We start from the raw sequence: 52,286 nt of genomic DNA, 5'->3' as shown, positions 1-52,286 counted from the left end.
TCCCCATCAACCGTATATAAGGGTTCCAGTTTCTCCACGTCCCTACCAACACTCGCTATCATTTGTCTTTTTAATTATAGCCTCCCTACTGGGTGTAAAGTGACATTTCATTATGGTTTTGGTTTGCATAAGGCACGTATTTTTGTTTGCTTGCTTGCTTTTCCTTTTTGAAGTTACTTTTAGAAATACTAAGGAGCTCGGGAACAAAGGAATTGATCTGAGTTTTCCTTCTTTCTTACCTTATCGCCCAGAATTAGCCAGATTGCAAGATTTGAGGGCACAGTCCCCACGACTTCTGACATCAATTGCCAGTTTGGAGGAGGGGCTCCAAAGCCACCCTCAGGTTTGATAATTTGCAAGAAGGACTCAGAGCTCCCTGAGAGCTGTTTTACTCATGGTTATGGTTTACGCGTGTCAGCCAAGGGACGAAGTGCACAGGGCAAAGTCTGGAGAACTCCAGATGTGACCCTCCTAGCACTGGGGTGTGGCAGTATCCATGGAGTGTTGCCAACCAGGGCAGCTCAGCAGGGCAGCTCCTCTGGCATTCAGAGTTTATACTGGGGCTTCATTATTAGGCATGATTGATTGATTGCCCATGTGGCTAAAGGCAGAGTCCAGGTCAGCTGATAATGCATGACAGGAGACTTCCCCCTAAATCACATGACTGGTCTTTCTGGCATGACCACCCTAAAATCCAGTTTGGCCATCCCTCACCTAAACAAGGACACTTCTATCAGGTCTGAGTTAGAATACCTCCAAGAAGCCAACGGCAAAGGCCAGGCCTTCTCCTGGGGGCAAGGCCATCCACCCAAAGCTCTTCTACAACAAAACAAATACATGCCTAACATTTGAAGGAGGCAGTGTGGAGTAGGAGGTTCTTAATTCAATTTCCCAACAGATTTGATCGTCAGTATCAGTATTGCAATCTTGCTGCTAAGACGATGCCAGTGTTCCATCATATCGAGGTGAGAGTAGTAGACAGAACCTGAAAAATAAGAGTCAAAAGGTAGCACATTTGCTAGAGTTTCACTCATTCATCAACAACTGGTCAAGCTTAGCATATCATTCAACCCAAATGTCTCCCAAAGCAATGCCACTCAGGGTTTGCAGGTTTCCATTCGACTCTATGCGTTTCCCAAAACAGGAGCGATCTTCACCCATCCAGACGTCTTCTAATTGAGCTCTCTTGGGAGACTATATCATCTCTTGCTCTGAGCCTCCTTCAAGGCATTTATGTAGCGTTGGATTTTCCTTGTCACATAATCTGTTTATTCATCCCTTTCCCCTTGGCTACCATTTCTCCTTCTATTTGTGATTTACTTTTTTTTTTTTTTTTTTTTTTTTTTTGTGGTATGCGGGCCTCTCACTGTTGTGGCCTCTCCCGTTGCGGAGCACAGGCTCCGGACGCGCAGGCCCAGCGGCCATGGCTCACGGGCCAAGCCGCTCCGCGGCATGTGGGATCCTCCCGGACCGGGGCACGAACCCGCATCCCCTGCATCGGCAGGCGGATTCTCAACCACTGCGCCACCAGGGAAGCCCTGTGATTTACTTTTACTCAAACTTTTCCCCATTGGAAAGGATATTATGTTCAGCCTAGCACTCTGCTGTTCCGGATTGCTGGCACGAATACTAGTCTAGCAAAATCCTCCTCTCAGTCCGTCCACTCCTACTCGTCATATAGGGCAGGGTGACACAGACACACAGCTAGTGGGCTTTGCCAACCACCAGGCAATGCAACTGCATTCATGATCGAGCCCAGCTGTGTCAGGTAGGGTGAAGGCATAATTCACTCATCAGCCTCTTAGGGATTCTGCTGTAAAGGTTTAAAAGTATAGTTACAATTTCTTGCTTGGGGACCATCCCTGATTCCAGCATCCACAGTTGGAGCCCTGGTCCTTGGGACCACTGCATCAGGCACAAAAATAAGAAAGTTGAGGCAATGTGGAGAAAAAAGAGCAAAGTGTAGTCAAACCACCATCTTGTTTCCATGGAAAGAACTGCAGAGGCATAGCAGCATTCTCCCCCACCCCTTCCCCTCTGGAACCCCCAGAAAAGTGGAGAAATCTACCTACTGGAGACCCTTTCTTGGTTTTCCTCATGGTAAGTGTCAGCACACACTCATGAAGGCATGTAAATCTGCCCCTCCGCCCCCATTGGAGACTACAAACGTTTCAACTGCCTGTTCCAATTCTCTATTAGACCTTTACTCTGAGGATGGTACACAGCATGGGACATCCATCTGACGTGATAGCTCCTTGTCCATCGTTGGACATTATAGGCTTATTTTTACTTTTTTTTTTTTTTTTCCATTTAAAAATGTTTAAAATTTATTTTATTTTATTGGACACTATGGGTTTAGTACAAAGTGTGTTCTTTGATCTGAAGAAATGTAACTTGGAAGTCCAAGTTCATGCAATATCTTCTGGTCCAGTCCTTTTATAGTATTTTGAGCATTTGAGTCTACCCTCTGGGCATGCAAAGCCCAGTCCAGAGTATGTCTATCCCTGTCAAGACCCATTTGTCGCCTTCCAGGGCTACCAGCATCAGTCCAAGCACCAGCTCTGTGTTGAGCCTTCCCCCCTGGGGAATCTGTCCCTTAGCCACCTGCAGCCCCTGCCATTCTTGTTGGCAGATTAAAAAAAAAAAAGTACTTCTTGGCATTTTGTGCCCCAGAGGGTACACGAGGACAATGGCTGCAGCACCCCATACCCACTCATTTCAGGTACTCACCTCAAGTGGGCACACCAGGATATCCACTTGCTGGTTCCAATCACCTTTTTTTTTTTTTTTTTTTTTTTGCGGCACGTGGTCCTCTCACTGTTGTGGCCTCTCGCGTTGCGGAGCACAGGCTCCGTAGTTGTGGCTCACGGGCCCAGCCGCTCCACGCACGTGGAATCTTCCCAGACCGGGGCACGAACCCGTGTCCCCTGCATCTGCAGGCGGACTCTCAACCACTGCGCCACCAGGGAAGCCCCCGCTCACCTTCTAAACCTAGAAGGAGGTTCTTCTAATGAACAGTGACGTGCTCTACTTTAATGTACCCCTTAAACTCCCACAGTGATTTCCCCAGGGCCGTGCCCCTTCCAGGCATCTCTTTAATGGGCCAGTTTTCTGGTGCCCTTCTACCCAGCCACAGAGACAGGACGTTAGCCGCTGCCTATGAGTTGGTTTCAAGACCCCAATCTAGGGACTCACAGCAGGTAACTCAGCCCACCGAGCTGATGTTTTCATCTTTTCCAATCAGAGTTGTAGCCTTTCCAACGCAATGCTGTCTACTCACCTCGAAACTGCCATCCATAAACCAAACAGCTCCTTTCTGGTCAATAGAGAGCTACTCAGACGGCATTGCCCAGGTAACTACAGGTTCAGCAGTTCCTCAAGTGGTTCCAAAGTCGGTCCTTGGGCAAAAGAGTCTACCTGCTTGTGAACACGTGCGCACCTCTTTGCATTCCCCTGGTCCACGTGCCTGCAAAACCGGTTCCATTTTCTAATGGGACACTCCTGGGCGCTGCCTTCTCCATTAGAGTGCTTCTTTAACACCACCCAAGACAACATGTGTATTTCAGGTTTCAAGATTACTTTAGGTACTTCAGTCATTGGGGCAGTTTCCGTTAATGTCTGATAGCAAGCTAGTAATCGCCCCTTAAATGGCAATTCTCTGGTCTAAAATCTCAGCAGCCATTGACAGGTCGTGCTCACAGCCTTTTGCCATAAGCCCCAGTCTGAGGAAAGATTCCAGGATTTCTTTCAAATGATTTTATGGATAAGATCTAGCAATATTTCCAGATGAGGAATATATGCACCTCCAAAATTCAAATAAACCAATTAGACTCCGGTCTTATAACATGTTTTGTCAACCAGGTATCCCATACCGTTGTTTTTTTTTTTTTTTTTTGAGGGGGTTGCCCCACGCAGCTTGTAGAATCTTAGTTCCCAGACCAGGGATCGAACCTGGGCCACCGGCAGTAGAAGCACGGAGTCCTAAGCACTGGACCGCCAGGGAATTCCTTCCCATACTGTTTACAATGAACAGCCTGTGTGGGCTCAGGCAATGTTATTGGTTCCCATTTAGCCTGGTCAATCAATATTGAAGGGCAGATTTACCTGCCTTCTGATTTACAGTACGAGGTAGGGGAAGCTTTCCCCAATCAGACACAAAATCCATCCCCGTAGTACATTCACGTAAAGGAGACACAACCACTTTACATAGAGTCTGCCCCAACATTCCAATTTTCATCCAACCTTTCACCTTAATTCTGTCAACCTCTGCAGCCCCACCACCTCTCACCCGGACTGTAGAACTGTAGTCCGTGTTGGGACTTCACCAACAGGTTTTCGAACCACCTAAATGTCCATCAGTGAATGAATGGATAAAGAAAACGTGGTAAATGTATAAAATGGAATATTAGTCGGTCTTAAAAAATAAGGACATCCTGTCAGTTGTGATCACATGAATGAACCTGGAGGACATTACACTAAGTGATATATGAAAAGATTTCACAGAAACTTTGCGACACAGAAAGACAAATATTACATGGTCTCACGTATACATGGAATCTATAAAAAAAAAAATCCAAACTCAAAGTAACAGAGAGCAAAATGGTGGTTACCAGAGTCTGGATGTGGGGGAAAGGGGAGATTAAAAATTTTTTTTAAAGAAAAAGAAAAGAGAGACAGTAGAATGGTGGTTTCCAGGGGCTGGGGCAGGAGGTCATGGAGAGTCACGGTTTTATGGGTACAGAATTTCAGTTGTGCAAGGTTAAAAGAGTTCTGGAAATGAAGATGGTGATGGTTGCACAACAATATGAATATACTTCATACCACCAAACTGTTCACTTAAAAATGATTGGTAGTAAATTTCGTGTTATGTGTATTTTATCGCCATAAAAAAATTTGGAAAAAGTCAGTTCTCCCCAAGCTGACATACTGTCTCAATGTACTTGCTATCAAAATCCCAGCAAGACCTTTTTTTTGTAGCTATAGACAAGATTATTCTAAAATTTATATAAAAAGGCAAAGAAACTAGAATAGCTAAAGCATAAAAAAAAAAAAGTGGGAAGAATCAGTCTACCTGATTTCAAGACTTATTATTTAGCTACAGTAATAAAGACAGTGTGGTATTGGCAGACAAAGGTGCAAAAGCAGTTTGATGTAGGAAAGGTAGCCTTGTCAAGAAATAGTGCTGGCAGGGAGATCAGCTTGGTGCTTTGTGACCACCTAGAGAGGTGGGATAGGGAAGGTGGGAGGGAGACGCAAGAGGGAGGGGACATGGGGATTTGTGTATATGTATAACTGATTCACGTTGTTATACAGCAGAAACTAACACACCATTGTAAAGCAGTTATACTCCAATAAAGATGTTAAAGAAAAAAAAAAAGGAATGGTGCTGGGAAAATTGGACATCCATCGACAAAGAAAGGAAACTCGACCTCAACTTTACACCTTCTGCAAAAATTAACTCAGGTGGTGTGATGGTTAATTTTATGTGTTGGCTTGATTGGACCACCAGGTGCCCAGATATTCGGTCAAAAGTTATTCTGGGAACTTCTGGGAGAGTGTATTTAATGAGACAAACATTTAAATCAGTAAACTGAGTAAAGCAGATGGCCCTCCCCAGTGGGGGTGGGTCTCATCCAATCCGTTGAAGGACTAGATAGAAAAAAAAGGCTGACCCTCCCCCAAGGAAGAGATCATCTTGCCCCAAGGAAGATGACCTTTGAACTGGAACATTGCCTATTTTTCTTGCCTTTGGACTTGAGTTGAAACACTGGCTCTTCTTAGGTCTCCAGCTTGCCAACTCACCCTGCAGATCTTGGGATTTGCCAGCCTCCATAATCACGGGAGCCAACTTCTTATATTTTATATACATGTACATGTATATACATATCTTCTATCTGTTCTGTTTCTCTGGAGAGCCCTAATACAGAAGGGATCATGAACTTAATCGTAGAACTATAGAAAAAAAAACATTGGATTTAAAAGAATGAAGACTTTGGTCAAAAATCAGGTCATTTAAGAAGGAAATCAGGCTCGTTTCAGATTTCTCCACAGTGACACTGAACATGAGAGAACAATGACACATCTATAAGATCCTCAAGGAAGGAATGTTGAGCCAACGGGTTCTCTCCAGCTAATCTGTATTTCACCCATGGAACATGTAATAATTAAGGAAATATTTTTCCCATGAGTGCTTCTTGAGAAAGGTATTAAGGCTATTATCTTAGTCTGTTTGGGCAGCTATAACAGAATATCATAGACTGGGTGGCTTATAAACAACAGAAATCTTATTTCTCACATTTCTAGAGGCTGGCAAGTCCAAGATCAAGGCACTGGCAGATTGAGTGTTTGATAAGAGCTCACTTCCTGGTTCACAGATGTGTCTTTTCACGGTGTCCTCACCTGGAGGAAGGGGGAAGGGAGCTCTCTAGGGTGTCTTCAGTGAGGGCCCTTATCCCGTTCATGAGGCCAAAATCACCTTTCAAAGACCCCACCTTCAAATACCATCATGTTGGGCCTTAGGATTTAACACATGAGTTTGGGAGACACAAACATTCAGCTTATAGCAGGAACTTCAACTGGTCAAAAGATGACTGAGAAAAGTATAGTAAAAGAACTGTCTTTGGAGAATTTGACAAATGAATATGTTTAACTGTAGAACAAAGACTAAAACAAATGTAGGGTCTAGGGTAAAGATGGTATATAAATGTTATACCCTTAACAACGTAGAAATAATAAAAGAAACATGTTTTGGGAGGGGAAGGAAGAAACATGTGGAAGGTAGGGTGACTTTACTAATTGCCTCATTTATACCTGACGTCCAAATATACTGGTTAAAATTGACAAATCAAGTAATAGAAGTATGAATATTTACCACTATAAAGGTAAACATTAAGAAATATATTATGGACTCAAATCAGGTGAGTTGGGAAGGAAGAAGTATATAAATTTTATCATTGCTTATGGTGAAGGATTAACAGATCCTATCAAAGGAAGCAGATATGGGGCTAAATAAGGTCTAATTATAGAGGCAAACAACTATACTACAAACTACCCTAATGAGAGGATATTTAAAAAGGCAGAGGGAAAAGAACACTACCACTCTTTGCAGATGATGATTACGTTCTCTGCTGCCTTCCACAGCAAGTGCTGTTTTTGAGTCTTGAGAATTCCCCACATTATGCAGGACTGGTTGGCAACCATCAGGCAGTACTGCCCTTTTCACTCTTAGTTGAGACCAGTGCTTCTCAAATTGTGTTGAATGTCCAGGCTCCTTTCTGTTGCAAACCAGTTAGAAAAATGAAATGAAAACAAACCAAAACAAAGACATGCAAAATATAACCTTTAACAATTTACTATTAAAGTCAACAGACTTTAAAATACATTAAATAAATATTATCTGAACAAACATAGAGAAAAAGAATGACACGACTGTATAGGCTGTTCATAGAAAGTATGCATAGGGACTTCTCTGGGCTGAGAATCTGCCTGCCAATGCAGAGGACACAGGTTAGGGCCCTGGTCAAGGAAGAGGCCACATGCCGTGGATCAACAAAGCCTGTGAGCCACAACTACTGAGCCTGGGCTCTAGAGCCCGTGAGCCACAACTACCAAAGCCCGTGTGCCTAGAGTCCATGCTCCACAACAATGAGAAGCACGCGCACCGCAATGAAGAGTAGCCCCCACTCGCCACAACTAGAGAAAGCCTGTGAGCAGCAACGAAGACCCAATGCAGCCAAAAATAAATAAATAAATAAAAATAAATCTATAAAAATTATTTTAAAAAAGAAGGTATGCATAAAAGTGGCTAATATAGAAAATTATTTTTGCAACAAACTATATTTTCCAAAGATGGCTGCCGTGATATCTCCAATCCGTATGTTCTTTTATAATGTGACCTTGATGCTCATTCCACTGAGTGGTGGGGTCTATGTCCCCTTCCCTTGAACCTGAGTGGACCTTTGCGCCTGCCTTGACCAATGGACTGTGGCAGAGGTGACACTGCGGGCCTTATAATTATAGCTTTGAAAAGGCCATGTATCTTCTCCTTGGTTAAAATTGACAAATCAAGTAATAGAAGTATGAATATTTACCACTATAAAGGTGGTAAACAAAGGACAGTAGCCCTTGCATTTGATCCATTGTCCTTGAGTAAGCTCAAGCAGTCTGTGGATAGGTCCAGTTAACAAGAACTGAGGCCTCCAGCCCACAGTCCAGTTGACTCCCAGCCAGTAGCTGACGCCAACTTGACAGCCATGTGAATAAGCCATTTTCAAAGTGCATCCTCCGTCCCCCTGTGACAATGCATGGAGCCCTATCCATATGGCAGATTCATGAGCAAAATAAATGGTTGCCAGTTGTTTTGAACCACTGAGTTGTGGAGTTATAACTGGTAACAGAAGTAACAGATAACTGAAACACTGTTACACTGGCAGCTTTCTATTATTTTGCTTTCATAACAAAATTGAGTGAAATAGCAGTGACTCATATTACATGTCTATAATCACACTATGTAGCATTTTTATCGTGAGAAATGAGCTTCCTTCTTTCTTGTTAACTTATCTAATGTATTATAGGTTGAGTTACCAACAATGCAACTCATAAGGGATAATGTTTACCAAAGCTATTTGAAGGTTTTGTTTTAATACAAGCTGCATTAATAAGCTAGATACCAAAGGGAAAATGTTGTAGATCCATTTATATGAGCTACTTAGAATAGGCAAATTCACAGAGAAAGAAAATAGAATAGTGGTAATTAGGGGCTGAAGGGAGGAGAGAGTGGGGAGTTATTATTTAATGGGCAGAAAGTCTGGGTGGAAAGTTCTGGAAATAGTGTTGATGGTTCTGCAACATTGTGAATGTACTTAATGCCACTGAACTGTACACCTAAAAATACTAAAAAATGGTAAATTTTATGTTATGTATATTTTACCACAATAAAAAAATGCTCACTTCATAAAACTTAGAAAATAAGAAAATAAAGAAAAAATGTTTCATTAGTAATTCTACAACTCAGAGAGAGTTGTTCTTAGCTCTAGACTTTCCTTCCTCAAGACGCCTTCTTGGGATAACCTCACAATACGTGGCAGGGTTATTAAGATAATTTCTATTTTCTCTTCCCTTGTTGTTCGACGATAGCGGGCTTTCTTTGTATTTTGTAAACAGGCAAAAACATAATGTCCTGTACAATATTTTCCGTTCTTCTGGCTCCCCCTACCAATAAATCCTAATCTCTCATGTCACTAAGGAGATTAAGCTAAATACCTTTGAGAGCAGCGGGAGAAAAAGGAGATTTTGCAGGTTACCCGCAGAACAGGGACAGATTTTTCACCTCACGTCTGAGGGCTGGAGTGAAAGGCTCCCCCCAGTGGCCAAACTTCAAACAGGGTGTGGCCCTAAGATTTTCAGCTTCAGCGAAGATTCTCTCCTGCGTCACTGGTGCGGAAGGAGATAGCAAAGGGACGTCTATGGACTTGAAGAATAAAAATGTCAGCAACGCTGTTGGACTGGAGATTTATCTCCTGTTCTGAGCACTGTGTAAGCCTTTTGGACTTTAGTACAAGCCTTGGAGGAAGAGGTCTAATAAAGACTAACAGGGATTTTCCTGACAGCACAGCAGATTTAGGTTTGATTTAATGATAATGTAGAAATAGGACATTTTAGTCTACTGGAGTTTGTGAACGGAAATTTAGACTCGCCATTAGCGAGTTCCCATAATTTCAACATCCTCTAAAGTAACAGGAAAATTTGTCAACGTGTTTTCTCTACTTTGTAGCCAAACCTATAGCATAAGGAATCTGTGAGAACTAATGTTCTGCCTCTTAGAGGAAAGGGGTGTGTGTGTGTGTGTGTGTGTGTGTGTGTGTGTGTGTGTGTGTGTGTGTGTGTGTGTGTGTGTGTGTGTGTGTGTGTGTGTGTACTTTTATTTAGATTCTAGACATATCGCCTTGGAGATGAACGGTTGTTGAGAGCAGACAGCCATACTGATTGGCCAGGGCTGTGCCCACAGTATACCCGTTGTTAACCATTTTTATCATCGTCCTTCCCACTTTCATGTGGCTGCTACCAATTTCTTCCATTTTCAGTTTTAAAGTTTTTATTTCATAACCTAGAGTTCCTTTGATACTTTGTAATCACTTTTTAATATGGAATGTTTAAAGGCTTCTATAAAATTGTCAGTGGATTCTTAAAGGAATTATTTATGGCCTAAGACATCATACGTTGCAATTAAGTACATGAAAGCCTTTTAATGTTGCAACGTATGATGTCTTAGGCCATAAATAATTCCTTTAAGAATCCACTGACAATTTTATAGAAGTCTTTGGGAAAATAGGATATAAGTCTTAAGAGTTTTGGCAACTTTCCAAGATACAACTATTCCCATATCAAGAATAGCTACATTCAAATGCTTTGTCATTTCAGCCAGAATGGTGATCACTTGTATACAATAAGCACGGTTCCATGACCTTGTTCGTAGATAATTCATGGGTCTGTGTTAAGTGCTTGGGAAATATCAAGATCAGTCAGTGATGGATTCTACCACTACATGTTTTTAAAGTTGGCTCTTAAATTTCATCTCCTCCAGAAATGATCTTTAATCCTTCAGTGCTAGTTATTTACTTAGTCACATTTGCTTTTTGTAGGGCTGTGAACGTGTGTATGTGCAATTTCAAAGTAAGTTGCAGACATCATGGGCCTCTTGTCTCTCATCCCTGTATGTCCATAATTCAGGACATACCACTTGAAAATAAGGGCCCCAGAAACACCCACAATAACCACAATACCATTATCACACCCAAGACAATAGCAATTCCGTATTATATGACATCTAGTTTGTATTCATATTTCTTCAATTATATCCAAATTGTTTTTTTACAGCTGTTTTTTCCTCACATCAGGATCCAAATCAAGGTTCTCATATTGCATTAAGTTATTGGGTTATGTGTCTTCAGTTTCTCTTAATCCAGCAAAGTCCTTCAACCTTTTAATTTTATTTATTTTTTGTTTAGTGACATTGACTTTTTGGAGAGACCAGGCCAGTTGTCTAGCAGATGTTCCACATTCTCTTTGGACTGACTGGTTCCTCATGATGTTATTTATTTCCCTCTCCCCTGAATTTTCTGTAACCAGCAGTTAGGTCTATGGTTTGACTGGATTCAGATTACATGTTTTTGGTAGGAACACTTCCTAAGTGTATTGGGTATTGCATCCCACCAGGCAGTGCAGTCAGGTTGCCCACGTTCGATTTGATTTCTTGGGTAAGGTGGTGACAGCCATATACCTCCTGGCAAAGATCATGTTCCCCTCTGCAATGAGCACGTACTCTGGGAGGGACACTGGGAAATGTTGGTAGATTGCCACCACCAACTCCTCCCATTCCTATTTGCAATTCCTCTACCCGCGACAAGAGGTAGAATCTAGTTCTCATCCCTTGAAGCTGGATTGGCCTTGTAACTTGGTTTGACCAATATAATGGGATAGAAGAGGTATTTCTTTACTTCTCGTCCTAGGCTTGAAGAGGCCTTGACGCTTCTTTCTGCCCTCTCGGGATTAGGCCACCAAGTAGAGGAACTCGGGGTGGACTCTGAATGATGAGGGACCACGTGAAGGGGGGAGGCCCAGCCAGCCCAGCTGGAGGCACCAGACGTGCGCGGAGCCGTCTGGATTCCTCCGCCCGGGTCGAGCCGCCCCTGCCAAACGCCACGTGCGGCACAGGCAAGCCCTGTCCAGGGAGCTCTGCTAAACTGCAGTCATGAGAAATAACAGACGGTGTTTTAAGGCACTGTGATTTTGAATGATTTGTCTTACGGGAAACAGATCTCATGTCAATGTTCTTTCATTCAATAGTTTTAGCATCATCGATGATCCTTGCCTGGATCAGCTATGTCACTGGGCTTGCCAGAGGATAGTGTAAGATCTGTTATTCTCTCTACGTTCATTAGCTGGCTTGTTTTACTGAGAGAAAGAGAGTGAGTGAGCAGGAGAGGGGAGAATGCCAGCTTTCCCTCATTGACTAGGTATAAACTAACTGTACTGTGCCTTCTAAAAATGAGGGTAAATGCTTACTCTTTCCCATTAGTTATTAGTTCCAGAATAAAAAGTTGATGGAATATCTACCTCCAAGTATGATAAATCAGGTTCTCTCCAATTCTTTTCCTCTGGTCTTCTTTAGATGTCTCTCCTCCATAGTCACATGGCACCCTATGTATAGCTCTGTCACTGAACTCCAAGTGTTCCACTGTATTCATCTGTCTATCCTGTTAACTGGACTGTAAGTTTCATTTTTTTTTTCTTTTCTGGCTGTGCCATGTGGCATGTGGGATCTTACTTCCCTGTCCGGGGATCGAACCCAGGCCCCCTGAAGTGGAAGTGGGGAGTCCTAACCACTGGACTGCCAGGGAATTCCCTGGACTGTAAGTTTCTTGAGGGCGGGAGTATTGGAGGCTCAGACTCAAATACAAAGTTCTCAGTGAAACTAGATTTCTGCTGTACTTCTACTTTCAGTTTTTTCTTCATGCATATATCTTGCATAGTTTAGACAATAATTTATAATTTTTTTATCCTGCAACTGTTTTTGTCTTGGTTATCTTGATTTATTGACCTTAGACATGATTCTGTTTCCTATTTGATAGATGAGCCCTTAGCTCACTTACATTAACCCTTCTCTTCTCCCTCCCAATTTTGGATAGTAAATATCACCATTCAGAATTCTTTTATTGGTTACATTTGAAACTTTTAATATTTTAAAACCACTATTTCTTCATCAATTTTTCAAACCTTGTATTACTACCCATTTTTTAAGATTAAGCTTATATAATGTCTGCATCCTTTTTTTAAAAAGGATTTAAGATATGGGGATATATGTATATGTATAGCTGATTCACTTTGTTATAAGGCAGAAAGTAATACACCATTGTAAAGCAATTATACTCCAATAAAGACGTGAAAAAAAGGATTTAACTTTTATTTTTAAAAAATATTTTATTTTACTGTTATATTTTTGGCCATCCCGTGCAGCTTGCGGGATCTTAGCTCCCCACCACGGATTGAACCCGGGCCCTCAGCAGTGAAAGTGCGGACTGCTAACCAGTGGATCACCAGGGAATTCCTGTCTATATCCTTTTTAACACACCTCTCTCAACACTCAAGATCTCAGATGTATCTTAATGAAACATGAGGCAAACAGAAGAACATATAAATATGTAGGCCCTGATACTCTCTAAAACTCACTTTTCTGCACTGTCCATCCTGAGGAGTTAAATGGGTCCCTGGTAGATAACACCACACAGCATCTTCCATGTTCTGAATAGTGGCACGAATTGCTGTGATTTCTCCTAGGTTTGTAAATACTGCTTTACTGTTTTTTCAGGAGCGGGGAGTTCCAGGGGCCCCACTTATCACTTGCCTCCCATAAATGCTCTCTTGAATAGTGGACCACAATGACTTTCTGATTCTCTGGTAAAGAATATTAGCTCAGGGACTTCCCTGGCGGTCCAGTGGTTAAGACTCCGTGCTTACAATGCAGGGGGCGTGGGTTCGATCCCTGGTCGGGGAACTAAGATCCCACACGCCACATGGCACATCCAAAAAAAAAAAAAAAAAAAAACCCACGAAAAACAAAGAATATTAGTTCAGAGCCAGTGTCCAATAATCCTGTGAGTATTCCCTTTCTTTATTTCATGGTAGCCTTGAGCAGCGTCAGACCCTTTGGGGAAAGCTGAAGGGAAGCTCCCAGTGCACCTGAGATGCTCCTGTAGGACCCCCCCTCAACAGTACAGAGTCTCCACTTCTGTCAAGTGGTGTGGAGTCTATGACCAGATTGTGGTCTGGAAATTGAGTGCGGTGCTCCATCATGATGGGCAGACCTCTGCTTACCAGCTTTTTGGTTATACCAACACAGCAGCCCTTACTCATGATCCTAAGGACCCTGCCACCCTTGAATCACTGGTCAAGATCTCTGCAGAAAAGACCACCCTGATTATCACGCCAGCCCTGCAGCCTAATGTGGTGACCAAGTCCACCTGGCTTGTGCGGGCTAATTGCCACTAGTTGGCTTCTGCAACCAAAAGATCGTTTCCAGCTCCAATGAAATCAAGGACCCGAAAAACACTCTGGAAATGCCTTCCTTTCATCTATCAGTGCCTTGGTTAAGGGGCTGGGTTCTGGGTCTTGTCCAGGAACTTGTGGCTTTGTGAGTGATTCTCATGTGATAAATCCACTCAAGCATTTCTCCTCCTAGATATTGGGTTCTTTCTTTCACGTCACCTTAACTGGAGTTCAGAGTGGTCAACTGTCAAGTTCAGTTTCTTCCAACCAGTAAAGCAAACAATTAAAATCACTCTTGGCTGCTCAAACCAAAATTCTAAATTCAGAATCTGTGGTGACTGAACCCATACCGATAGACTCAATCATATCTGAAATCAGTCTCTTTTCTAGGCTGATCACCGACATAATCCATTCCCACATAGTTCTCGAGATACTGCCTGATACTCAGAATCCTCCAAGCTCTCACAAACATGCGTATTTCGATAGTATGGGTCCTACTCTACTAAATTTCCTTACCTTCACATAAAAAAAGCTTGGTGAATCTGTGAATTCCACGGATACAATTTGGCAACCTGCAGGATCAAATGCTGAGCTTTGCTTTTGATTACTTTAGTACTGTGACTACAACAAATGTTTCTTTTAGCACAGTCATGGAGGACCCCTGGGTCTCCAATTAGCAGTCCTTGACGTCCTCACGCCTTCACTTTGTTGCACAGCAGCTGCAAAGTAGTTCCCCAGCGTCCTGTCCTCGCTGGACACGTCATTCCATGAGACCATAGACAACAATGTAATTAGCCGTTTCACCATCCAGTTAGATGCTATTGATGCTGCTGCGATCCTGTTTTTAATGTCCTGCCATCTTTGTGGTGCTCAAGATTGAAGGACCTGGGTGGCAGCACCTGATAAACCAAGGCTAGTCAAGGGCCCACGTGACATCTGCCACCTAATGAAGAAAAGTAGGATCTCCCCACTTTGGTTCCTATAGCAGGAAGCCAGGGCCAGTCCCAAAACCAGGTAGGCGATTTAGGTGAACATTCCTCCAAAGAACATTTGTTTGATGAGTATCTTTTCTGTTCTTCTTTTCGACAGGGAGATAGGATTTACCGGCGGGCAGGAGTAAGGAGGGGACGCCGCCACGGCACTCAGGAGCGCAGGGCCCGCCACGTGTCCAGGGCCACGACTAGGGCTGTGTTCGACCCCACAGTCTTCCGGGGTCATGAGCTGCTTTTCGGCCACCATGTTTTCAAATTCATCCGCATTAAACTTAGTATATCCCCGCTTCTTGGAGATGTGGATCTTCTGGCGGCCAGGGAACTTGAACTTGGCCCTGCGGAGGGCCTCCATCACATGCTCCTTGTTCTGCAGCTCGGTGCAGATTCACATTATGACTTGGCCAATGTGGCCCCTGGCCCCTGTGGCCTGGGGCTTCCCAAAGGCCCCGTGCATACCTGTCTGGAGCCTAGAGTGGGGACAGCACGCCAATCGTGAACGTCCACTGGAAAGGGCTGTCTTAGGGTAACCTGTACAGGCAACAGGCTGCACACACTACCGAGGAGGCTGCTGTTTGCAGCTTACCGCACACCGGGCCGCCACGGGGAAAAGAACAGAGTCGGCTGAATTGGCTGCAAATGCTGTCCTTTTTTCTTCTCTCTTTCTCTTCTTAAAGCCTTTTCTGTTATTTCATAGAGTTCCAGAGGAGACAAATTCCTGCGATCAGCTGTCAAGTTGACTGCAATTCTTACTTTAAAACGTTTACTTTAATTTTTGGAAATTAAAGTATTTAAAGATAAAGACAAAGAAAACACTAAGTATCCATATTTCCATCACACAGATTTAGCCACTGTTAATTTCTTGATATATTTGTCTTCATTCCTAATTTTCTTCTCTTTTAAAAGAAATTAAAATTGCAGGGTAGGGCTTCCCTGGTGGCGCAGTGGTTGAGAATCCGCCTGCCGATGCAGGAGACACGGGTTCGTGCCCCGGTCCGGGAGGATCCCACATGCCGCTGAGCGGCTGGGCCCGTGAGCCATGGCCGCTGAGCCTGCGCGTCCGGAGCCTGTGCTCCGCAACGGGAGAGGCCACAACAGTGAGAGGCCCGCGTACCGCAAAAAAAAAAAAAAAAAAAAAAAAAAAATTGCAGGGTAACAGGGAGAGACGCAAAAACTATACATGCTCATTCTAAAGTATTCAGACTTAGAAAAACTACAAAGACTCATTCATTCAATAAATATTTATTGAGCACCCATCAGGCACCAATACTGTTCCAGACAGTGAAGGTACAGGAGACAATAAAACAGACAAGAAAATCCCAGCTTTCATGAAATATACATGTTAGGAGGAAAAATTACAAATAAGAAAAGTAGTAAATGATATAGTATGTTGGATGATGATAAGTGCTACAGAGAAAAATAAAGCAGGGGTTGGGGTATAAGGAGAGTCAGGACGAATTGCCATTTTAAATAAGATGACCAGGGAAGGTCTCAGTGTAATCTGAAAATAAACTTAAAGGACCTGAAAGAGGTGAAGAGAGGAAAAAAAATCAAGCCAAATCTCACTACCCATAAATAACATAATGAACGTTAAGGTGAAAGTAATTGCAGATGTTTTTCTATGTATATATACAGATATCTGGATGAATGGTTATGATGAATGTACAGAAAGATACAGCTGGGAGAAATATACTGTTATAAAAAAGGAATTCACACTATAAAAGATTTCTTTTCAGGGCTTCCCTGGTGGCGCAGTGGTTGAGAATCCGCCTGCCGATGCAGGGAACACGGGTTCGAGCCCAGGTCCGGGAAGATCCCACATGCTGCAGAGCGGGTGGGCCCGTGAGCCATGGCTGCTCGCTGAGCCTGCGCGTGCGGAGCCTGTGCTTCGCAACGGGAGAGGCCACAACAGTGAGAGGCCCGCATATCACAAAAAAAAAAAAAAAAAAAAAAAAAAAGATTTCTTTTCAGTCATCAATAATCTGTTTATTAAGCACTTATTTTTGTTTCTGGAGACATACATATATACATACATTTATCTGTATCACCCAGATGTGGGTTTGGGATTGCATTAAATCTAGAATCAATTTGGTTAGAAATTATATATATATTTTAAAAATTATTTATTTATTTATGGCCTGCGGGACCTTAGTTCCTCAACTAGGGACTGAACCCAGGCCCCTGGCAGTGGAAACACGGAGTCTTATCCACTGGACCACCAGGGAAGTCCCAGAAATGATATTTTTCATAAGAGTCTTCCAACTCATGAATGGGTGGGTCCCACCACTCCATTTATTCAGGTCTTCTTTAGTTTACTGTGGTAATGTTTCATAATTTTCTATGCTGAGGTCTTATACATCTTTCAGATTTATTTGAAGGTATTTGATGCTTTCTGATGTTACTGCAATCAGTACTGTTTTTAATTTCAATTTCTAATTGTTGCTAGAATATAGAAATACAATTATTTTTATTTATTAGCCTGTATCCTGTAATCTTCTTAAATTCAGATTCTAAGTTTATTAATTTGGATTTTCTACATACACAGTCATGTCACCTGAGAATACAATTTTGTTTCTTCCTTTTTAACACTGGCTAGAATCTCCTGCACAAAACCGAAAAGGAGTGGTGACAGCAGGCACCTTGTCTTCTTCCTGATCTCTGGGGAGTTAAAGTTTTCAATAATTCACAATTAAGTATGATGTTTGTTAGAATATTTTTGTTTCTTTAGTGGATGCTCTTTATTAAATTCAGAAGCTCTCTTCAATTCCTAGTTTGAGTTAAAAAAAAATCACAAACGGGTGCTGGATTTTATTAAATGCTTTTTATGACTCTATGAAGATAACTTTTCCCCTTTATTCCTGTAAATGTGGTAAATATTAATTTTTCAATGCTCAGCTACAGTCCTTGCTTTGTGTTGCAGCATGTAGACGGAAACTTGCTGGTTTCTGTGGCGTAAATCACTTCCACCACGGCAGGTTTCAAGCTACCAATGAGGTGACTGAACAGGTGGGCAGCAGTGTGTAAAAATGGTTCTTGTGAGCCAGTATCGGCCAGCTCTGGCACACCTCTGATTTCAGTTCCCAGGGACGAAAGTGTACCACAACTTCACTAGACCAGCAGGGACAATGCGACTTCAAATTACCTATGTTATTAAGTCTCACAGACAATCTAGGAAGTAGATAAAATATGGATATAACTCCCTTAATTTTTTTCAAGCCTTTATTAAGTACCTAATAAACAGTGTCCAGCACTGTGCTAATGCAAAGGCAAACGTAACTGTTTGAAGAGCTTACAGTCTAAACAAAATTAACAGAGTGTGCTTGACACTTGGAGAAAAACCTTAAGATAGTCACAACAGCCGGGTGCTGAAGAAATCCAAAGGTTGGGTGTGGCGCAGTTTAGGAATTCTCCCCGGACGAGGTTATATGGGTCATGAGCTCGGTCTTAATGGAGCTCACGGGATTCGGACTAGCAGAGGAAAGAAGAAAGGAGGCAGGAAAGCACCCGGTACCCGCGAGAGCTCACAAAGCTGGGCGACATTTCCAGCACTGTGCGGGGGAGGTGTGCCTCCGTTTCCTACCTGTGCAGCTGCAAGTGGCTAAATGCTACTTCCCATTAGTAATCAAATACACTCATTCTGCCTTTCTGCATGTCGATGACAGTAACCTCAAAAACCAATACTTTGATAATTCAGGTCCCTATAGAGTTTTCAGACTGAGACAAAAAAATGTTCTTAAACATCCAGGGAACAGCTAGCTCACAGAGTTGCCCAAGTAGGGTTTACGTGGCGGCTCAGAAAACATCTACCCAAAATCATAACGGCCAAGGTCCAGACAGAGCCTGAACATTGTTTCCTCTTGGGTATTTATCTGCCCGTAAATAACACATGGAAGTGACCTATGCTCTACCATTCTAAAATAAGTCTAAAATTCGTAGATTCTAGAAACAGTTTTAAAACCAGACGTGTGGAAAATGGAGCTATGGCTGGAAGTGACGCGGACACTGAGGCGCGGTTCTCAGGGCGCAGGTAAGAGCTGAGTGATAAAGCAGCCACTTTTCACCAGCCCTAGACTTACACACTACTTGGCCAATGTAAGTAAAATACTTCCTCAAAACCAATTTTGGATTCACAAAAAACCTGGATTTCAGCTGTTATACAGTTATAATAATATAGTTATGTTAATTCTCCTAATGACATGATTAATAGCAATACTGTATGATTCTGAGGTGGATAAAGTAAAATGTCTCATAAGACCTCGCAAAGCACTCAGTGCTGGTGTGCCAAGTTAATCCCCAAGCCTCACACAGAAGCTACTGAAAAATAGAATTTTCATGCATACCTCCTTAATTAATAATTTTTAATGATTTCTTCAATTTAGATAATATTTTCTCCTATACAGAAGATCCCAAAATAAAGAAGCACACACAGAATATAGCCAATAGTAGGTTATATCAATTTACTTCACGGAAGAACAGCATATTTCAGGCCTACGACTTCCATTTAATATCAACAAAAACAATCTGTACAGAAAACCCAAAGGCAACCATATAGCACAATATGTAAAATGTGCAAATATACTTTAAAATGCAAGTTATTCTATAGCATTTTCAAGGCAGAACTTTATAGTAAATTAAGGAGTCTACCTCATTCTAGCTGACTTAATAATCCTTTGCATGTAGAGCCAATGCAAATGTACAAGGCACACTTAGTGTTGGTGCTCAAGCATATGACACACACCCTCAGATTATTTATTTGAAGATATTAAAATAATACAATAACATGTTTGTATTTTGTTATTTAAGGAGACATCAGCTCATTTCTAAAGCTTCATGAAACATTACACTGATAACATACGTGTGGCCAGGACGAGCTGTTCCCTGAACTTAAAAGGTAAAAGACAAGACTCTAGCTAACCTGTATTAAAAAATTTATATATATGTACACCCCCCCCACCATCACACACAAGAAACTTCCCATAATCCAAAGGGAGGCTGTTCCTTTTAACAAAGGTTCCCATTACAGTATTTCATGGCAGAATTATTTAAAAGTACACATTTATTAACCACCTGTTTTGGTCAATCTTGCTACAAGAAGACACTGAAATAGACAATTTTCTTCTTCAAGATAGAGACAATGCCTAATTTAGAGTCTTTCTCTTGAGATTGCACAGTAAAAGGTATTATTTAGTTAAATATAAAAAAGCTTGCTGCTTTTATAGAAATTATTTAAATCTACATGGAGAAAAAAGCCAACCTATCAAAAAATCAATAAGAGCCTTGGCTAGAACACAATTCAAACCTTTCAAACCCAATCATTGCTCTTTGCTGTTTTACTGCCCATCCCTGAGAGTAAATCATTTTTAATTTTTTTAATAAAGTAAATAAATTTTACATTGATAAGAATGATGCTTAAGGTTTTTTTCAAAATATGAAATAAGCCCCATTTCATTTTAGTTAAAAAAAAATGAATGCTCTTTGCAAAGACCACTATTTATAACAATTTAAAATATTTGTATCTCAATCAATTTTAATCTTCTTTTTACTTGGTAATTTCTATGTTTTTGCTATTTATGTCACTCATTTGCTTATAACCCATTACTTTATAATTTTTGTTAACAGGAGGATTTAATTGGTAATGGAGCAAAAGTACATATAAAACTTAAAAGAAGGATGAAGGGAGATCTCTATTTTCCTGCAGTAAAAGAGTTTTACTGGAAATAATCTGACTGCCATCCAAGAAAGGCAAAAATACCTGTGAAAGAGAGAACACACATGGTAAGCGTCCTCCTTGTTCTCTTTGGTCTAGCCTTCTTGGCCAAAATCTTCTGTAAACTTCTTTAATTTCAACAGGTCGTGTTCATTGACTGTGGGCTTTGTGCTAGATAGTGACCGTAACATATCCGACTGTCAGGAAAAAGAAGGGGGGGAGTATTAGTAATAGATTTAACGGAATGAAAGACATTTCATTATCAACATTCCTAACTTTTGCCTAAGGTTAAATCTGAAAATCTGTATCGTGCCATATCATCATACTGATGAGAAACTCTCTTGTTTTCCTGAAGGACATCTCTGACCAAGTTATTCCTTTGCTTATAAACTTTCAGTTGCTTGCCTTGTCCCGAGCACAACTTTCAAAGGCTCCTCAGCATCCTAAGGAAGTACAGTCCTCTTAGCCTGATGATCAAGGCCTCCAGAATTAAGTCCCCGATTGCTTTTCTGGTCGTATCTGTTTATTCTTAAACAAGAGAGCAGTTGTCCAAGTGCAACTCAAAAGGAATACAGTCATTCACTTATACTTATGTGAAATAGAATAATACCATTTAATCAAAATCAACTAATCAAAAATTTTAACTGTTAGTTAAAAGTACAATCAAAATGGTAAGAAAATATACAAATATCAAGGATTCATTAAAATATTAACTTCCAGGCCATGTCTCCTGTAAAACAGTATGGAAAACAGTCAAAAGAACCAAAACTTTAAAAAATAAACCAAGGATTGCAATAAAAAAGGATATCTGAATAATTTCTCAGATAAGCATTGTGGTTGATTAATACATAAATATATCTATGTTTACAGATATATTTCTCTATATATATATGCATACAAACTTATATACATATATGTACATATTTGTCTATATATCTAGGTCTACCTATCATGTGAAAGTTTCCCCTTTGAAAGTTACTGTTAATTTTGACATATAGATTGGAAAATCTATAACTAAAGCAGAAGATTTTTAAAAATGACTGTTCATCAATAAGAAAACATAAACATAATAAATGTACCTTTTCAATCACAGTAAGTTCCCTAAAATTAATATGGCTTACAAAATAATAAAGTCTTATGAATTATTTTATTTCTTCCAATAGAAACTACAAAAAGGTAATTTTTATGAATATTTAAATTCCTCAAATATAAACAGAAATGTAATTTTTTATAATAAAAATTTTGTTTTCAGAACTTTTTAAAAGAGTAGTGCATTATTTTAAACTTTCTATGAAGCTTTGAGAAGTAAAACAGAAAAATACTATTATGAATACTATGATTCATGCATTAGCGTTTCTGAATATTTTACAAAATCTGAGATGCAGGGAAAAATATTTTAACCAATCCCACCATTTTGGTGATAATATCCCAGCTATCAGACCTATAATGTCAGAAACGTGTATGTTTTTAAAAATAGCTTATTCACTTAAAATTTCCTCAAAGCCCAAGAAAACTTTTTAAAGATAATTATTTTTTAAATTTTACATTCAACTAATCTTTAAAACTTTTTAAGTAGTTAGTATTAACTTTTTTGAACTAATTTTACAAAACTGAAAATTTTATCTGACAGATTATAAAATATAATTTTTTTTTTGGCCGCACGGGGCAGCATGCGGGAGGTTTAGTTCCCCAACCAGGACTCGAACCCGTGCCCCCTTCACTGGAAGCATGGAGTCTTAACCACTGGACTGTCAGGGAAGTCCCCATAAAATATAACGTTTTAAAATTTTTCTTAAAAGCAAACAAAATGTCAAACCATGCAAACAACTGGCTCCAAAAGTTTATCCCCAGGGACATCCATCCACGTCATCTCAATGGCACCAGGATCACCTGGAGAACAAGGCGTTAGCAGATCATCTACTATGTTGTTAGGATCAGCTTGTGAAGGTCCGCGAACCTGGAATAAACAGCACAACAACAGAACAAATTAAAAAAACATTAAGATTTAGATCATTATTAGGAAATCTGAAAATGTACTATTATTTTATGTTTTGTTAAAATGCTTACTTCTGAAAATAAACAGAAAGGTATACAACAAAAAGTGCAATTAGCTCTGGGGTGATGGGATAGATTTTGCTTGATTTTAATTTTTTTCTTGGATGATTTTCTATATTTGGAATTTCCTACAATAAATTACTTAGATGATCATAGGGAGAAAATAAGTTAAAATAAAGTAAAGAAACAATTACCTGTAGCTAAAATTTTCTTTTTCTTTTTTCCTAATGATTATTAAGTGGTCATAATCCTCGAGTCCAAAAATAGACTTACTTAACACACTGCTATATTTAAAATAGATAACCAACAAGGGCCTACTGTATAACACAGGGAACTCTGCTCAATACTCTGTAATAACCTAAATGGGAAAAGAATTTGAAAAATAATAGATACATGTATAACAATCACTTAGCTGTATGAAACTACCACAGCAATGTTAATCAACTATACTCCAATATTAAAAAAAAAAAAAAAAAAAAAAAGACCTACTTAAAAATTCCTTTAAGTTACTCTGTTTTCCATGGCTGAAAAATTTCTGTGATCTTTGGAAGGTTTATTATTTTGAAATTACTGAATCTTTCTGTCTTTCCCCACAAAAACTCCTTCTTCAAATATAAGTACAAAATTAAATGCTAAATGTAATTTCAGTGCTATCTTACAATTCATAACTGATTTAAAAGAAAAAGTTTTAATAACATCCAGAAAAAGAATCTTTGTGACATAGAGTCACGTATAATATTTAGAAAGCAACACACTTGTATCAAACCAGGGACTGCTTTCATACTTAATAGTTGTTTTACAATGATCAATCTTAAATACTGTCTCAGGATTGCGGCAGGGGTAGAGAAATAAATATTTTCACTTTACTATGTGTATTTAATTGTCTGTCTTTGCTCACAACAATTTCAGTGGTAGGGATTTTTTGTGTTTTTTAACTATTGTACTCTGACTTACCTCTGGGCCCAGATTAGTACTTAAACATTTAATAAATAAAATACACAGGCAAACTTGTTCTTGCTAATTGAAAAATGGAGTAGAAGATGGAGCCACAGGAAGATCTCCTATAGCTGGTGACACAAGAGGCCTGGTGTTAAAGGAGATTTGCCTGGGGATTCCCCAGCGGTCCAGTAGTTAGGACTCGCTGCTCTCACTGCCGGGATCAACCCCTGGTCTGGGAACTAAGATCCTGCAAGCTGTGCAGCACAGCCAAAAAACAAAAAGAGAAAGAAAGAAAGAAAAACAAAATTTGGCTGCTTCACCTTTATCCTCCTAACAAGGGCCTGGCTTTAGGGTCATAGAAGCCATCCCTAGTAGTTATACAGAGAACTGAATGGAAAGTTCTGAGTACGGAAGGACTGAGTTCCTTCTAAATGGCCAAGAGAATTTAAGAAAAAACACAATGGTTGTGGCATAAACTTGATTCTGAGCTGACCACATCTCTCTCAGTAATGAAACGGCTGAAGAAGAGATGAGTAATATTTACTGGGCTATTCAGGTACCACGACAGCTGTTTTATGAATATTCCTTCATTTCATGTTCATAAGAGCATTTCAAAGTAGTATTATCATCCTTACTTAAGGGATGATAAAAAATAAGACTTAAAAAGGTAATGCAATTTGGTCAAGGAGATAAAACAAGTAAATTGTAGAGTCAGGCTTCAAATTCAGGTTTTAATTCAAGCTCGTTTTTTAAATAAAATTATTTTACTGTGGCACATAACAGACATATATGTGTATCAGAGTCATGACATATTAGTTTGTCATATACCGATGGATTAGGTTTGCTAACAGTGTTTCAGATTTTCATATCTACGTTCATGAGCATACTGGAGACTGCTGTCCTCAGCGAGAGAGCTGGCCCAAATTACCTAGTCTACTGTTACTTAAATTGAATATCCCAAGACCATAGTCTTTTCACAAAATTCTCTCTCAAACCATATACACTCAAGTCATTCATGCAGACCAAACAGTGCACGGGAGGAGCAGGAGAGAATGGCTGAGGCTTCTGAAGTACACCTTACCTAGAGAAAAATCACACCTTCAATCCTCTCTAGCTGTACCTTGGCAAACTGTGTTAAAAACATCCAAGTCCCAGTTTAATCATGTTAGTCTAGGACAAACCATCAACAGGTGGCTATATGTACCTTTTGTAGAGCTTCTGTGAGGACCAAATAAAATAGGAAGATGATGGAGCAAACACGGTGCTGGGCACGTGAATATTTCAACAGTATTAGCTATTATTATTTTTACTTTATTAATGAGGTGTAAACGTACCAGATTCTGCTCGAGGATATTCTAGTTACATCAGAGACAATCACAGATTTAAGTTTCTATATTTACATCAAAATAATAAATACTTCAAAAATCACTGCATACAAAGTTTTAAAACACTTTGGGAGAACTTATTTTCAATGGAAAATATGGAAACATAAAAAAATGGAAACATCATCTTTTATGTAAGTCTACTTATTTATTATACAAAACTGAAATCTTCCTAAAATTCTTCAAAGGAAAGTCAATCATGGTCTCAAAACTTGATTTTAAAAATATATGGAAAGAGGGATAAAAGTTCCTTACCTTTTTAAAATGAGTAGCTGACTGTACTTTCCTAACTGGCTGCATAAGTGCATCACGTACAATGATACTTATGTCTGCCCCTGAATAGCCTTCAGTTTTCTTCCCAAGTTCCCGGACATCTGCTTCTGTTAGACTGTTCTGAGTGGTCCCCAAGTGCAGTTTAAACATTGCTGCTCGGGCATGGGCCTCAGGCAAAGGAATATAAATTCGTTTCTCAAATCTTAAAATTAAAAAAAAAAATTACAACAAGAATATTACAATATAATAATATTTAATTTCTGATAAAAATTAGTTTTTCAAGAAGAAACAAGATATTTAGATATTCTCATTTATACAAAGTTAAGCTGAATAAATTAAATGGGCCCATATCCATCAGAGTTAAACAGATACATATTTAGGTTAATAAAGGGAAAATATCCAGAACACATTAACAAAAAACAAATAAAACCAAAATAGCCAGTGAACCAGTCTGGAGTGTTTAGTTTTTCTCACATGATTTTTGAATTATCTTGGCCAGAGTGTTTACATGTCTGGAATTCATGACACAACGCGTCCTACAGGATTACAATTTCCTGTAGAATGACACTCTGAACTCCTGATCATGGGATTAATATGATTAAAAGTGGGAAATGAGAGACGACAAAAGAATTACCTAAATTCTGAAGAGTAAAATTACTCAAAATCTTATAATTTTGCTTGCCTTCTTACAATTTCAGCATTTGGAGATAAGGAGGAAGCAATGAGGGACAATTTAAATGGGTCTGTGAAGACATTTTCTTCTCCAAGTAATTATTCTCTGTGGCAATAAGAGGAATTTTAAAAGTTTCCACCATCTCTAGAGATGGGTTTAGAATTAGGCCATTTTTCAAAAATAACCAGCACATTTCCTTTCTTGATACCGGATGGTAATCTAACATTCTGGCAAACCATCAAGTGAATGGGGTAAAAGCAGCAAAAACTGAAGTGTTCATTTTTACCATGCACAATTAAATCAATGGGATAGGGAACTGTGAAGCAGTGAAAAGTAAGGAGTCTGTATGCCTTTCCTGTAGCTCAAGTTTCACACTCAGTTAAAAAATTATAGACAGAATTTTTTAACTGAAACTGTATCTTTCTTAGCATATTTAACTTGCAGAATTGTCATTTTGCTAAAATTTTATATTTAGCAAAATGGAAAAACCTTCCATGGAAGGTTTTTCCATTGAAATATCAAACTACATATGTAAATTTCTGAAGCATCAGTGCACCTACTAAGCTTAATTAGAACTAAAGCAAGCATTGGGTAATATACTTTCCGATGTGAAAGATTCCAGTAGGTGTAAATCTTGGATCTTGAACACAGCAGGCAAACAAACAAATGCCTGCCTCTCTTCCCCAAGGCAGGGGTCAATAGGGTTCGAGCACATTAAAAAACATTCTGAAGTTATCAGAATGCCTCCTCAACTAGACAGAATGGGAATTAATATTCACTTATTATACTGTAATTAGAAATAAGATATTTACTGTATCATCATACCTTCGCCGAATGGCAGAGTCCAGAACCCAGGGTATATTTGTAGCTCCCAGAACCAAAATTCCGTCGTTGTCCACACCAACCCCTGCATCAAAACAGGTGATGTTTTAAATAATTTGTCATGTCAAGTGTTCTTTGAACATCATCTGTATGTTCTCTTATGAACGTGGTACTTTAACGTTAAAATGCCTCATCTTGAGACTTTCTCTCTGAAAAAAAATGTATTTAACCACATTTCTTACTACTAGAATATGATGCAAATATTCCCTAGAATCTCCTAAACTGTGGGAAAATACTATTCTTTTCAAAATATTTCTTGAAAGATTTAATTTGAAGTTTACATATTCCTTTTATTGATATTGTTTCCGGCATGTCGTAAGTGAATATATTAATCTCTTCACTATTTACACCAACGAGACGATTACAACTGGGTAAAAATTATGTGTGCATGTGGACCAGAGTGAGACGTGGCGTGAGACCTGGCCCCTAAGAATGGAGAAATTCTGCCTGAAATTTCTTCCATTACTATCATAATAATGGTTATACAGTAAACAGAAACTATTTTAAAAAATCAGTAACACTACCTTGCATTTGAACTAGGAACTCTGTCTTAATTCTACGTGCAGCTTCACTTTCATTTTCACTTCTTGAACCACACAGAGAATCAATTTCATCAATGAAGATAATGGAAGGTTTATTCTCTCTGGCAAGTTGGAATAAGTACTTAACTTGCCTAAAAATAAATAAAGGTTTCAATTTCTAAAAAAAAATAGTAAATGACACATGACAATGAAAAAACTAAAACAAAACTATACACCCATATTATAGGAACTCTACAGATTAAAAACTCTCATCACGTTTTGATCTCTAAAATAAGATTACTACGTTTGGATAATTCATTTTACGATTTACTAGACCATACACATATCATATATGCTATCTTCTCCCTACGAAATAAATTCCAAACTAGGCACTAATCTAACAGAAATGAATACCACCTGTATTTATAACAGCACTTTTTTTGAATGTCTATTAATGATATAAGAAACCTATTACTTTATAGACTGAAATGCTGACTAGCAGGCAAAGAAAAACTTAAAAAAAAAAATCAATTTACTACTTACTTTTCACTTTCACCTAGCCACTTAGAAACAAGGTCAGAGGAAGATATTGAGAAAAATGTTGAGTTGTTTGCTTCTGTTGCTACAGCTTTGGCTAAATAGGATTTTCCTGTTCCAGGTGGCCCAAATAACAGAATTCCCCTCCAAGGTGTTCTCTTGCCTAAAATTTGCATTAGAAAAATAACATGAGACTTGCAAGACTGTTGACTTCAGTTACCAGAGACATCATCCACAGTGAAGAATACCGTGAAGAGGTTTCCACTCTAAAGCTAGCCGTAGAATAAAACAAAATTTAAATAAATCAATCTAAGGTAAGTATGTCCTAAGTGTACTTTCCTTTTTCTAGAGACCACTCTGGCAAAACTGTGTTTATATAGCTATTACCCTTCTAAGAGGAAGTTCATTTGCTTGCTCACTCATTCAACCACTACATATTGAAACCACGACATGTAGGCAGAGAACTATGAATACAAGGGTCTCTGCTTCCAAGGCCTTCCGGTCTATTAGAGAGAAAAGAATTCAGTTAAAAGGTACTTCCTGATCATCTACTATGTGCCCTGCTCAACATCAGAATATTGTAGGAGAAACTATACTCACAGGGGAAGGGCAGCTGGAAATATGTATTTTAAAATATTTATGACCTTTGGAGGAGTGAAACTAACACAGTTTGGATGACTCGTGAAGTTCTACTCAATTCCTGATTCCACAAGGAAGCACAGGTTACTTCAGGTGGCAGGTTCCCATTCCAGTGCTTGGGTAATGATAAGGGGACTCAACCTTAAATACTAGTTTTGCCAAGATATGATAGCAAGTGAACAATTCTTTGTATCTCAATTCTGCTAATGAGAAATTATAATGCTGCCTTAAATAAACCAGGCTGGGTTACAAGTGGCAATAAAATATCAAATACACATTAAAAAAAACTACTAGGTGTAAACTGTGGGTGGACACACGGTGTCTGTAAAAGAATGATATATACAGATGACTGATGGCAAAACTAAATATCATGTTTATTGTTATGAAAGCCTCAACTTTTACTTGAATTCTATCTGCCTATTTTAAATGTCTGCAATTATAAATCAGTGTGCCCTTAAGTGTGGTACATATACCATTGGTGGCAATGAGATGCTTTTAGGTGGTATACAAATACTTTTCGATTAAGTAATTTTTAAAATGCATTCTATAAAAACACTACTTTTTCCAATTATAGAGCTACAAAGAAGTCTTCTAAAATAAAGTTACTAAGTAAAAACAAGTGAGCAAAACAATCTATGGCATTAGAAGTCAAATATGGGCAAAACAATCTATGGTATTAGAAGTCAAAAGAGTGATTACCTCCGGGGAGGAAAGAGGCAGAGAGGGATTTCTAGGCTACCAGCAGTACTTTTTTATCTGGGTGATGATTATACAGGTGTACTCTGATAATTTATGAAGCTGAACACTTATGGGTTCCTGCATGTCTTTGTATATTATGTTACAGTTTAATAAAAAGTCTGCTCTAAAAGTGAGTGATTTAAAGAAAAATATTTAAAAAATAATGGTACACGTATATGGAAAAATTCATGAAGATGATACATATAGGACTCACGTTTGGGAAACACTGGTATAAGTAACACAACATAAAATGAGTTCAACCGTATTTTTGTACCTTTATAGGATTATGATGTCAACTTTTACACTGTTAGTTTCATATTCCTGAAGTGAGGCTGTGAGTCGTACCTCGAAGCTAGGTGGACAATGGGTGGCCCACGGGCTCTTGCTCTTCATCACTGCTCTATACGACATCACTGTCTGGACCTGTTCAGTTTGAGGCCAATATCACAGATTTGCTCTCTACATAAACCAGCTTGTTTTCAAAAGGAAAAACCTCTGTTTCACTGTTAGACTGTGGGTATAGCCATATCACAAACACAGGCTATCAGTCACAAAAAGGACAACGTGAAGGAACGGTTCAGCACAGACAAACCACCTACTGCTGGAGCTGTAACTTCAATTGTACCCAGATGGTGGGTTAGCAATATTCTCCTTGCAGTGATAAAGAGCTACTAGAGGATACGCGCTTCATGTGAAACTGTTAAATAATTTTAACTCCTCTGTTTAAGAAATGGAAATACTGGGGCTTCCCTGGTGGCGCAATGGTTGGGAGTCCGCCTGCCAATGCAGGGGACACGGGTTCGTGCCCCGATCCGGGAGGATCCCACGTGCCGTGGAACGGCTGGGCCCGTGAGCCATGGCCGCTGAGCCTGCACGTCTGGAGCCTGTGCTCCGCAACGGGAGAGGCCACAGCAGTGAGAGGCCCGCGTACCGCAAAAAAAAAAAAAAAAAAAAAAAAGAAATGGAAATACTCTTATAAGACTAGTACATGTCCACTGCAAAAAAATTCAGATGAAAGTCAAAGAAGAAAGTAAAATTCACCCATAATCTCATCTCCTAGACATACATTAACATTTTTATGTCAATCTTTCTACACCTATTTCTCAGCACACACATTTATTTAACAATGTGGAATCATACTATACATACTATGTAACTTGCTTTTTGACCTTCACAATATAGGTGGACATTCTTCTGTGTCAATTATAACATAGATCGAAATTTAATGTAGATGGTATCCTATATTCTAATGAGTGCACAGTATTCTACTGTATGTCCATGATTTACCCTATGCCCTCCTGCTTGACATTTAGGTTTTTCTGCAATAAATATATTACAAATATGTATATGCATATGAAATAAGTATCTGTGTAAAGGTATATAAGGCAGTGGCCTTACAACAGAATTAAGGTAATAACTCGTGATATAATGACAAGAATTCACAATACTTTACTTCAGTCATCAACACATTTAAAAAAAAAAATCATCAAAAATAATTATTTAAAAGTCATCTCACCCGTAAAGAGATGAGGAAATTTAATAGGCAATATCACAGCCTCTTTCAGTGCTTCTTTGGCTCCTTCGAGACCGGCAACATCACTCCATTTCACATTTGGTCGCTCTATAACAATGGCGCCTACAAAAAATTAGGTCATCTTTAAAGAGGACTATTCCATCAAATTTAGAAGACAACATGAAATAATGATGAAATACAGAAATGCATTATACTTTGTCTGGAAAAGTTCTATGTATTAAAAACATTTCTGGGGCTTCCCCGGTGGCACAGTGGTTGAGAGTCCGCCTGCCGATGCAGGGGACATGGGTTCGTGCCCCGGTCTGGGAGGATCCCACATGCCACAGAGCGGCTGGGCCCGTGAGCCATGGCCGCTGAGCCTGCACGTCCGGAGCCTGTGCTCCGCAACGGGAGAGGCCGCAACGGTGAGAGACCCGCGTACTGAAACAAACAAACAAAGAAACATTTCTGAAAGTATGTGATGAGGACGAAGTTGTTAGGGAGTCGTGAGGGGGAGACAGGACCTGGGGTGGGGAGCCAGATAACCTGGGGTAAAGTCACTTAACTTTCATGGTGAAATAAAAACAATACCATCTGCCCAAACTACTTAGACAGGTTAGTGTAAAGATCAAATGATGTAATGAATATTAGAGTGCTAGGAAAAGCACAAAACGTTACAAAAAGTAGTTGTAATGTTTGAGTACGTTGACTCTGGAATATCTCCTATTTTCTCCTTTTAACCAAAAGAAACGGTGATCTAATGCTCTCCTTAACTACAGAAAGAAAATATACTTAACGACTTTAACTGAAGATAGACAGGCAGATGGATGGATGGACAGGCAGAGGGAGAGCGGAAGGGGGGCGCGTGGAAGGGACAGGGATGACGGAGAGGAGAAGGTGTACTCTTACAGACTTGCAATACTTTCCCAAGATTTGCCATATGTTCTATTCGGCTTCTAAATAGACCTATTTACAATTTTTGTACATTAACAACGTCATTCAAATGATTTAGTTTTTGGACACAATATATTCAAAAGCCATAGCAAACTGCTGCAGTAAGGAGAAGTAAAAATCAGTAAGGGTCCACAAAAGATTTATCTTACTATAGAGCGTGCTGGCAAAACTTTCTAGATCTTTTATCAAAATCTTTCCCAATTTTCAGTATATAGAAATTGCTCAACTACAAACTACCCTGTTCAAAGGTGATGTGTAATTGTTTTAAGTATAATATCACCACTCACACAATCTACTGATTACCTATGTATGATATTAGTTTTACGGGTATTTTTTCTTGTTTTGAAAGATCATCTGTTATTCTAAGAACGCTATACTCTGCAACTTACTTCCCTAAATTATGAAAATCTTTAACTATACATTAAACTGAAATGAGGGATTTCCCTGGTGGTGCAGTGGTTAAGAATCCGCCTGCCAATGCAGGGGACATGGGTTTGAGCCCTGGTCCGGAAAGATCCCACATGCCGCAGAGCAACTAAGCCCGTGTGCCACAAACTACTGAGCCTGTGCTCTAGAGCCCACCAGCCACAACTATGAGACCACGAGCCACAACTACTGAGCCCACACACCTAGAGCCCATGCTCTGGAACAAAAGAAGCCACCGCAATGAGAAGCCCACGCACAGCAAGGAAGAGTAGCCCCCGCTTGCCACAACTAGAGAAAGCCCACGTGCAGCAACAAAGACCCAACACAGACGAAAATAAATAAGTTTATGAAAAAAAAAAAATGAAATGAAACCATAAACACTTTTAGCATTCTAAAAGTTCAGACTAAGTATAAATTAAGAAAAAAAAGCCAATTCAGTTTTTCTTTTCTATGTTCCATACAGATTAGTAACCCTAAATGAGAAAAATATTACATCATCTGATAGGATTTTGTGTCAGTTAAACAAAAGTAAATTTATATATAAGCACTATCTGGTCAACTAAAATTTTTTGTTATGAATTTTCTAAATGTGTCATAATTTATCTTCACATTTAACTAATACTTTTCTCTTTAAAAGTTTAAGCTAGGTGACTTTGGAATGTTCAGTGATAAAAGACTATTTAGACAAAAGTAGTATCAATTATTAGACATTGATTAATGATTTTTAAAATTAAAAGAGAGGGATTATTAGAAAATAAAAGCCAAATAATTTGATAATTGCCAATTGTATAAACTCATCCCTTTTTTTTTTTTTTTTTTTTTTTTTTTTTGCGGTACGCGGGCCTCTCGCTGCTGTGGCCTCTCTCGTTGCGGAGCACAGGCTCCGGATGCGCAGGCTCAGCGGCCGTGGCTCACGGGCCCAGCCGGTCCGCAGCATGTGGGATCCTCCCGGACCGGGGCACGAACCCGTGTCTGCTGCATCGGCAGGTGGACTCTCAACCACTGCGCCACCAGGGAAGCCTCTCCATTTTTTCATTATACTATTTATTATACTAATATGTTATTTAACCTCAAAGTCACTGAATATCAAAATTAAATTAACAGAAAATTCAAACCATGAACTTTAATTTTAATAATAAAATATTACACTTAATGTGATAACCTAAAACAGAAGTAAAAATATTTGGAAAATTGTTTCAGGAAAAATGAGGAAAGATTCAAAAAAGGATATTATATGATGAAATCCATCAGCAACATGAAACTAAAAGATGGAGAAAAAGGACTCTCAGATACGAAAGGCTAGGACTCCTTCATATTCTATTTCATCCTGAAATTCCAAATAAATTTCCTCACTTAAATGTTTTAAGCATCTGTATTTTTATACATCCCTGGGCCTTATCATCACTCATAGGAAATGAAAAAAAAATTCCTTATTAAAAATTGTATCTTTTTCAAAATAAAAGATACAATCCAATTTTTACTTCAGTGGGGCAAAGCCAGAGAGAGGAGGAACAAAACCAAAAGAAGAGAGAGAAAAAAGCTTTTTGCCTTACAAGTACAATACAGCCACTTGGCATGGACCACTGGGTTGCCCACAAACTCCTTACTGAGGATGAAGCATGACCACAGTGCTCGAGGCAGTGGAAACTCAGTTCCTGCCCTTGGACTACACCCACCACTGGCGTGTAAAAATACGCTCGTTAACTGTAGTGCTTTCAAAATACTATCCTTAGAGTATTACCCTATACATCCCAGAGGGGTCAGTAAGACAGAAATATTACCAAAATGGAGATCAGAATATCAAGATTAAAGATCTGGCCAAGCTAGGTAAGGTCACCAATCACTAACTAAGGCTGAGCCTATATAATGGATATCTTTCCCAGATACGTGTTCTATTCAGCAAGATTCAAATGAATAAAATACATGTTACCAATGACTGAGCATAAAATTCAACTTGAAAAATCATTAGATAACAAATCAAAGAACAATCAAGTCTCAGTAACTAAAGAAGACAGCAATTAAATAGATGCCTTTTTAGATACACAGAGCTACTATTTATTGAGTCCCTAGTCCTGTCAGATATAATATTAGGCAGTTTTTACATTGTCATTAACCTTTTAATTGCCCTGAAAGTATTCTTAACTTCCATCTTAGAGTTGGGTCTTAGACTCTGAGAGGTTAGGGAACGTGCCCAAGACGAGACAGGTTTAAGCAGCAGATCCCAGAGTGGAACCCAGATGTGAACGGAGCTGCAACCTATGCCCTCTGGATCATGCCACTTCACTACAGTAGCAGAGAAAGGGCTTTTATAGGTGTGCAAGGTAAAAAACTGAAAGCGGAAAGAGGGAAACGTAAATGGGAATGCTGAAATAGGATAAAAAAGCAGATTAGGAAGAGCAGGTAGGAAACATGAAATAAATAACATCAATGAATAAGCTACAGCAACAGCCATAAAAGCCAAGTGTGAGTCCTAATGCATTCTGTTCCTCTGACAGGAAATTTCAATACCATCAGATTTTACAGTAAGCTAATAGTATAACTGATACCCTCTCTAAAAGGGGGCAAATAAGACAAAATAAAAGAGAGCAAGCTTTTTAAGGCAGATATAAAATGAAACAATATTTTTACTGCATGGAAAAAAACTAACCCATTAGAGACCCTATAGAGCAAATCTTATAAAAATGGTCTCAACAAAGCCAGCATGTGACCACTGGGAACCAAAGCCAGTTCTTGAACCTCATTTAAATACAGGTGGGAAAAAAACCCAATTCAAATAGACAATTCACTATGAGTTTTTAAAAAATAAAATAGTAAATTTAAAAATGAAATCTAAAGCAACCTTGAAGTTGACTCTGTAGTTTCTTTTTTTCAGGATCATCAGATTCTCCTTCCCCATCACTGTCATTCCTAATAAAAAGAATTTAATATATTCAAATGATCACTCATTGCTATCAAAGTAAGGCAAAAAATAAAGGAAAAGATTAACCTGAAATATCCATAATTTAAGTGGCAAAATAAGACATTCACATTAAAAGTTAAGATTATTTTATTACTTTTCAGAATATACTAAACAAAATGGTAAGCAGGCATATTACCCATCAAAATGGAATCATGAACAGGAAATGGACAAAAAGACCAGAATGAAGTCAGGAACTAGCTCCAAATTCCCACAACATACCTATTTATGTACTGATATTAATTCATAAATGCATGACCCACACCTCATTCCACAAAAGATTTAAGATGAATTACAGGAGTGTTGTAAACAATTAACAATATAAAAAAATCAGGATCAGGCAAACTATATATTAGAACAAGGAGCCATAACTAGGAGGAAAAAAAAAACCCCAAAATATCAACTATTTAAGGTACAAAGGTGCATAACCCTTAGCCTAGAGGTTCCAAAGGATGGATGACGCTTTTGATGAAAATGAACCGACCCCAAAGAACAAGGAGATCAATGCACACATTTCTTATCTAGGGATTTATTCTGAGGAAACAATTTTAAATGAGTTCAAGGACTGGACAACAAGGATAATCATGCCCATACTGTTTGCAATAGGGAAAAAATTAGAAATAATGTAGATTCAATTATAAGGACTAGCATGTGACAGAATACACTGCAATCTTCAAAGCAAAAAATATGGCATTACATTATTTTTCACATATAAGACATAAAGGGGAATAAAAAGATTGACAGGTTTTATCTCAGAATGAGCCTGCTTGGTTATCACAGGATGGTGGGGTTATTTCTGGGTAAGGTGGAGACTGCAAACTGAATCACCTTGACATTCACTCCAACCTTCTACTGCGCTTTCTCGTACAGTAAAGACTGTACTTGTTATAAAACTGCCCTTCCCAGGCTCCCCTGCAGCTGAGGCTCCACAGGAGACCAAAGCCCTCCCGGAAGGCAGAAGCACGCAACTGAGGTAGGGCTGCATGCGAGGAGACGCCTGTAGGTGACAGCGCTGCTTTGTGAGGGCGCTGCTTTGCGAGGGCGCTGCTTTGCGAGGGCGCTGTGCCCACTCCCCGGCACCGGAATGCTGGGCAAGGGAGCTGGCGGCATTGTGGGATCCCCACTGGAACTACCCTGGTGGAGGGGCGTTTCTCCCAGCCATACGGAACCCAAACTTGCCTCCCTGGCCCTCGAATTCTGTAAGGGAATGCACTACAGGGATCCCTGCTTTCCCAAAGTTTGCTTTATGCTACTTTGCTTTTACAAAAGACCTACATTAGTACCTGTTTTCAGTAACTGAAAGACATCCAATGACGATTATCGCTTTTATGAAGAAAGGCAAAAAACGAAAATAGCATTTAGTGTTTGTTTTGCAGTGAGCTCTTATGAGGCAGCACGCACCCTGAGCAGTGAGGGGGGCCCCGCCAAGAGCCTTCCGAGAACCACACTCCACCTCAGCACCAAGCCGCCACAGCTCTGAGCTGTGTCTCTGAGCGTGTGTGCTTTATCTCCATTTATTTTTGTGCATCCATTAGCAAGAGGTAATTGCTTCTTTGCTTTACCTCATTTCAGCTTAAAGTGGGTCCCGCCATCCAACACAGAACTAGCATCCCCCTGCTAGGCAGACATCTTAGGAGGGACACCACACGGTCTCCAAGCAAGACCAAGTGAGGCTCAACTCCCAGGGGAGAGGACGTTTCTGCTGGCCAGGTGGTCTCAGTGAGATCTGGGGGTCCAGGTACTTGAGGTCAACTGATCCTTCCCGACAGTTTTCATTTCATTTTCATTTGGAGTCCCAGTCTTACAATACATGCCCCAACTTTCACATAAGACACCCAATGAGGTTTAACTGATTTTGAAATCCAATAAGCTATGAGATCAGCTGGGGTCTAATTTTTGTCATGCCAATGCTAGAGCTATAAGATAAAATATTCTTAGGGTATCAGAGGAACTCCGTGGTTCCCCGACCATGTCTTGAACAGAGAATATAAAACCTTGAGCTTCTAAGTGTTTTCAAACTCTCCCATGTAGTTTGAAGCCGGCTGTCAACTCTAGTTCTTAAAATGGCCTTTTGTAGTAGCCCCAAAGCCCCCAAAGCACTGCCTTCAGGGCTCTCCATGCCTGGTGACCACAGGGATTATCTAAGTAACTTGTACCACTGCTTACCATGAACTGTAAGTGTGACATCCTACAATGCTAACCAGAATTTCCTGCCTTCATATGCAACGAGGCCAGATAACCCCACCCCAGAGTCTTGTCTTCTCAGAGTATGTTGTCACTGGAACCACTTCTGGCACCGATTAATAGAATGCTCAGAGGATCAGGGAGAATATGTTCCCACAGCTCAGCACGGAGCCTGACACGCACATTTTAGGTGCTGAATATATAAATTCTGCATCTGTAAGTGATATATCCCCCCATCTAGGAAGATATTTCAAAAATGAGTTTTGTTGTTTATAAATTACGCTGTGTCGCTTTCTTTACTATGATAAAGTAAAGCAAATCTGATGCAAATCTACATCAAAAAACATATATATCCAAAACTTGTTTTACATTACCAGAGTTGTTTCTCATTTTGTCTGTGTGCTTAGTACGAAGTCAATACTAGTAGTCAAAGATTCAATTCACAGATTATTCCTACAATTTTAAACTTCATTACATAATGGACAGAGGGTAAAGAATTGAGTAGCATTCCTACCAAATGTTTGTTCTACGACTACCAAGCAGTCAAGGAGAGCAATTTGAGGTATATCACCCCCAAAGCTTGGTAAACTAGGGGTCCACAAACTTTTTCTGTAAAGGACAAGACAGTAAATATTTTAGATTTTGTAGGCCATACGGTCTCTTGTCACAACTACTCAGCTTTGCTGGTACAGCACAAAACAGCCACAGACAACAGGTAAGTGAAGGCATGAAGCCGTGTTCCAATAGAAATTTAGGTACGAAAGCAGAGGCAGCAGGTCAGACTTGGCCTGTGAGTCACGGTTTGCCAACACCTAGTTTAAACAAAAGAAATTTACTTCACAAATTAAATTAAATTTTACCCTGTAATTCCATACAACACAATCTCACTCTAAAATACATACCCCTTCTCACCAGCTGGACTTGGCTGTCCCTCCTTCACTGGCTTCTGCAGTTTTTTCTCCTTCTTCAGGTGCTCCTTCAGTTTTTCTGCTCTATCAAGATACTCTGTACACTTTGCCCTGATACTTTGCTTGGCTTTATCGCCCTGTGCTTCATCTATTGAAGGGAAACGAGAGAGATTTTTCTTTTAGTAATCTTTACAGACAGGTGTAAACTCCTAGACATACCTTTCCAACAAGGAAAATCTATTTTGGAGGAGAGAGAAAAGATCATCTCTAGCTCATCATAATCCATGATTATCAATCTTTTCTACTCCTTCCTCCAGCAGGGTTGGGGGCCAACAGTGAGTGTGAGTCAGAAAGAGTTCTGAGCAAGACACTAGGATATCTTAAGTTAATGTTAAATAATAAGAAGAAATTTTTTTTTTTTTTTTTTTTTTTGCGGTACGCAGGCCTCTCACTGCTGTGGCCTCTCGCGTTGCGGAGCACAGGCTCCGGACGCGCAGGCTCAGCGGCCATGGCTCACGGGCCCAGCCGCTCTGTGGCATGTGGGATCCTCCCGGACCGGGGCACGAACCCGCGTCCCCTGCATCGGCAGGTGGACTCCCAACCACTGCACCACCAGGGAAGCCCCCAGAAGAAATTATTTAATATTCTGTGGGCCTCATACTCTTCCCTTACATTCTGTGTAGACAGCTGAAAGCTGCTTATCTCATACAAAACCAATTATAAGACAAATATAAGTAAAGCAATATTAACCATTTCCATTAACGCCTATATAAGCTTTATTTCAGAGTATAAAAAGTGACAGAAATCCCATAGATTATGAGTACCACCAGTACAGTAATTTTACTAAAGGCCCCTGTCAGAGCCATTTGAAAAGGAGACTTCAGCAATATATGCAGAGTATGGGATTAGCCCCACCTATCTTATATGTTATGATTCATTAATAGTTTCACTTTAATGTGACAGAAAAACCTCAAAATTAAATAGGGAAATTCAAAAGAAAATCCTAAATTATCCAACTGCTAAATTTTTATTAAAAAAAAAAAACAAAATGAAGTTTGCCAGAAAGACACTTTTTCAACGTCTTATTTCACATATGTTCAGCATTAGGTTTAAGATCCATGAAGGCGGGGGTCTTTATCCATTTCTTCCTCACTGCTGTATCCCAGTGCCTAGAACAGTAGCTGGCAGGTGGTAAACACTGAATACATATTTGGAAATACACTAAATGTCTCCCAACCTATTTTTGTTTGTTTCTGTTTTGGCCGCGCCGCACAGCACGTGGGATCTCAGTTCCCCCACCAGGGATAGAACCCGTGCCCCCTGCAGTGGAAGCGTGGAGTCTTAACCACTGGACCACCAGGGAAGTCCCCCAACCTATTTTTAAAATACCTATTTTCAAAGAGATGTTTAGAAAATGAGTAGGTCCAGATTACATAATCTGGGTACATAACCAGTAGAATGAAAACTTTTTCCCACTGACTATATGGCATTGTAATATGTTTAGGTGTACAAGGCAATAACTATGACAGCTGTGCACCTTTGTTGGCTGAGTACTTAAAAACTACTAAGAAGCTAGTGGGACTTTCTTGCAAACTGATGGTTTATAATTTTCTGGCATTGTACTTCAATTTTTATAAATGAAATAGAATAATCTTTTCTTTTAGTGTTTTTAAATTAAAAAACAAATGACGACCTTACATTTAACTACATGGAGAAAATACTGTACAGCGTGTTGGTAGAGTTGAAGGGCTTCCTCGTAGTTCCCCGCTTTGTCTTCCTGGGCTGCTTTGCTAGCAAGATCTATCGCTTTCTGTTTGAAGGAAGGCAAAACCATACCATCAAAATCAAAGCATAGCGTAAGTTTGAAATAAATAATCACGTTGATCGTTTTCTTTAAAAATGAAAGCAACCTTAAGACAAATCTATCTTTTTTTCTAAATCACAACTGCATTGTATTATAAATTATAATTATTTATAAAATGCGAATTACATTTTTTTCTATAGGTAAATGCTATCTGAACACCTCTTTATCTAGTACCAATCACTGAGATTCTCACATAACTTTTCACTCAACAAAAGTCAAGCTCAGGGCTAGTAAGGAATAATCAAGTAACATGAAAATTCAAGTTAAAAGCATTTATGGAAATTCTCAAAAATCAAATGTCTAAAGCATATGACAACAGTAAAATTTTAATGGGGTAAAACCCCTTCAGAAGCAACAGGGCAATGAAATACCAAGAGTCTGAAAAATACCCAAATCTTTTAACTCAGTAATTAACTAAAAGGTTCACTGAGCAAAGACAAACCAGAGAGGTCTTTTAAAAAAAAACAAAAACAAAACTTGAAAACTTAAATTTTAAATAGCAAAAAGATGCCACACAATATAAAAAGAATTGTTAAATATTAAGCAATATTCGTAATAATATGGAAAAATGAATAATGGAAGTTTTTAAAAAGCATTATACAATTTTTACATATAGCATGAGATCAAGTATTTGAAACAACAGCAAACAAACAAATAAATAAACTTTTAAAAAACACAGAAGGGGCTTCCCTGGTGGTGCAGTGGTTGAGAGTCTGCCTGCCGATGCAGGGGACACGGGTTCGTGCCCCGGTCTGGGAGGATCCCACATGCCGCGGAGCGGCTGGGCCCGTGAGCCATGGCCGCTGAGCCTGCGCATCCGGAGCCTGTGCTCCACAACGGGAGAGGCCACAACAGTGAGAGGCCCGCGTACCGCAAAAAAAAAAAAAAAAAAAAAAAAAAAAAAAAAAAGCACAGAAGATGGGAAGGAAATTTCACAGAGCTTATCTTTGATAAGAATCCATTTTTTTCATTTTCTACTTCTTCACATCTTCCAGAAATTCCATAATGAAATGGGCAACTTTTGTAGTACTTTTTAAAATCTTTTTATTTTATATTGGAGTAGAGTTGATTAGCAATGCTGTGTTAGTTTCAGGTGTGCAGCAAAGAGATTCAGTTGTACGTATACACGTATCTATTCTTTTTCAAGTTCTTTTCCCATTTAGGTTGTTACATAATATTGAGCAGACTTTCCTTTGCTATACAGTAGGTCCTGGTTGGTTATCCATTTTATTTTACTTTATTAAAACTTATTTTATTTTTTTAATTTTGGCTGCGTGGGTCTTTGTTGCCACGTGTGGGCTTTCTCTAGTTGTGGCGAGCAGGGGCTGCTCTGAGTTGCGGCGGTGCACAGGCTTCTCACTGCAGTGTCTTCTCTTGTTGCGGAGCACAGGCTCTAGGCTTGGGGGCTTCAGCAGTTGTGGAGTGCGGGCTCAGTAGTTGTGGCATGCGGGCTTCAGTAGTTGTGGAGTGCGGGCTCAGTAGTTGTGGCTCACAGGCTCTAGAGCGCAGGCTCAGTAGTTGTGGTGCACGGGGCTTAGTTGCTCCGCAGCATGTGGGATCTTCCCGGACCAGGGCTGGAACCCGCATCCCCTGCACTGGCAGGCGGATTCTTAAGCACTGCGCCACCAGGAAAGCCCAGATCCATTTTAAATACAGCAGTGTGGACATATCATCCCAAACTTCCTAACTGTCCCTCCCCCACCCCCGCAACCATAAGTTCGTTCTCTAAGTCTGTGAGTCTGTCTCTGTTTTGTAAGTTCAAAAGTTGTAAATAACTTTAAAAACACACACACACAACTACCAGAAATAGATCCATACAGCTACATCCAACTGAATTTTGACCAAGATATAGAAAGGCAAGTTAATGGCAGAAAGATAGGCTTTTAAAGAAATGGTTCCAGAGCAAATGAACATCCATAAGACCAAAAAAAAAAAAAGCGGGAGGGAGAACACCTCAAACTAAACCTTGTACTCTGTACAAAAATTAACTTGAAATGGATCACAGACTTAAATATAAAATGTAAAACTATAAAATCCTTAGAAAAAACAAAGAGTATCTTCACCATCTAGGGCTAGGCAAAGCGTTCTTAGACTTGACACCAAAAGCACAATATATAAAAAGAAAAAATAAAAACAGTATATTGGCATAAAAAAAGACACATAGATCAATGGAACAGAAGAAAGAGCCCAGGAATAAACTAACATATATGTTCTCAATTAATTTACCACAAAGGAGCAAAGAACGTTTGATGGGGAAAGAACAGTCTCTTCAATAAATGATGCTGGGAAAACTGGACAGCCAAATGCAAAAGAATGAAAATGAATACTATCTTATACAATACACAAAAATAACTCAAAATGGATTAAAGATTTGAACGTTAAGACCTGAAACCATAAAACTCCTAGAAGAAAACACAGATGATAAGCTCCTTGACGCTGGTCTTGGTGATAATTTTTTGGATTTGATGCCACAAAGGCAACAAAAGCAAAAATAAGTGTGACTACATCAAACAAAAAAGCTTCTGCACAGCAAAGGAAATAATCAACAGAATGAAAAGGTAACCTACTGAATGGGAGAAAATACTTGCAAATCATATATATCTGATAAGGGGTTAATATCAAAAAATATAAAATACTCATACAAATCAAGAGCAAAAACCAAAACAATTTGATCAAAAAATGGGCAATGGATCTGAATAAACATTTTTCCAAAGAAGACACACAGATGGCCAACAGGTACATGACAAGGCGCTCAACATCACTAACCATCAGGGAAATGCAGATCAAAACAACAATGCGTTATCACCTCACACCCATCAGAATGGCTATTATCAAAGAGACAAGAACCAAAAAGTATTGGTGAGGATGTAGAGAACAGGGAACTCTAGTGTACTGTTGATGGAAGTATAAATTGGTGCAGTTACTATGGAAAATAGTACGGAGGTTCCTCAAAAAATTAAAAACAGAACTACCATATGATGCAGCAATTCCACTCCTGGGTATTTATCTGAAGAAAATGAAAATATTAACTTGAAAAGATATGTGCACCCCCATGTTCACTGCAGCAATATTTACAACAGCCAAGATATGGAAACAACCTTAAGTGTCCACCAATGGATGACTGGATAAAGAAAAAGTATATATATCAAATATTATTCAGCCATAAAAAGGAAATCATGCCATTTGCAAAAACATGGATGGAACCTGAGGGCATTATGCTAAGTGAAATAAGTCAGACCGAGAAAGACAAATACCATATGATCTTACTTATATGGGGACTCTAAAAAAAAAAACCCCAAAAAACAACAAAAAAATGAGCTCACAGACAGAGAACAGACTGGTGGTTGCCACAGGTGGGGGGTGGACGAAATGGGTGAAGGGGGTCCAAAGGTACAAACTTCCGGCATAAAGTAAATCAGTCACGGGGATGTCATGTGTGGCGTGGTGACTATAATTAATAATACTCTTACGAATTTTTGAAAGTGGCCACAAGAAAAAAATTTTGTAACTATGTATGGTGACAGATGTTAACCAGATGTACTGTGGTGATCACCTCACAATATAAACAAATATCGAACCATTTGCACACCTGAAACTAATATAACATTATATATCAATTACACCTCAAAGGAAAAAAAATAATGATAAATTGGACCTCATCAAACTTAAAAATTTGGGGTCTGTAAAAGAGCCTGTTAAAAGGATGAAAAGACAAGCCAAAGAGTGGGAGAAATGTTTGCAAACCACATGTTTGGGAAAGGACTAGTACTTAGAATACAGAAAGAACTCTCAAAAATCAAGTTTAAAAACAACTGAAGTAGAAAATAAGCTAAAGACATAAATAGACATTTCACCAAAAAGGATATACAGATGGCAAATAAGCATATGAAAAGATGTTCAACATCACTAGCCGTTAGGGAAATGCAAATTAAAACCACAGTGAGATATCACTAAACACGTTATCAGAATGGCTAAAATAAAAAATGGTGACAATGCCAAGTAGTGGTGAGGATACAGAGGACTGGATCACTTATACATCGCTGAGATATAAAATGGTTCAGCCACTCTGGGAAACAGGTGTGTTTTTTTTTTTACAAATCTAAACATGCAACGACCACATGAATCAGCAACTGCACCCCTGGGCATTTATCTCAGAGAAATAAAGACTACGTTCACACAAAAACTTGAACTTGAACATTCCAGATGCCCTTCATGGTTAAACCGTGGCACACGCAGACCAGGGAGTACTACTCAGTAGAAGAAAAGAATGAACTACTGATACACACAGCTTGGGTGAGTCTTGAGGGAATTAAGCTAGGTGAAAAGAACCCATCCCAAAAGGTTACATACTGCGTGCTTCCATTCACATAACCTCAAATGACAAAACCAGAGGTGAAGACCGTTGAGTATTGTCAGGAGACAGGAATGCGGGGGGAAGAGAAAGGGAAGTACCTGTGGTTATTAAAGGGCAACGAGAGGGGTCCTTTGGGAGAGAACTCTTCTGTATCAAGACTACGGCGGGGGATACAGGAATTAACTCGATGGAACTGTGTGTGCAGACACACTCACACACACACACACACACTTAAGAGTGGGGAAATCTGAGTAAGAGAGTAGAATATATCAATGTCAACATCCGGGTTGTGATACTGTACTACAGTCTTACAAGATGCTGCCATTGGGGACAACTGGGTGAAGGGTACACAGGCTCTCTCTGTATTATTTCTCCCAACTGCATGTGAATCTACAATCATCTCAAAATAAAATTTCATTAAGAAAACTATCTGTAATATTTTAAAATATGCACACACATACAAATTAAGAACAAGCATGGTTTACTGAAACATTCCACCTGGATTAATTTAGGTAGTAAAACTATTCAACAGAAATAAGAGCCAGTAGAAAAAAATAATCATGGTTATGCTATATTTAAAATAAGCATAGTTAAGGTAAGAAATTATTCAAATAATCCAAAAACTAATCATATGTTGAAAACATTATATTTTGAAGCAGTTGCTCATGGACTGCATAGAGATGGGATAAATGAGAGGAACAGGCCTTCCCTCTGCTGTGGCAGGAGGGAAGAAAAATAAATGGTGTGTGTCTCAGAACTGATAAAATGTAGCAATAAACGTTTCACAGTTCAAACAGCCTGAACTTGGAGCTAAATTTCCAAGTTTGGTAAACTCAGCAGGATATAAAGGCAGAGTCACAGCACCTGGTCAGCTGGTGGTTTGGTGTACCTGGTCTTATAAAAATGCATCCAGAAGGCTCAGAGGGCTAAGTCACATAGCAGAAGTAAGTTCTTCCTTTTTCTGGCTATAATTTCCTTCTTATGCTATTTTGAATTGCTGTGCCGCTCGCCTCTTCAGCTATGCATTCCCCTCATTTGCTGTCAGCCCTCTTTTAGGAACCAAAATGACATTTGTAAAAACTCATACAGTATTTAAAAATCTAGCTCCAAATATGGTACCAATCACTTTAAAGCAGCCTTTCTCTGATGATGGATGCATCTGTATTTGCACTGTCGAATACGGGAGCACATGGCTTTTGAAACTTGTGGCTAATGTGACTGAAGAGTTTTAAGTTTTATTTAAGTAAAATTTAAATTTAAATGGCCACATGTGGCTATCATACTGGACAGCACATGTTAAACCTTTAATCAAAGATGATGATTGGAGGATATGCATCTGTTTTTCCCCTGATGAATGAATGCTCCACTTCACCCTTGTTTCTCTTAGCATTTTTCATTTGAAACAAAATTAACTGTGTCTTGCATGATGTGGGAGTGCCAATTATTCTTTCAGAATATAATCCTGACCGTCTCCATCGCTACCACCCTAGCTCAACGCACTATCACATTTGTCAAACCTACCGCCTAGCCTCCTCTAAGCGGTCAGCCTGCTTCCACAGTTGATACGGAAGTCCGCACAGCACCAGTGAAGGGCACCCTTTGATGGCTTCCCACTGCAAGCAATAAATCCCAAATGCTGGGTCACGATCTCCCTGGGCCCCGGCTCTGTCTAGGTCTCACCTGAAACCCTCCAGTCCTCCTTCACTCAGGCAGCCTGTGGACTAGGACCCCTCTGCCACAACCCTCTTCCCTGCTCTTTCCCCAGATGGATGCACAATGGCCTCATTTCCAGTCACAGTTCACATGCCAAGTCCTCAGAGAGGCCCTCCCTAATCTCCTATTTCAAAGGCTGCGTCCCACCCCTGATTTCAGCTCTCCCCTCACCCTGCACTTTCACCCCACTGCTGTGTTTATCATTATTCCCCTGTATACTCACTTACTGGCCGTCTCCTTTAATACACAGGGAAGCGACACAGGAAGGGGACTCCCACCGCTGCCATGCACACAGCCCTCCTTTAGCTATCCCGGACACTAAAACCCCCTTCGGCTTCTTCTGTTTCTCTGCTACCTTCAGAACCCAAACCTCACCAGGGCAGTCTCTACTCTTTCCAATTCCTTTTTTTCTACTTACCCTTCAGCTGCCAATCTGGGCTTCTATCCCGTATCTTATCAATAAAACTGCTCATATCAAGGTTCTCTGTGATGCCAGATCCAAAGACCAGCTCTGTGTCCATCCTGATCTCTCGACAATATTCTACAACAGCGACACTTCCCTTCTGGAACACTGCCCTCTGCTGAGCTCCCGAGTACCACTTTCCCCGTTTTCCTCCCACCTCTGACAGCTCCAGCTGATTCTACTTCTTGTACCTGACCCTGAAATATTAGGGTTCCTCAGGGCTTGGGCTTCTTTCTGTTTACTCCCTCCCTATGTGAGCTGTTCTCAATGACTGAAGCTGATTATCTTTAGGCTGATGACTCCCAAATTTATTCAATTTTAAAACACACAACTCTTCTGTTTAAAATCCTTCCAGTGGCTTGTTTCTGTGCATGTGGGTTTTGTTTTGTTTTCGTCTGTCCTCTCCCACTAGGATATAAGCTCCATGAGGAGAGGAGTCATGCCTGTTGTACTGGCTCCTTTATATTCCGGAGTCTTGCAAAGAGGCTGGCACAAGACTGACTGAATCTCAGAATCAGCCAGGATCCAGCCGTCAATATGGAGGCACAAAGGCTGGAACACCTGGGACTTCCTTTTCAGATCAGGAGACCATGATGTGCAAACACTGGAAACCCAGGGCAACTGGGTAAATTCAGACTCGCCCATCTCAGGAGGAAAGATGTCCCAGCCCGTCTTTCAAGGCTGATTCTTTCCCTGGTGCTCTGGAACCCATTCCTACTTTCCTCCTCAAACATTTAGTTCCCTCAATTATATCAGCTCAACTGTTCTCCCCAACCTAACCTTTCCCTTTTGGGGGGAGCATTCCTTAGCATAAAATTTTATGCAATACCTATCTTAGACTTACAGTTACAAAACACCAACAGAAACACACCAGCTCTCCCCACTTCTAAGGTTCCCATGTAGCTACCATCTTATTCAATACTTGCCTCTTCACCTCCACAGCAAAGTCCCAAAGAGAACCCGAAGTTCATCTCGGTTTCTTGATTCCTCCCACGGCAAGGCTTCCTGCTCCCTGACTGCCAGATCTCTCACTTATCTAGTTATGGGTAACTAGGTGAGCACTTAGGCCTCGTAAGAGACATCTCAAATGGCCTCCTTTGGCCATCAAGGCACCATCCTCTCCAGGTTTGACTCTTGGCTATGTCACGATTCTTTTTCAGGCTCCCTTTTCTCTCTCCGTAAACGCTGATATTCCACTGGGTCTGTACCCTGGTCCTTGTCTTTCCTCATTCTATAAACTTTCCAAGATGGCCACACCTCTGCTACCATCCATACGCTACTAACTCCCAAATCCTTATTCCCAGCCTGGCCTAAGTTCTATACATATGTACCCAGCTGCTCAGTGGACAGTTCTAGCTGACTGTCCCCACAAGCATTTCAAGCCCCAGAAGTTCAGGACCACCCTGGCCCCAAATATGCCCCCTCTTCTTGTAATCCCCACCGTCAAGCTGTGCCCTGTACACACACAATGGTTCCATTCTAAAACAAAAACGTGAGCTTTCTGCCTCCTCTGACTCCCCATCTACAGCAGGATGGGGACCGATCCCCTATGTGCAGCACACACTGCTCCTTGTCATGGGGCTTAACTAGGCTTGACCTCTCACCTGGCACACTCCGTTCCCATCACACCAAACTACGGGGACAACCCCGACGGCTCAGACTTCACACCTCTGTGTACGGTGTGCTCTCCACCTGCAATACCCTATCCCATTGTCTCCCGGCAAAACTCCAGCTTCTCCAACACTCAACACAGTCACTGTGGTCCTCCAGCTGCAAAGTCCTTCCCAGCAGCCCCAGGAGGCCTAGCTTATGCTTCCTCTAAATTTCCACTGCCTCTTGGACATCCTTCCAAAGGTCACAGAGTATCCTGGTAGTCCCTTTATATGTCTGATGTTTTCACATCAGAATATAAGCCCTTGGAAATCAAGGATGATACATTTCTTTTTTTTTTTTTTTTTTTTGGTATGCGGGCCTCTCACTGCTGTGGCCTCTCCCGTTGCGGAGCACAGGCTCCGGACGCGCAGGCCTAGCGGCCATGGCTCACGGGCCCAGTCGCTCCGCGGCATGTGGGATCTTCCCGGACCAGGGCACGAACCCGTGTCCCCTGCATCGGCAGGCGGATTCTCAACCACTGCGCCACCAGGGAAGGCCGATACATTTCTTTTGATTCCCCAACATGTAGAAAAATGCATGGCATAGCAGACGCTCAGAAGAGTAACTGTTCAGGACTGAGTAAACTTTGAGCTCTATACACAGCGAACCTGCAGTTTCTCCCAACCCTATGTGAGGTTTATTACACTTCGAGACTGAGGCATATGTTGTTTTTCTCTGCTTGGAATGCATCCCACTTTCTTGTCCAAGAAGGCATGACTTCATAGTGAAAAAGCACAAACTTATAAGCAGACACACCTGGATTCAAAACTAATCCAAGTTTCAATACTAATTAACTGTATGTCTTTGGGCAAATCATAAACTTAATAAGCTTTGGTTTCTTATACTGTGAAACTGGAGTAATACCTTGAAGAGTTGTTTTGAGGACTAAATGAGATCACATCAAACACCAGGCAGACAATTAGTGTCAGTACCTTTCACTCTTATCTAAGCTCACATCACCTTCTCTGTGGAACATTTCTCATTTATCCTTGAAGAGTTACACAAGCCCTTCCTTTCTGCCCTCCCACACTAACCTTTAATTCTATTAGAGCATTACTGCATTATTTTATTTTGATTTTTAGTTATCTGCATTCCTCCATTTGATTATAAGCATCTGGATACGGGGATTTTGCCTTGTTCAGTGGGAAATCTATTCGTTAGTTGAATATTCTTCATCCAAATTTCCTACATTAGAAGGTGGAAAAGGTTGAATGACAAAGCACACCTGTGACCCAACCACTGATGAAAGTATAACTCATTATCTCTCCCTCTGTTTAACACTATCAATTATGCCTTTAATATGGGTCAATCTCGAGCTGATTCACTGAAGAACATCCACCATCCAATTCAAATATGATGCAAAGGATTACAGAATGAAACTGCAAATGTTGCAAAATAAAAAAGATCAGTAAATAGATGAAAATTATATTGTAGAATGCCCAAATCACATGCAAACTTTTAACAAATAAAAGTTGGTGTACTATGTATAAAAATAGATGAGCAACAAGGATATATTGTATAGCACAGGAAATTACAGCCATTATCTTGTATTAACTTTTTAATGGAGTATAATCTGTAGAAATACTGAATCACTATGCTGTACACCTGAAACTAATATTGTAAATCAATAAAACTTCAATAAAAACATTTTTAAAAGATGGTGGAATATAACTATGCAGTTAACTGACAAACCAACAAGGATAAAGACAAGATAGGCATTTCAAAAGAAATCGCCTTTGATCCTCAAAGGAACAACAGTTTTATCAAATGACCAATACTTTTTCCAAGTACATTTACCAAAAAGACACCTTCTGAATGGGGCTACAAAAAAACTAATGTTAAGTGAAGATTGTTGCATTTTTGTTTAATGAAATCCTGTTGGAAAAAATACACATAAATCAACACATGACTTATTCTTTATTCTAAGAAATAAGTCACGTTGCAATTATATTTTGTTAAAGACATAAAACATTTATTTTCATAATCTTTTGTGTCGATTTTCAAGATAAAAGTCCCAAGCAAGTACCCCACCTCCTTTTTGGTGAAAATTTGATCTCGATTTAAATCAGTCTACTTTCAGTGATTTTTCTTCAGGATCAATTATACTGGGCTCAGTAGATCCTCTATTAATTATCCCAGGTGCCTGTACCAGGCACTCAACAAAAGCCTTTTCAACTGCAAGATCAAGACAAAGATTCAATATAAGGATTCACGCTACTCTTTTGTCCCAAACTTGACTAGTGGACTGGAGCTCTCGAGGTTAAGTCACATTCTAAACTCCACTGAAACCCCAGATCCATTCTAGGGATGCGTGACTGTTTCAAAAATTTCTCATCTCAATGAATTCCCATTCCACAGAGGTCTAATAATTAAGTCTGAAGTATCAGGATTACATGCTTTATGAACAAAACACTGAACTCACTGCGGTAGGGGTGGGAAAGTGAAGTCACAAAGGAGTTTAAGAAAACTCCATGATCTTATTTATATACTATATTTTGGGAGCCATTAGCGTGCACCTGAACGTATAGCTCAATGAATTCACGGATTCCTCAGATTCTGAGACTGTGCTCACGTATCTATTCACCTGACAAATCGAAAAGAAAGGCTTTGCTACACCAGCTTGAGGAACTAGGAGAGAACTCGAATCACCCTATTTTCAACTGGTCCAGAGTAATGCACTGGATACATTATGTTCTTTCCTCTCTCCCTTACACTGACTGCTGCGTTCGTGCCTCTGTTCAAAGCTCTGCCCAGCTCGGTTCAAACTCGGCTGGTTTGAAAAGGAAAAAAACAAAAACAAAAGCCTCCACAAAAGTCAAATAGTCCCACAAAGCCAGTGGGCTTGGGAAACTCCGGAAGCATGAGGAAAGCTTCCGACTCTCCCACCTGCCTCTGGGTCTGCGCGCCGCCGCTTCCTCCCTCTTCCCCGCCCCCCACTTCCCACCCCACGCCCAGCGCCTCCCCTTTGCTTGGGCTCTCCAGGGGGCGGGAGGATGGCGATACCTGGAGGTTGGTCGAGGTGGATGCCATGGCGGAGATACGAGGCGGTTCCTCGAGGAGGAACGGGGGCAGAGGAAACCTACAGTGGCAACGTCGAGTCGAGCCCGGAGCTGCCCCAAACGTGCGCAGGCCGGTGGCTCTTGGACCTCAAGCGGCGGCCTCCCTTCCAGAACTTGTTCCAAAACAACACTGCGCTCCAACAGCCAGCGGACACCCCCTCACAAAACTTCCGCAACCCCGAACCCCTCCGGGCTCTCGTCCGGCCTCTCACCTCAGTACTTCCGCTTTCGTCATCGCCACGCGCGCCACCCAGTTCCGAGCTAAGCCCGCCGAGGCCTGGCGCAATTCAGGCTGCGCGCAGGCGCACTGCGGCTCCGGCCTAGGGGCAGGGAGGTCGCCCGGGGTCGAGCCGCGGTCATTTCTTCCTTTTACGGAAGTCTTATCCTTTGAGATGAGTTATTGGTTCTGGCTTCTTTCACTTGACGGAGCATGGAGAGGGCTCTGTCAATCTATGACTTTTGTGTGAAAAAAGTTATCCCGTCTCCAAGACCCACTGGTTGGGGAGTTTGGGTCCGTTACCATTTACTCCTGTGTAAAGTGGGGGTAATTAAAGTACCTACCTCAGGGTTGTGGAGAATGCTAGTGATGCGCGGTTAGGCGCATGGCACAGTGATAAGCCTTAGCGCTTGTTATTGCTCAACGCTCTACACTTCATCCTGCAAGCGTTTTCCCAATGGTTACTGTCATGGCTCTAGGAAGCCCCGAGAATTTCAATAAAAGTTATGTACGGCGCTGCCCTCCAGGAACTTACGGCAGTCTGGTGGGGATGCAGGCTTCTGAACACAAGTCCTGTGAAACTGTTAGATCAGATATTATTTATTACAGTTAATGTTACAGGGAAGGTTAATGGCTTGAGCAAG

General features: G+C 40.2%; 1 protein-coding gene and 1 non-coding gene across 5 annotated transcripts; both read right to left on the bottom strand.

The window, feature by feature from the left end:
- Positions 1 to 7,255: 7,255 nt before the first annotated feature.
- On the bottom strand, positions 7,256 to 51,673 carry VPS4B (vacuolar protein sorting 4 homolog B). Of its 4 annotated transcripts, none has more exons than XR_010837098.1 (12): positions 51,370 to 51,661; positions 40,018 to 40,129; positions 38,314 to 38,467; positions 35,111 to 35,178; positions 30,895 to 31,014; positions 28,008 to 28,164; positions 27,468 to 27,616; positions 26,887 to 26,968; positions 25,371 to 25,590; positions 22,556 to 22,696; positions 20,785 to 20,936; positions 7,256 to 7,274 (listed from the first exon to the last, which is right to left on the bottom strand). XR_010837098.1 is itself a non-coding variant. In XM_059041299.2 (11 exons), exons 1-11 carry the CDS (start codon positions 51,394 to 51,396, stop codon positions 20,835 to 20,837), a joined length of 1,332 nt encoding a protein of 443 aa, XP_058897282.1. In that variant the 5' UTR covers positions 51,397 to 51,673; the 3' UTR covers positions 19,465 to 20,834. The 4 variants fall into 4 exon arrangements, 1 of the variants encoding a protein (XP_058897282.1); XR_010837097.1 differs by lacking the exon at positions 7,256 to 7,274 and adding an exon at positions 18,245 to 18,500 and having other exon boundaries at positions 51,370 to 51,673; XR_010837099.1 differs by lacking the exon at positions 7,256 to 7,274 and having other exon boundaries at positions 19,465 to 20,936; positions 21,145 to 22,696.
- Positions 15,537 to 15,671, bottom strand: LOC131743005 (small nucleolar RNA SNORA70). Its single transcript, XR_009331664.1, has one exon. It is a non-coding gene; the product is annotated as a small nucleolar RNA SNORA70 (small nucleolar RNA).
- Positions 51,674 to 52,286: the final 613 nt, after the last annotated feature.

The sequence above is a fragment of the Kogia breviceps genome, chromosome 15 (genome assembly GCF_026419965.1).
Source record: "Kogia breviceps isolate mKogBre1 chromosome 15, mKogBre1 haplotype 1, whole genome shotgun sequence".
In the NCBI taxonomy this organism is placed as follows: domain Eukaryota; kingdom Metazoa; phylum Chordata; class Mammalia; order Artiodactyla; family Physeteridae; genus Kogia; species Kogia breviceps.
This window is presented reverse-complemented; position numbering and strand designations above follow the sequence as displayed.

Coding starts and splice junctions, on each gene's coding strand:
- VPS4B (XM_059041299.2), bottom strand. CDS start 51,396: ATGGCATCCACCTCGACCAACCTCCAG. Junction 26,969..27,467: donor GTTCCTAGTTCAAATGCAAG/GTAGTGTTACTG, acceptor GTTTTGATGCAG/GGGTTGGTGTGGACAACGAC. Junction 22,697..25,370: donor CAGCTACTCATTTTAAAAAG/GTAAGGAACTTT, acceptor TGTTTATTCCAG/GTTCGCGGACCTTCACAAGC.